Source organism: Ruditapes philippinarum, unplaced genomic scaffold (assembly GCF_026571515.1).
Source record: "Ruditapes philippinarum isolate M1 unplaced genomic scaffold, ASM2657151v2 ctg2272_1_1_1_1, whole genome shotgun sequence".
NCBI classification, from domain to species: domain Eukaryota; kingdom Metazoa; phylum Mollusca; class Bivalvia; order Venerida; family Veneridae; genus Ruditapes; species Ruditapes philippinarum.
Genome location: NW_026855679.1, coordinates 21,484 through 93,572, shown reverse-complemented (window position 1 = coordinate 93,572; position 72,089 = coordinate 21,484). Strand labels below are relative to the sequence as shown.

At 31.2% G+C, this 72,089-nt stretch overlaps 3 protein-coding genes across 4 annotated transcripts; 1 reads left to right on the top strand and 2 right to left on the bottom strand.

The window, feature by feature from the left end:
- Positions 1 to 22,255: 22,255 nt before the first annotated feature.
- LOC132744084 (sex peptide receptor-like) lies at positions 22,256 to 33,334 on the bottom strand. Of its 2 annotated transcripts, none has more exons than XM_060732692.1 (2): positions 33,006 to 33,334; positions 22,256 to 24,288 (listed from the first exon to the last, which is right to left on the bottom strand). In XM_060732692.1, the coding sequence occupies exon 2, from the start codon at positions 24,086 to 24,088 to the stop codon at positions 22,541 to 22,543; it is 1,548 nt and encodes a 515-aa protein (XP_060588675.1). In that variant the 5' UTR covers positions 24,089 to 24,288; positions 33,006 to 33,334; the 3' UTR covers positions 22,256 to 22,540. The 2 variants fall into 2 exon arrangements, with proteins under 2 accessions (XP_060588675.1, XP_060588674.1); XM_060732691.1 differs by lacking the exon at positions 33,006 to 33,334 and adding an exon at positions 30,846 to 31,268.
- On the top strand, positions 26,197 to 27,487 carry LOC132744082 (uncharacterized). Its single transcript, XM_060732688.1, has 3 exons — positions 26,197 to 26,640; positions 26,829 to 26,999; positions 27,173 to 27,487. Exons 1-3 carry the CDS (start codon positions 26,332 to 26,334, stop codon positions 27,485 to 27,487), a joined length of 795 nt encoding a protein of 264 aa, XP_060588671.1. The 5' UTR covers positions 26,197 to 26,331.
- Positions 28,231 to 30,774, bottom strand: LOC132744083 (uncharacterized). The gene is made up of 2 exons (XM_060732690.1): positions 30,522 to 30,774; positions 28,231 to 30,137 (listed from the first exon to the last, which is right to left on the bottom strand). The coding sequence occupies exons 1-2, from the start codon at positions 30,686 to 30,688 to the stop codon at positions 29,096 to 29,098; spliced, it is 1,209 nt and encodes a 402-aa protein (XP_060588673.1). The 5' UTR covers positions 30,689 to 30,774; the 3' UTR covers positions 28,231 to 29,095.
- Positions 33,335 to 72,089: the final 38,755 nt, after the last annotated feature.

Below are 72,089 nucleotides of genomic sequence, written 5' to 3'. Positions count from 1 at the left end.
TTTTTTTAAAACCCCAAAGACAAAAATTTATTATTTTTAAAAACAGACACAAATTTTTGTTCAGATACGTAAAAAGAAAGTAAATGAAATTTTTCCGAAAAAAAAACCCTTTTAAAATTTATTTTAACGAAAAAAGGAAATTAAACAGGGTAGCCGCGTTTTTCCATAGTTTGGGGGTAGGGAAAAGGCAAATCATGAAATTTAAACAACTTTAAAAATTTGAATAAATAATTTTGAAAATTTAAATGTTTTTTTGTTTTTTTCTTTTTATTTTTTCCCAAAGTTTTTAACATTGGGCCCCGGTTTTCTAACCATCTTTCCCCGGAGATTTTACCCCCAGTACTAGCTTACCTCCTCCCCCGGCAAAAACTCCCCAAAAGCATCCCCCGGGACAAACCCAATAAAAAAGCAAATACGACATTTAACGATTTTCCAAGGAAAACATGAAAAATTTACAAAAAAATTTTAAAATAAAATTAATACAAAATAACACAGAAATCCCACATAAAGACAAAACAAAGGGTAACAAACCGTTTTTTAATACATTATATCAGACAATATTGTTCCAATCAGATTATATATAGACAATGATGAATAAATTCCGTGAATTTTTGATGAGGGACACGCAAAATTGATCTCTTTCATACATGATCAAGTTTCAATGCAAAATATTATACGTAGTGTTTCTTAACTTAATCATCATGTATTTTATTCTCTTTCTAATCTTATCATTATTAAAATTTATTTTCCTACAAAGAAAAATTTTGTTATTTTATTTTTGGCATGACAAATTTCACCATATTTTATTTAGATCTTTATACGATGCAGAAACAACAACTATTGAAACTTATTTAAAGGTTATTATAGTAACGCCACGACATGAGTAAGACATATGACTATTGAAAACTAAGTAATATAAAGACGGAGATGACTTAGGTATCTATTAAACAACAGAAACATTAACATACCTCTTTATATAAAGATTCAATGTAATGAAGTAATTTTCTATGCTAAAGGTTCAAATGTCTTTGTTTTTTTAAATAACACTTAAAATCACTGATAGCATAAAACTGCTGCAACTAAATGTGAAATAGTGAATTACTGTAACAGTAATAGAGTGACAACACAAGCACCTGCTTCAGATAGTTTATCTAAAAATAATATTTTTGATTGACCTGTACTGTCTGGGAATCACCCGATCCATAGTTATCGCACTACCTGTTAAGATAATTATATAATGGGAAAAAACATTCCTCAGAATCTTTCAATCTGAATTTCTTGATTAGAATATTTAAAAAAGGACCAAATGAGACCTGGCCGAACAATAGTATAATTTTTTCATTTGCAAATTGTATGTTTACCATGATCACAGTTATTCAGAGTATCACCATTTTAAATTCTTTTCTCCAAATAATATTAATAATCGGGTGTTATAAGAGTAACAGAATTATATATAGTAGTAAAAGTAAATATATTTAAAGTTCCTTTATAACTGTTAGCAAATGAACCAAATTAAGAAAAACAAGGACAATTTTTGTAAAATTAAAAAAATGTCCTTAAAATTTATTTTTGCTTATTAGACATATAACAAGTTTTCAGGTAATTTTGATGTGATGTGTTAAAAAATATTTGTTTCTCTGTTGTTGTTGTTGTTGTTGTTGTTGTTTTATTAGTATTATTTCATTATTATTGCTGTTTTTGTTTTATTGCTACATACTTTAGTGCTTTGCAAACTATTACATTCAATGGCATGATTCATGATAAATTGAATATATAATGCATGACGAATATCTTAGGATAAATTTGAATTACTCGTAGATATTATAACAAAACTTTAAGAAAAAGAAGTATTTTAATGAGTTAATTTCTTTTGAAACAGACGCACTTACTCAAGTTGTTTGCGTGCTATTTAATTATATGAGCCTAAAGTGATTCATTTGGAATTTGTTGCTAAGGATTGTAAATAAATATCGGTTCCAAAAAAAAAAACACTAAAAAGAGTTTGTTATATGAATGAATTTAATCAACTTAATCTGAATGAAATGCCTCGTGTTATGGTGACTGACAAGTAAAATGAGTCGGTTATTCATTATATTACAGATTTCTTGCATGATAAAAGCTACTGTCTATCATTTCAACGTTTTTTTTATTTAAATCTTTTTTACATTATAAGGAATTGGAATAAGATAGTTATAATGTTTTAGTCAGTTTTATAAAATCATTACCAAATCGACTAAAACTAAATTCAATTATCCAGGAGACATCAATGCATAATGTAAATGGCATTGCAAAATGTAGAAAAACTACATAAAAATATGCATAATAAAACAATATTCCGGAGATTACCTGTCTCATTAAATTAATGAGTAGATAATCCACATTGTCTCTTCCTAAATGTTCCGGAAACAAACACAGATATTAAAAAGATAAAACAATTACAGAATAACAAAACATAGCAAAAAAACGTATCATAATAAAGCAGATGTCATGACATATCTTGATTTTTGTCCGGTAGACGGCTGTTCTAGCTGAATAAAATAAATACAACATACAATTGTGAATGATGTTAAAACACCATTAGCAAAGATTTTCTTTTTTATATGAAATTACTGCCAAATTGTTTCAGTCTATTTTTTAGTCTGAAAATGACCCACATTTATACATTGTTAAGTTTTAGCCAGACATGTATTGCAGTTATCAAAAAATAGTAATCTCTAAAATCTGTTCAAAAAGGTAACACAACGTAAAATCGTAAAATTAAACTAAATAAATATATATATTATTGTATATTTCAGGTAAACAATCAAATATAACAATGGGGAACATTATCATTAAATATATAAATAAAGCCTGAAGTTATACATTATTTCTAAAATTTATATCGAACAGACATAAAATCTGTCAGCAATACTTAGATAATCTTAGGCGTAATAGATTACCTGTCTTAAGAATATCCAATGCAAATAACAACTTAACTCAATTAAATCACCGCAATATTAACACATTAAACACAATATCCAAAGCTTTCATCCAAATCATAAACCATTCATGAACAGAAGAATATTGTGAGCTGTAACTTTCCAATTTTCTCGATATCATTGACTTGCAACATATCTGTAGACGAAAAAAAAAGGCTGATATTTGTCCAAGCATGCGTCAATTAGATTATGAAAACAGGCATTATCATCGATAAAAAACCCTTAAAAAGTAATATTATCTTTTTTCATACAGTGGAAATCGTGATTTATTTTTATAGTTCCTTTTCAATTTGAATGGGAAGGGCTTCCATGTTCCGTCCGTTATTTTCATTAGCATAAATTTCTTTATTTATCTAACTCAATGAAGTCAAATAATAGCATTTTCAAATTTAATTAAATAGACGTAAAACATAAAGAAAATGATCCTTTGTAAACGAGAGTAATCATAATGCTAAGAATTTTAAAATAAAAAACGAATCTCATGATTCGTTTTATACCACGTTATGTTAAAAAGTATTAAATATAAATACATGGACATTTTTTTATGTTTTGCAACAAATGATTCAATTAAATTGATCAACAATAACCCCTTAAAGTATTTAAAATGGGTTTTGCTGGATTAACGTCACAAAACACAAGGTCATATGTTGAGTTTCCAGCTTTACTGTAGAAGGAAGACCTCTTTTGCCCCTCCACGCATAATTCATATGTATTGCAGTAAACTTAAATGCATTTCAATTCACATCACAAAGTTATATATATTGTTTTGAAATTCAAAAAAGATCAATTGTTTCATGTTTTTATTTTAGTAATTTTACCAAGTTTTAATTTTTAAAGGCTACCTTGAATGGAGATCCATACGTTGTACTGCTACAGGAAATAACAACGTGTCTTCTGCATCTAATTAATGTTTAACAGACTAGATATTTCCCCTTGTGTGAAGATTGTATGATGCTACACATCACGCATCAAACTGAATTATTCAGTAACAGTATACAAGTTACTTGCCTTACACATATTATGTGCGGACAGATAGGTTTCAGGAAACGTAATGAAACTATTGCATATGTGAGTATATAGGACTTTTACACCTTTTCTTTTTGAAGTCCTTTTACCAAAATTGTTAGAACATTCATCATTTAGCATTTTCTGGTTATATAATGTAGCTGATTTAAACTTACTTGTATGAAACAAGTGACCGTTCTAATTGCTTGCCTCATCCTTTAATAAAAACATTTTAAGTCTTTAAAATTCTTTAGGAATAACAACTGTGAAACTTATATATGCCCATTAAAAAATTGTATGGATTAAATATAATTGTCAAGTGAAATGCTATTGCCATAAACCTATCAAAAGTTTCCGTTTATTTTTAATAGAATCAGTTTTTTCCCCAAGTTTGATTGAGCTTTTTCGTTATTTAAGCTTTTAAGACAATATTAAGAAATAAATAATGCTCAATTTTGATACTTAAAAATAAGTTTATCTTATTTTGATCATGCTATGTCAAAAACCTTCCTATATCTCACTTAAATGATCAATCTTCTTAACTACGTCTAAAGATATTATAAGACTGACACTGACACAAGAATATGAAGATATTATCAGACTGGTCTAACAGTGAGACAAGAATAACACATCACATGACGATAGCTGATGAAATGAATAGGCTCAAATACTAGAAAACGATTGACGTTTAGAAAGAGATATAATTCAAAACCTTTGTTATCATTGCAAAGTCAACACACGTTCTATATTTTCATGATGTACAATTGCTATTGCTAAACCTTATTTTTAATCAAAAGAAATCGTTTCACAATTTTGAAAATATCGAGTACATGTATTTCACTGTCTACAAGATAAGTTAATTGAAACGTTTTTAAAACAACGATCCCAGTCTAGAAAGAAGAAACAAAAACCTTGGAACTAGTCATGCGTCACTTTGTCAAATAAATTTTTCGGGATTTGTAGCATCTGTATAGGTTGATAACTTTGTAATTCAATCATTGACAAAAGGCTTAATACACGAGTACATTAATGTTTGAATATACCCACACATGCACAATATGTTAACTGGATTAAAGGCATAAGTTGCCCGCACTTCAGGTACCGTGCTGCCTGTCGGGGATGAAAATAAAGCATGCTCATTGATAAGCTAATTTTTTCTAGGGTTAGCTTTTTATGGCGACAGAGAAAAAAGATAACGATAGAAAAGTCATATTTAGATACTCTTTAATTTGATTTTTTCCTGGGTTTTGTGATGCAAGGAATGGGTTTTTCATTTTTGCCTAGTAGTATACTGAAAATAAGAAAGAACATCAAATACGAGGCTATCTGATTTGTACCAGGGGGCGTAGCCTCGATGCTCTTTCTATCACTTATCGTTGATGTGTTGCCTATTAGTCTTTGATAAATATTTTCCACAAAAACTATGTTCTCAAGGTAACGCTTTCGTTCATAAAATTCCGGAATTTTAACCTAACACATTAAAGATGTATGATGATAAATGATACCAGAAAAGAAACACCCATACTCTTGATAAGACGTAGGGTGTTTTCATCCGTAAAACATAATTTACTGTGATGTGTGAGATTCTGATAACATCACGTGTGCATATTGTAACAAAAATGTTTAGGAGCTCAAAAAATGAAATTAGATTAAACGAACTACGTTTACCATTTTGGCATGACATGGTTTGCTTGTTCGAAAACATACGTGTGAGAAGGCAGAAGGCAGAACAGTTTATCTTTAGTTTTATTTTATTTATTACATTCATTTTCCATTGTTTTTTCATTATTTCCAATATATTTTTTAATATAACTTGTATTTCTTTTTATTATTATTAATAAATTATCATCATCATTTTATTTAATTTTATGTGTTTATTTATTTATTTATTCATTTTTTTTTAATTAATTTATTTATTGTATCTTTTATTTATTCATTTATTTTCGTAACGCGACTGATGATTTAAGTGTTCATGTCGTTATACACTACGGGGATTGTCAAATACGTTCGTTACTTCGTTATGACCAAACGTGTTAAAATCCAAGTCCAATCCCACCAACTAAACCTCAATATACCATCAACTCTTTTACAAAATGAATGTATTAACACTTTGCATCATTCACGAACATCACAGCACAACCAAGAAAAGATCTACAACTGAAAATGCATGTGCAAGTCGACTTCTTGCGACCAACTGTTTGTGCAAAAATGAATAAGATGAACACCCTGCTCTCTTAATTAAAGATTCAAAATTCTGTTCTTATGTCTTTTTACATGATCTAGACGACTACTTAACCATGACAGAGTTGTCAGATGTAATTTTATTGTTTTTGCAAGATGAGCATTTTATTATAACACTATTACATTAAGAATAATCTTTAAATTTGTAAAATGACCCAATCATTTTCACCTTAAAACATAATTAAATAAATTAAATCTAAATTTATGATTTTTCTTAATAACTAGACTATTCAATAACTTCAGAGAAGTGTTTTCATCAGAGCGCAATAGAACAGTGTAGTGTTTGAAAATAATTCGTATAGTTGATAATGATCAACGGATTTGAGACTCCGTGCACATACATGACTGTAAAATATTACACGGCTTGGTTTAAACGAAATCTTTCTACATTTCCTTATCGTTATAAAATCCAAGCTCAGCAAAACTAGAGTTTAAATATATCATCCATCATTCTTGGCAGGTTACTAAGAAAATAAAAAAGGAACAATGAAATGAAATGTTTCGGTGCTAATTCAAACTGTCAATATTTATAAATCAAACGTTTGCGATGCATCATTTACACATACAATTATTTAAGAATAGCATAGAAATGTCCACAACATTCTGAAATTAAAAGCTGAGGTTGTATTAAAAATTATGACACAGGGATTATTTAAGTTAATACTTTATTATAATCAGTCAAAATATGCAGAAATTTTATTATGTTGTCAAAAGTAATTTACTCGTCAAAATATTTGTTTGATTCTTTATTGTGTTATATAATTAAAACATGCTAAAGAACCCTGTACCTATTACATTTACTGACAAGATCTTATATTATTTTGATTTCGTAATGTTCTTTTGAGTTTTCCATTTTATTCATTGTTTATTCTCATTTCTAAAGCTTTGCAGACATTCGTTCGCCCAGGAAGGGAAATACATCTTTTACTTGTTATCTAACGATTTTCTTGTATTAATATTGAAACGAATGCACAATACAGATCCTAACTTCAGAAACAGAATTTATCAAACCGTAACATTAGATAAAAGTTCGTTGCTTAAAAATGTTTAAATACGTGAAGCTATCAAGGTGATATGTACAACGTTTAAACATCTGGAGAAAGTGTCTGATATAGCAATAACCGCAACATATATGTGGACCTAAGGAGTTATAAAATGAAAATACCCAATAGTAATCTTTATCACACTTTGTTAAGAGCACCAACATTTTCTATCCGCAAAACAAATCATTTGAAGACAGACTGACAGTTTTTTATTCTCATATTTTTTTCTTAATAAATTCGTAATTTAAAGCTGATACGATCAAACCTGCTGCATTGATCAGAACTATCTGGCGGCAAGAGATAATTAGTACATAAATTACCAAGCGCAGATGAATTGGATATGCAGTCTTCAAGAAAAATATGGAAGATTGACGCCTTGCAAAGGAGTATGATTCATAAACTTCAAATGATTTCAATCAACAACAGTGTGAATTGCCAATCAACCATGCTTAATATTTAAATTGCCTTTCTTTGAAGTGGCTTGAAATATTTGGAACATGATAATTCTGAGATTCGGACATTTTGCAACTTATAATATTTCATGAAAACTGCTTTTTATGTGCTAATTAAAATTAATAAAACCGTTTATGTTTCTTATTATAATTGCAATGTTAATTGATAATATTATGAATAAATAAGAGTGTTCAAAATGGCTAATAAATTGCAAATATGTGTGGAGTTGTTAACAGGGAAATTATATATTTTGTTATTTATTGCAGCAAGATATTGGCATACTTGGTAATAAAACAGAAATGTATTAACTATATGGTAGAACCAATGCTGTCCGTTCGGCAGCTCTTGAAATATAGAACAATTTATGTAATATCCACCCTTTAAAGTTTCTTTAATTTTCAATTGTATACTTTTCTTACGATAAATAAAGAAAAAAAACGTTATTTCCATCCATTTAGAAATGATTCATTCGTTGGAACCATAACTGAAATTACGAAAACAAACAGTTTCTACAATTTTTTTAACTTTCGCTTTTTGTAAGCCGAAGTCTATTAATAGCTCTATCTATAATTAAGTACTCATGAAAATGTTTATTTACATTTGCACAGTCGATTGCAATCACCCTGTGCAGCCAACTTCTCATGATTAGTTGTTAGAAAAACAAAATATTACTGTGCTACTAATGAGAACTATATAACCACAATCACACTTTTCTTGCTTTTTTGCTACATCTCAAATACATAAATTCATAACATAACTTGCACTGTAGGCAGACGCTATTTTTTAGTTTTTACTGAAAACTGTTTTCTGCTATTTATATACTGATTTCACTCTGTCTTTTGTAGGTCAATGTTCAGATGCAAACGTCGAATTTTGGGAAAGAAACCTTATTTCACCCTAAAAGGAACTAACCTATGGAACTTATATCAAGTTGATTTCCAGAAAATGGGGCTTTAAGATGTCTAAGATTGAGATCTATATTACTAACAACACTTACAGTTACCAGCTCGGACCTGAATAAACAAAACATAATTGGAAGATGTCATAATCCCCAAACAAATACTACACCGCGAGTAGAAACAGATCGAGAAATTTCTTAACTAATTGGCTTATTGTTCTAAGAATGTCTGACAATGACGGATAACAGAATTAAAGTAGACTAACTTCTAAGATTGTACTTTATTTGCCATATATTTACACATATTATAATTTGCTTGTTTGTTTGTTTTGCACTAAGTCATACATACACTGTAACGGTCATACAGCGACTTTCGAGCACTATTTAAGACACGAGCGGGCACCTTAGTAGAACCAATGACCTAAGCTTCCCCGCAAGAAAAATCCAAAGTCCCTGACAGATATCAAGTCCATAGCGGAGTAAAGAAAGTGTGTTGAAGCCGGCGAATGAGGTCCCTAAATAATTATCATAAGGCGCTCCAAATACATTTATAGATTTTAATGACTTCTTGTATTGATAAGAAATTCGACCAAAAACTAGACTAATATTGAGGCTATCAGGAGGGAAAACAAGTTTAAATATTAGAGTAAAGTTTATGAGTAAATGAGTAAAGTTTATTTAAATTTGTTTTAGCATAAGATAAAAAACAATTTGCTTGTTTGTTGTGTAAGGTGTTATTTTATTTCATCTTGTGAACTTTAAAAACGGTATTCACACTCGTGACTACGCCACTCGTGAGATTACTGTTTTTAAAGCTCAATCGATGAAATAAAATTTCATCTTACACACAAACAAACATATACCCTCTATTTAATAAAAACAATATAACACGAGTGTAATTATTTACTAAAGGCGCGTCAATGGAAAATGACTTTCTTTAATTGTTTACCGTTTAATAAATAGAAATAGAATATTATATTCGTGTGGATCAAATACTCGCATAATATGGTTAAATTAAAATTAGTAGTATACCTACACTCATTCAATATAATTAATATCGAAATAGAATATGAAATTTAGCAATTCCAAAATCAATTGATAAAACAGACAATAAAGCATTGCAAAATTTATGACTGTGGTAGCATAAAACATATAAATATATAAATATAAATATAAATATTATTAAAAGTGAACAATTATTAATGATGTTGTATCCTTTTGACATTAATTAAACACTTAAACTTCTGTTTTTATATATTCATATTGCATTACCTTTACAAAAGCTGTGTCACTGGGGAAAGAGGATGAATTCAAATGAACATATTTGTGTCGGAATGCAATTTAAAACGTTAACTCAAAATGTGATTTATTTGAACACTGTTTAATCACCCTTAGAATATGCTGTCGGCTTTTTTATTTTATTTTTTGACAGCTCCTCTGGGATATGCAGGATCCATATGCGCATTTAATGGAATGGCACTAACGTGTCACATTGAACGTTCCATTTTAACGGCCATATGGACAATTCTGCGGATGTTTCAGAATACAAATCTGGAAAAGGGTGATCCGTCGGAAGCATAAATAACAACATAGCTACATGAAAATTATAGACTCAATTGATTGAGTCTGTATACGAGGGAAAATGAAAAGAATGCAAACATCCCTCACTGCCCCTAGCATCGGCTTGAGAGCGTTACGCAACACTCAAAACTGCTGAAAACAGTGATCCCGACCAGCATCCGCGCAGTCTGATCAGGATACATGCTGTTCGTTTACAAACCCTATAACAAGTAGAGAAACGTGACGCGGCTCAAATGACGATCTTCACATTAAAGTATATGTAAATTACTTCACGGGCAAGTTTCAAGTATGTTATATCGGGCATGATTGGGCAAAAATATTGAAAAATGTAGTTTACATTGTTATATAGTCTTACACATATATAATTAAGTTCACAAAGACAGAAATTTCCAATTTTATTATCTTACCATCTGTATCGTTCTAACACTAACATCTGCAAAAAGTACTATTATCAAAAGATTTGCAATAAGCTCTCCGATAATAATCAGGGAAATTCCAATCAGGCTTAAATGTGTTTCCTGTTATTATCATCATTGCTTAATCCAGTATAAAGATCTGAATAAGCTTACTTTGAAAATATGTTTGAAATCGACGGTATATTTATTTTGAAAATACTTTGTAATTAAGTGTATAATTATAAGATCCAAAAATGAATCAAGAAATAGTCAAAATAACAGTATTTAATTGGAATTGATATTCCTGGAATAGTTGGTATGTTCATTAAACTTAAAAGAAAATACAAATATTAGAGAACTTTTAAAACTGTGAAATTGAAAATATTGCACGCTCAGATTTATTAAGCCTCTTCATGGATCGCAGATGTAAATACAATCCTGTAAATGCAATATTTTGCTGACATCCTTCGCGCCGGCTTTAGCAGAAAGCAACATCTAATTGTGAACATTGTATTTGAGCTCGAACATTCGAAGAAAAGTAGCGCTATCCATTCCAACCTGGTGTCGATCTCAAAGTCGGCGTTACACCGCGGTCAAAAGTTTACATGTTAATTCTTATACAACAGCATATCTCATCAACCACTATATGTTTTGCTCGAAACTTTACACACTAAGAAAAATTATGATTGGGCGCCATTGGGCAAGGCCGTAATTCAAGAAAATATATTACTGTAAATGGAGACAAATAAATTGATAAAACAGCGAAACACAAAACTAATGCCATTTAGGGCGCTTGGAGTGTCAGCTTTAGTACCATTTTTTCTCTCTTTTTTTCTTTTTCAACGTTATACGTTAACTTATACAATTTGAAATCTCAGTAACACTGTTCATCTCAGTAACACTGTATGTACGTATACCGAACTCAATGTCGAATATAATACAACATTTTCTTTAAATGAAACACACCTGAATAATTGATCTATTTCTAATAGAATTGGCATTTTGTATTACAAAAAGGAAATAGAGATATTACACGGAATACTGTATTTTGTTCGGCTTCGGTCAGTCTTACAGTACTCGATTTATCAACTCTTACTAAACCTTTATTTCTAGGAAATGCAAGACAGCGCCTGAATAAACAATCATTAATTGGTACACGGCATGTTCAAAATGTTACATTTAAAAGTAGTTAACTGGCTTTTTATTGACAGTATTATAGGCAATTCGGATCAAGTGAGGGAGCTTTTACATTGAAATCTCGCACATAACCAATAACTAATCTGTAAGTCCAACTGCTTATCGTTATATTGAGAGCATCGGAATTGTAATCGAGAGGTCACTGGTTCGATCCTTGAACGATCGACCGCCTAGGTAATAAAGATATGTGACACAATCGTCATAAAAAACAAGACAAGCTTACAATATAATTTCACCAATATTCACTGATAGTCGTGATTATAATGCATATAATGCACATTTATATTAATAACTTTTTTTATTTATTGAATTGATAATTTTCTAATAAAAAACTAAATAAGAACTCATTTCCAATTGTCTGGTAAAATGCAGGTGTCATGGTGATGAAATTGAGACCATACGACAACCCTCACGTGTAACATTCTGTTTGTTCGTAAGGCATGTTCGATATTCAATCAGTTAAACAAATAATTTGCAAATTGAAATATTATTTTTCTGTTGCAGGACATCTGTCTGTCTACAATCAATACAAACAAATAATATGCTTGGCTCAGATAAAGGTCACCCTGTTAGAAACGCTTACTTTCTGAATTGATCAAAGCAAAAGAAATATATTACAATTCAAAATATAATCCGAATCGACGCTACTATGCTTTCTTTAAGACAAACGGGCGATGTCCCAGCAATATAGTCGATGTCATATAGCGACTTAACAGTTTTACTGATAAAGAAATACCTCAGATACCCTTCTTAACAGCAAGCACCTGAGTAGAACCAATGATTTTCTGAAACCTAGCTGGTTTGCTTCATAACTTGAATATCCCTGGGGTTACTCGAACTTGGGTCAAGACGTTTGAAGTCAATGGGCTTGACCACTCGACAGAGGGTGATCCTAAAGTGTTTACGATAACATGTTAATGATAACTGTAAGACACAAAACAAGTGTAAAAATTGTTTCTTAGAAACAAACGAACCTATTCTTTTAGACATATCAAGCATTTCAATATTACAATATTCACAGGATTTGAAAACATGACTTAGGAAACCTTTCTTTTTAATCCTAAAACAACATTTGAACTATTATTGTTAAAACTTTTAATTTTATTTTTTTTTTGTAGCTATCATTTGTAATAGTATAATATTATAATTTAATGCATCTTAAATTATTAAATTTCACAACAAATCTAAAGCAATTACAATGATTTGAATCTAATATTCCATATTAACAAATTTTTTTAACAATATATTGTAAACATGACGACATACAATAATTATATACAATCATCAAATTGCACCATTTCTTTAAAAAGAAACATTCGTTTTGTTTTCTTAATTCATAAGACATTTTCGAAATTTTGAAATATCGGATTTAAAATTCTTTTTTATTTTTATTAATAAAACTGTTTTTTTTGTATTTAACTATTTGTTTATGGCCCCCGCAATTATCGTTTTGTTTATGCACCCCCTTTACTATTGTTTTTGCCCCGCATTTATCGATTTTAGACATCGCAACCCGGTTTCTTTTCTGACTTAATCGTTTTGCTGAATTTATATATTTTTTGTATTCATTGTCCCTTTAAAACAAAATTTGAATTTTATTTCGCACCTTTTTAACGGTTCCCAAAAGGGAAAGGGATGAAATGATATTGAAAAAAAATTTCATTTTTAACCTAATGAATTTTCATAAATCTTTCCTAAATGAACATTAACATTAAAAATGTAGAAAGGCTAAGAATGAACAAACTAGACATATTTCGTAACACAAATGAAAGATTCTGTTGGTCTCAATATCTATTTCCTTTCCTTTGTTTATCGTGACGTCTAAACTATTAAACAGCAAGAAAAATACTGTAGGTATCTCGGGAATTAATCGGACTACAACAACTGTTTTGTAACAAATTAAAAAGATATCCGCCGGTTTTCACGTAACTCGTCTAGTATATTGTGATGATGAACTATCTGTCCGACGAAAAATTTTCTCTCCTTTCTTCAACTGATGGAAAAACAAAACTGTAAATATCACAAGGGTAACGCAGGAAAAAATGTCGCACACATAAGACGATATCCTATAGGTATACTACAATCTCGCCGGTCACATCCAGTCCCACAGAGCCCACTGACAAGACCCCCATCTGCTTATTTTATACAAATGAAAGGCGTGTAGGATTGAGATAATAGGAAAGTTAATATTAAAATAAATTTCACAACCTTTAAACGATTAAAACAGTGATCGTACTTGTATGGATATGCCATTGAAACATATCTCTGAATTTCAAGAAACAATGTTAAAAATATTGATACTGTATGAAATGATTTGGACAAAAAGTATTTTGAGATCATAAAATTTTGACAAAGATCTTTACTTAACGTGTATCCATCCACTGGGTCAATGGTATCGGAGAAATATAATTCTGAATTTGAACATCCAGTTGAATTCAAAATAATACCAGGACTAGGTGATGTAATGCCGGCTGTGTAATTCACAATATGTGTGCTAGGAATAAGTGTCGTGCGCGGGCTGTGTAAATATCCACTGTCTGAACTGCTATCTTTCTCATATTCAAATGGGTCGTACCTTTGAAACACCATTATGTAAGTCGGCAAAGTTACTAATCCAGAGAGGGAATCTGAAATTGCTATCGCCGAAAGCACAATATTGGTTGGATTTCGCATTTTTCTCTTCATAAACACAAATATTATCAAACCATTTTGCAGGAATGTCAAAATCACTAATATTTCCCAAAACATATAGGTAGACAGGTCTTTCAAATGAGTAGCCCGGTACATATATACATCTCCTGTTAGTTCAAAATAAATTCATCGCTATCCAACGTTGCATTAGCTTGACATTTGATGCAGCAGGTACTCTGACGTCAGTATCTGCGTCATATCTGACTGAATATTAGTACTGATCATCTTTTCCATCTCTTTTTTCGCCCCTTTAAAAACCCCTTGTATTTTCTTTAAATTTATTAAAAAACTATAAAAAACACTCAGTTTTTCATTTTAAAATTTCCCAAATTTCAGCAAAGCCGCCAGATCTATTTGAAACGTTTCAGCATTTTTAACATTTATCATGTTTTTTCTTCGCTATTTTTCCATATTGCCCCACAAAAGACTTCAATACATACATTTTTTCATCTCTGAAAGTAAAAAAAATCCTTTTAAAGCCCCCAATCCCTTAAAAAAAATCAAATTGATAAAATACAGATATTACAGTTGAATACAAAATAGAGGATCAAAGAGAATGATATGCATAGAAAGCGAAATTTTATTTATTCTCAAAGAAATTGGTCTGCTTTATTTCAATTAAGTAAGATGATTATATTTAAGCTTTTTATGTTGATTTATATATATAATTTAACGGTTTGAGTATGTGGAGATTACAAGAAAATCAAAATAGATTTTGATCACTTTTACAGATATCAGTGTTCCCAGCCAAGCGGGTGTCAGGCTCGTTTTGTTCTTTTGTTCACAGACAAAATCATCAGCGAAAGACAATGTAGAAAATAGTTTTCAAAAAAAAGAACTAAAACATATTTTTGTGTACAGAACTGAATTAGAATTTTATATTTGACCTTAAAAATTAAGGTTATTTTACAGAGCAAGACTTGAATTTCTAAATGTGTCCATCTTTACGTTCATGAGAGTTGCTTTTTTAAATATCAAATAATCATTGATAAAAAATGCCATTGATAAAAATAAAAGTTATGGAAATTAGAGCAAAATTCAATAACTTTACCATGACAGTCCATGTCACATTAATGCCTATGTCAAACTTGAATTATTCAATATGTTGGTGTGGAAATAAGTGTTCTTTTGTAAAAGTATGATTCGAATTCTTAAACAATATAAAAAAGTTAACACAAGTAAAGCAAAATTTAATACATTGACATTAACGCTCAAAGTCATATAAAGTCAAGGTCATGATTAATTTCATATTTGAATGTTTTAGCTTGTGAGTTTTGACATTTATGAATAACAAAGTTATAGGCAGTTGTACCAAAAAACAAAGCCAAATTTAAAATTTGACTTAGAATGTCAAGGTCGTTTAAGCGTGAAGGTCAAGTTTAGTCTAGTCAGCTTGTCCAAAAGATTGCTGTGTCCAAGTCAAATGAGAAATAAAAAAGTCTGACCAACGATTAAGTTTTCGAATGGCAACAGCAATGTCAACTGCAACATGACTGTAGCATTTTTTTTCTTCGAAATAATATTGAATTTTCCTTTCAAACGTAGTTAAGAGTTGTTAATTTCTTCTAATATAATTATATTCTTGTTATGTGTGATTAAAACATTCTGACAATCGGTAAACGTTTCACTATTAGTAGATTTGCCTATTTTTGTCGTATTCAAAGAACATGAAATATTCATTCTTGTCATACATATCATATGTTTATATCTCTATTTACCAAGCGATTATGGTGATGACACCAGTTTTTTTTTTTTAAATAATACATTTAACATATAACGCATGATGAAATTAAAAAAAATGATGACTAAGACATCGTGTTATTATTATGATTATCAATTTAAGCTTCTGAAGTTATCACAATCATGATTCGTTGTAATTATAAATTATGACCATTTTAGATGTTTATAATCTTGAGAAAGTGCCCCTAAATGTGACATATTTCACCATAATATTAGCAAAGTGTAAACAAAATAGTATTTTGACATTTAGAAAAAAACACACACTTGATCACTTAAACTGTACTAATAGCCCAAAAATAAAAAGGCAATTTATGACTGATCTATATACACTTTCCAGTACCGTCCATGAGTAGGCTCAATTAAGCAATTGAGCATGCAACATTTATAATTTTGTCGTTTATGCGTTCTTGAGGGCTCCATTTTTCTCCATTTTATGTATGAGAGGTTTTCTACGTTTTAGTTAGAAAACTTGTATAATTCTATTTAACAGTAAAACTGCAGCTTTCAAATATTTGTAGACGGAAAAACCACAATGCAGATAGTGCTGTTGCCGTTGCTAAAGTTTTATGAGTCATATTCATTCCAAGAAAATTCTGCCTGTCTTTATATTTGTATTTATTGCATTAACAAATGTTTAACATAATAAACCTTGTAAGCCTTCGTAATAAGCTATTCAAAGGGGAATTGGATATGTCATAATGTCACTATTTATTACTATTACATTAACTTAAGGAATGATATTCTCAGGATTTAGATGTATGTGTCTTTATTTCTAGAAAATCAGTTGATTCTAGAAACTACCTAGGAAATGCTATTTGACATTTTTAATTAATTATAACACGTATACAATGCATAATTAAATATTTGTAACGTTTATTTTCATTACACAATTACGAAATGTCAATACTGGAAACCTTATAAAAGAACCTTCAAAACTGAAAATGTTGCAAGCTCGATTTTATTAAGCTTGTTTATCAAGCAATTAATCGGTCGTGGAAAATGACGAAATTCTGATTTTCGAAACATCTGCTGATGTGTTCCTAGGCAGATATTATCTATAGATCCTTCAGTGCAACATATACGTGCCATTCCATGAAAATAATGTATTTCACTAAACGAAAAAGAATTGGGCGGAACTATTTAAATTATATGAAAAGATTAAAAGAGATCGGAGGATATGAATCCTTCATATCACAGACAAAACGCCAATGTTAAATTTAAAAAGCAGTCAACATATCTTAAGAAGTAATTTAACAATATTTTAGTAGTAATGCTGCTACCAGATAACAACAAAAGAAATCAAAGTTGACACCCATAAAATAAAGTTAAAATCCCTAAAATCATAAAATATGAAAATTTTACATCGATCTATTGAAACATAGTTAGCAAGGGATGGTTTATAACAATTTTCAGAATAAAATCAAAATCTATCGTTTCTATATTTAGCCCGATTGGAGTGAAAAACGTTGATACGTTTTTCATGTTGGGGTCATTTTGCACAAAAAAATGATTATTCTGGAAAAAACGGGTGAGGAAATGATCTGAATTTTTACACAAGTTAATGGCTCAGACCTTCATTAGAATCTCGGTAAAATATTTTCTGTGCCATCTTGATGAAAACAAATCCCCAGTGGAGTCCGTTTAAAACCAATAATAGTCACGCTACAGGTAAAAATCATTATATAACTAATATCTTATTCAATTTAATGATACACTGGTGAATCGATTTGAATACCTAAAATGATTGTCACTATTTCACATAAAAAAAATAATCAAGACGATCCTAAAATACATTTTTATCAATCAACATTTAATGCATTGTGTTGGAAATATTTGTAATATGTTGAAACACACGATTTATTAGTAATTGTAGTATATAAAATAATATACCATTAAAAACAATCATTTTCTGTTCTGTTTAGAACATCATATAGAGCAAGGACATGATATATTATATCCATTTTATTGACACATAATTTAACTTGGCTATGGGCACACACAAAATGAATTAAATTGGCAATAATATATATAAATATTAAATAACAAAGACAATCGTTAAAACAGTCAAACAATTTTACCTTCAGATTTATTAAATCCTTACACAGAAATATAAAATGGATCAAACCACTTTTATATATTTATTTTTCAAAAAACTTTATCATAAAGTATAGAATTGTCCAATTATTCACAACACTTCATAATATGAAAAAGAAATAACGTGATATAACATTATTCCTGTCTATCAAAATGATCATTTGGAAGCCGCCGTATCCTTAGAATCGATTCATACAAAGTGCATCGCAGGCTCATATAACGGATAGTAAACCGAATGTAATTTACCTGTTCCTGTTTATTCAAATTATCAGTTTCTTTTAAGCTGTGTATGTGTTTCATATAAATCTGAATTTTGCGTTCACTTTATTGCTAGAATAATCTACGATTTATCAGAGTTTCCTTGAAAACGAACTTCTTGTATAAATGTGTTCACGTTTTAGGACAACATCAAACTTATTTATTTATTATAAACAAAATGATTCTCTCGATATAAGTGTATCCGTATGAGCGTGTAATTGTTTAATATGAAACATCTTTTAATGATACAAAACAATGGCATACATAACATTAATGCCAACTTAATTCATCAGTACAAACGCACGCATACAATCGAATTGACTTAATTCTATATTAAGTCAAAACGATATGCGTTGAGCAGAATTATACCAAACAGAAAATCGAAAAAGTGCAATTGTACCATTAAATTTTACTGTGTTCAAACTTCATCTTTAATGGTTGAAAAGAAATTTTCCAGTGCTATCGTTCAAATTTTGTCGTTTAATTTCGGCAAAGCATACTCCTACAATAAAATATTTTAAAAAAAAACAACAAAAAAACGTTTATTTCAATCTCAAAGAGTTAATGTTTGTAAAGGCACAAAGAAAGGGAAAGCAACAATTTTATATTTTTTAAATCATTTTTTTGACATTCGATGTTTTAGACTGTGAAAGTAGGCCCAATTTGAATAATTTTTATAGATTAGCAAAAAGTAAAAAAAAAAAAAATTTTTTACCCATACAAAATTTTCAACACTTTTTTATATACATTTGTCCAAAACAACAGAAAAATATTTGTTTAGGGGAAAACATAAGAGTAACTTTTGGATGCTTTAAAATAAATCAAAATACAAATCTTTTGAAAAATAAAAGTAAAGCATTCCCGTGATACAATTGGCTTTAATACCATTTAATATGTCGAGCGGCTGGGTTGCAATAGACAGGTTAGCTTTCATCATTGCTTACTAACAAACACTAACCTATATCAATTATAATGGGGCTTCCGTGGCCAAGTAGTTAAGGTCGTTGACTTCAAACCACTTGCCCCTCACCGCTGCGGGTTCGAATTCCGACAGGGACTTTGGATTCTTTCATGTGAGGAAGCTATCCAGCTAGCTTACGGAACGTCGGTGGTTCTACTCAGGTGCCCGTTCGTGCCTGAAAAAATGCACTGAGGGGCACCTGAGGTCTTCCTCCACCAGTAAAGCTGGAACGTCGCCAAATGACCTATACTGTGTCGGTGTGACGCAAAACCCAAATAAAAAAAATATAAAAAAATATCAATTATAACTCTACAAGATTAGTGTTGCAATATTTCTGTTTATAATATTTTATTTGAAAAACAGGACACCTCTGCTGCATTTTATACCATTGCCGTTGGGGCCTAAAAACAAGCGTGCCTATGTCCGTATCTTTAAACAATAACTGGCTATTTCTTTACGATCAAACATGACTTGAGTCTAACCCATACAATCATAATTGGATTGCTATTGATTATTCTTTAATACATAATACGGTGTCATTGCGAAAATGCTTAGTACACTTACTAAATGTTTTAACGCGTTTGGATTACATACAAAATCATATTTAGTTTTTATTATGATCTTTAAACGTAAGTCGTAAGTCCACATACCATACAATCTTCTACAGATAGATTTAAATCCAATCAAGATTGATGAAGTAATCGAATTAAGTTATGTTTTTATTCATATCAATTCGTATCTAGAATGATGAGAAATAATGTTTTCTTTCTCGTTTAGTGTATAAAGCTATATACATGTATATGTTGCCTAAATTATTACACAATTAGATAATTCAGAACTACGTGTATGAATGAAAAATGTTAAAATATTCCCTTAAGAGCAAATGCACGAAATCATAGCTTAACGATTTAAATAGCAGTGTAATATTCTGTTCCGAGCATTTTCTTTCTTTTACGTTCAAACATCATGTGTGTTAAATAGCAGGGACGTTCTATGTTACAACTCATTCGAGAATTGATATTTAGATTGTGAAAAACAAAATGTTTTTATCTTCATATACTATATAGATTTCGTAAAGATATTTCATTAAATCAAAATATAGTTTATTATCCTTCAACCATGGGTCGAACAATTTTATTATATTAAACATATCTGCTTTTAGTACCATCTTTTACAGATTTTCAAAGATACCTGATCAGGCCTGAATAAACAATAAGTAATTGGTTCATAGCATGTTAAGATAATATTTGTATTTCATGCAGAAGATTATTATCAAATTAATTTACTATTAATACTTGTAATTAAAACAAGTTAAGGAGAAGAAGCACTGCATCGTGTGATTGTAATGCATGATGCTAGTTTTGATAACTTCATTTAAAAAATCCAAAAAAAAATTTTGTCATTTCTAATCGAACAATCAAACCGATCAAAATAACATAATCATGTAATATGAAGAATGGTTAGACATTGAAACAGTTTTCCCGTAAAATATCGCATCTAACATGGTTTATAGTGACCTAACGGATACTTAATAAAATTCACAAAGAACTTGAGAGAACTGAAACAAATAAATCGGATGCATGATTACAGTCTGTTTATAATACAGACTAAGTAATAAGGTTGGCAATATTTTTGGAACAAGAACAATGAAAATGATATTGCCGGTAACGCATCTTATAAGACGGACAGTCAATTTAAATGCAAAAAAGACATCAAATTAAGTTCAAGATATATCCACTCAATTGACGATGCAATGCATCGATATATTGAGTAGGAAACATTTAAGTATTTATCCTGATATAAATTATTACTTAATTAACACTAGTAGGTATTCCCAAATCATTCCGTACTTCTTGTTTATATTTGAAGGTAAATAATGATAAATTATTATTTAGTTATAATAAATTCTATATAGCAAACTAACAGAAATGTGTTTGATAAGACAAAAGTGACGTTTTTTCTGTGTTTCTTACAAAAACGAAAAAAAAACAACATTTAAATATGACAAAATGGAAATTTTTCAAGACTCGCTTTGATTGACCCTATCATCTAATAAAGCAAAGCAAAGCATTTAAACTAGTGACAGGTTTGTTTGAAATACAAAACATCCGTTAATGTGAAGGACAAAGGAATTTTACATATTTATACTAATATTTGTGTAAATGACTGATATTGTGCTTACATCATTTTCTCTTTCCTTTATTTAACGCTTATTGATAACAAGAATGATTGATTTACAGATGTTCGTTTTTTGTAAAATTTCTTTCTGCACGTAAGATATTATATTTTTTTGTGATGTTCTTTGTCAGCATATTAAAACAACAATACTTTAAAACAATGCAAGAAAGGGAAAATAAACAAATGAAATTATTACTTTGTCTTTATCTTTTATTCCTACTACAAAGTTGTCAATAAAGAGAAAATAAAGAAAATGAAAATTGTGTTTGTATTGTTTTCCAAATAGTCAGAGATAGATATATTTGTGATACAAATATGTATGGTACAATGTTGTATTGTTTTTACGAAAGCATATCGTGAACCTCTTAAATGTACTTTACACAAAAAGCGAAATAAAGTGTCAACAAAGGATGAAATTACATCACAGGTTCATATAATAAACATAAAACAAGATAATTAATATAGGTATTGCTCATATAATAAATACAAGTTTTTTTCACGTTCCGGTATTTTTTATCATACTGTGTGTTATATTAAATAGTTGCAAAGTTGTTAGAATTAATCAAGAAGTAGAACTGAAAGTGATGTTATTTAAATATTTAAAGATAATTGTCACGTTATAAAACTAACGCAACACAAAAAGAATATCATATATCCATATTTTATGCGGTACATATTTATGATTCTATAAGGTCATCTGACAGGATCCACAGTTGATGCGAGTCAGAAGATTTAAGGCACATTATTATGTGTCACTGCGTTCCTGAAAAAATGTCTCAAATACAATATTTGCTTACTTAAAAACGCCCTTTTTCTGGGACATTCAATTAAGCTATGATTTCGTGGTGGCCATTTGTTAACGGCATATCAGCAACATTGTCGGTGTCAATCTGTGCAGCTATGTCTGATTCACAGGAACGTTTAATCATCGCCTCACGATTGTCACTCTCTTCGATTGAATTTGTCTTCGACGACATCCCTCTTGGAGGCCTTACAGAATCTGCCCTTTTATTCATACCCTTTTTACCGCGGTACCACGATGGAAACGAGTAAAATGCAACTGATTCATTAAATTTGACTCGAACTGGCTTACAGAACATTTTATAGAGGCGTTTCCTAAATTTTCTATTGAAAATTATATAAATATAGAAATGAGCTAGAAATGAACAAACTAAACATATTTCGTAACACAAATGAAAGATTCTGTTGGTCTCAATATCAATTTCCTTTCCTTTGTTTATCGTGACGTCTAAACTATTAAACAGCAAGAAAATACTGTATGGTATCTCGGGAATTAATCGGACTACAACAACTGTTGTAACAATAAAAGATATCCGCCGGTTTTCACTAACTCTTCTAGTATATTGTGATGATGAACTGTCTGTCCGACGAAAGTTTTTCTCTCCTTTTCTTAACTGATGAATAAACAAAACTGTAAATATCACAAGGGTAACGCATGGAATGAAATGTCGCACAATAAACGATATCCATAGATATATACAATCTTCGCCACATCCAGGTCCCGACAGAGCCCACTGACAAAGACCCCCATCTGCTTTATTCTTATACAGATGAAAGGCGTGTAGGATTGGAGACAATAGGAAAGTTAATATACAATATAAATTCACAACCTTTAAACGATTTAGGCAGCGATCGTACGTATATGGATGTGCCATTGCAACATATCTTTGAATTTCAAGAAACAATGTTAAAAATATCGATACTGTATGAAATGATTTAGACAAAAAGTATTTTGAGATCATAAAATTTTGACAAAGTGTTTTGGTAAGAGTATATCCATCTACAGGAGCAAATGCGGATGCATGATTCGAAGGTTCAGTTGAATTTGAAAAAGTAACAGGTGATAGTGTGCCGGTTAAATTATTCATCAAATACGTGCCGACAAAAGGTGTCGTGGTCGAATTTTCATTGTATGAATTTCCAATGTTTAAACTGCTACCATTCTCGTATTCCAAAGGTTGGTCGATGTATTCCACATCATAGTCTAATGGGTCGTACCTCTGAAACACCATTATGTATGTCGGCAAAGTTACCAATCCGGTTAGGGAATCTGAAATTGCTATCGCCGAAAGCACAATATTGGTTGGATTTCGCATTTTCTTCTGCATTAACACTAATACTATTAAAATATTTTGCAGCAATGTCAAAAGAACTAAGATCTCCCAAACATACAGGTAGACAGGTCGTTCAAATGAGTAGCCAGGATACATAAACACATCTCCGTAATCAAAATTCTCGTTGCTCACCAAAGGTGCAAAAGTGTGTGCATCTAGTGACACTGTAAACTTTTCTGACGACATTTTATGAGTGTTATCGTCAATCACTGTTCCTGTAATGCTCTCTGTTTTATTCATTTTGAGAAAGATTCAAAATTATCATTTGATCACCTTCAATTCAATCGTTACAAATATATATTGAAGTTGTATCAACTCTTTGTAAATTGTTTCCAAAAATAGATGCTGAGTTTTCCTATTGAAGCTTGATATTAATTGCTTAATATTGCATCCATCATGCATTGTTCAAGTTGACTTTCAACGACTGTACTTCATCATATCTGAAAATAGACAAACAAAATTTACCTAAAGATCCATGTAATGGTTCGGTTAACTTGTGCCATATCTACATGAAAGTGCCACTGACGTCTTATATTTTATCATATATCAATATATATATTCCTCATTTTCAATATCTTTGTTTACTTGCTTAGGCGTTCATGGCCGAGTGGTTCAGGCTGTTGAATTCAACCAAATTGCCCATCACCGCCATTATACTTTAATGTGAACGAGCTAGTATCAATCTAGCTTATGGAACGTCTAGCTTATGGAACGTGGGTGGTTTAACTCAAGTGTCCGTTCATGCCTGAAATAATACACAGAGGGGCGGTAGTAAAGCTGGAATATCGCCATATGACCTGTACTGGGTTGGCACGACGTAAAACCAAAACTATCTTTATTTTCTCCATAATAAGAGTACATTTAGAACAGTGATGCTGATGCTTTTACTGTTAATAACTTTTGTTTATTTACTTTGCAAATGTTACCATACTTTAAATACTCTTGATATAATCGTGCCTCGGGTAATGTTGATCTTTTTCCGACTACAGCTCCCTGTATATACCGTCGGCATAGTTTTACAAATGCATGTAATTATGCGAGAAAAATGTACATTATCGTTATTATTGCATAAAGATATACATTTGACTCGTTAAGTTGGAGTTTTCTGTATTAAATACCGTTTTTGTAATGCTTTTAACGCGGGAGTGTGATTTGTGTTAAATGTAAAATTGCTGATCACACTTTTGTCATCTATGTTTACATGGCACACTGAATCGCGCACAATTACATAATTATGAGCAAGATTCGGCATTCTAAGGCTCCTGCGTTCGAGTCCGGTCAGGCGCCAAATTGTTCTCACCGTGTTACACATATCTTGTTGTTAATCATAAAATCATTATGATATTGCATTTGAAATAATTTAAAAATCTTAATTCAATTAGATTAACTTTAAAGCTAATGTGCAATCAGATTTAACTTGTATACTAATTAACAAATCACACATTTCCATTATGCAATAAAGTTTAAGACCATATATGAAATATATTGACTCGCTATTGGTCAGCTAGTATTAGCCACTAGCTGATAAGCCCCGTCTAAATTCACTTGGCATCACCTCTCTGTAGATTCATAAGTAAATACATTTAGAAACCAGACGGTTGCGTTGTTTAATCTCTCTATTCATGTTTGTCCAGAAACTATGATATAGCAGACTTTACAATATAAATTCGAATAAATCTGTATGCAGCTATAAACATCATGTTAAACTTTAGTCACATGTACGAAAATGATGTCAAGTTTGACTGCTCATCTATTGATATAAATCTAAATGCAAATTAACTGAAAGCATATAAAATACGTTAAATAATACTCTTACGATGGTAAAAAAATGCATGTTAATTATTCATACAATAAGCAATAGCAATGCCTCTGCATACATGTTTCCTGCTGTTCATATTAAACTAAAATGAATCATAACTTCCGCGAGAGTTACACCTACTTCTTAACCTTTTCGTTTTTATAAATATATTTATAAACTTACTTAGTTGCGTTTAAACATTTTGAAGTAGTTCCCGCTACAAAGTGTATAAATGAAACGTTAACCTTATCACAGTTAATTTGAAAAGTTTAAACAGCACTGAAATATCTCGCGAGTAATATAGTATCATTTAAATCAAACAATTTTATGCGTGTTTTATAACAATTTATTTACATATAAAGTTTACAACGTCTGATTAGCATTAAACCCTAGTATGATTTAACATATTCAGTAAACTTTAAAATGCATGGCCTTTTCATTGTGTTACCAAAATGAAGTTTTCATACATAACTACATGTTTTCCGCAAATTTGTAACTATTTAAATTGACGATTCATCAATGTACAAAATGGCTCCACGTGTTAACCTATAGGAGAGATTTACCAGGTAGTCAATATGCTAAAAATAGATTTACTGATAAGCACTGACCATAGCAACTGTTGCAGGTCGTACAAACTGTGTTTGTACTACCCACTGATACACTATAGATTTGTACATGCTTGAGTATGGATTTACCTAGTACATCTTCAAAAATAAGCTCTGGTACAACAAAACATTGTTGTTATGGTGTATGTAATAGTGACTCAAGGTACAATGACAGAGAACATATGCAAGATGTTTTTTTCATACCATTTCCAAAACCAAAATCAAACGAATTAAAGTGTAATAAGTGGATAAATGCATGTGGTCGAAAAGACTTTACTGTTAACCACATTAAAAAGTGGACTTACATATGCAGCAAACATTTTGTTGGAGGTAAAGGACCTACAGAAAATCATCCAGATCCTGTTCCTGCCACATATACACCACTTCAGGTATGAACATTATGATAATAATTATTTGTTGTATATAAAATTGGGAACTGACCATATAAATTATAAATAAATGCTCATGTTGTAGTAAATATTTTTATTGTGATAAGAAATTGTTCTAAATAAATCTGTCTTTTACAATTTTATTCTGTGTTTTTATATGAACTTTTAAAACCACACATTTATTACAGGTAGAAAAGTATTCACGTAAAAGAAAGGCACCAACTCCAAGGGCAGCACCTGTATCTAAAAAAACTTTGTTTGAGGTTTCAGAGGCTCTACTTCAGTTAAAGGATACAAAATACAACTCAATTCAGAATGCAAACTCTGATGAGGAAAACCAAAGAGATCAAAATAAACAGGTAAATGCCTTAATTGTTAAATACATTTCAAAATATTTGTTCGCATTTATTGTATTATTTTTATTCTTTGATAAATTTGATATTGGGTCAATAGGGGATTGTATCTAATTTGTTGTTGCAGATAAAAATCTCATTTAAATGCCTCCATAATATCACATGTTATATAATTTCAGCCAGATGTGCTCGAGGACCAAGACATATACTTTGCCACAAAGATTAGATCTACAGATGATAAGGAAACCCAAACTCAATTCACATGCAGTGACCAGCTTTTTAATAAAATAGAAAGGCGCATTAAGAGCAATAAATCATCAATAGCTTTGAGTAAAAAACAGAAAAAGCATTCTGATAAACCAACAAAACTGGAATCTAAAATCACCTGCTATCAGCTTCAGACTGATGCAAAGTTATTTAAATTCTACACGGGTGTTACCCTCAACAATTCAATCATTTATACAAGTCTCTTGGTGAATCTGTGCATAAATTAAAATTTTGGGGTGGATTAAAAAGAAAAGGAAAAACAATAAAAAAAATTACCCCTGACAATCAATTTCTACTTACTTTGATGAAATTACGACACACATTTCCTAACAAAGATTTGGCCTACAGGTTTGCGATAAGTGCAAGTATGGTTTCCAGAATTTTTATCACATGGATTCAGTTTTTGTACAAGACTATAGAACCATTATGGAAAAGGATGTTCCCATCAAAAAGCCTGATACGTGAACATTTACCTGCCACATTTAGGTCATTTAAAAATGTGCGGGTAATTATCGATTGTTTTGAGATATTTGTGCAATCTTCAAGTGACTTCGCAGAACAAGGAAATATGTATTCATCATATAAAAACCATACAACTTTAAAATGTTTGGTTGGCATTGCCCCCACTGGTGCAATTACCTTTTTATCGGATGTATACGAAGGGAGCAAAAGTGATAGGGATATTGTAATCTCCTCAAAGTTTGCTGAAATTCTGGAACCAGGGGATTTAGTAATAGCTGACAGGGGATTCCTTATTAAAGACATTTTGCAGAAAAACAAAGTCGAATTAAACATACTCCATTTTTAGGTGGTAGAGATAGATTAACTCAACAAGAAGAAATACTGACAAAAAGAATTGCACGTGTGAGAATACACGTGGAACGTGCGATTGAACGCATGAAAAAATTTAAGATAATAGGCACAACTTTGCCATTATACTTCAAACCAATGGCTACACAGATTGTTAAAATAATAGGCTTTCTTGTTAACTATCAGGAACCATTAGTGAAGTAAAATAAAGGGAAAAACAAAGTGTTTCTGGAACATGTACATATTTATTAATCATAAATAGAATATTTTCAATATAAAATGAAAAAGTATTAATTAAAATTACAAATAGTGTATGTATAATTCATTTAAACCTTGAATATTATATAATACAAATTTTTATACTACTTGATCAAGTTACTTTTGTATATATGTTTATGTATATATTGTGTACATCTTACAAAAAGTGAATGCTAATCCTATATACTAAATAAAACATTGTAAACCTATTTATACAATGTCTGTTCTCAGTTTTTACACTAAAGCTAGTTCACATGGCATAAGACGACGGGGTACCCTCATTTCCAAATATTCTGGTAAAAGGATGTTGTTATGGAAAGCAATCATTTTAGGAAGTATTTTTTCCCAAAATTCAACATCTCGTTTGATTGTTTCAACAATTATGCCTTTCGGTGACCAGACGATAAAATCACATGTATCAGTCTCACAAATTGCCATTTGCATTTGTGCCTGATAAAAATAAGCATGAGTCTTCTTGACACTCATTTTCCCATCTGTAACAGTATAGCAAAGAGCATATCTCTGTTTTGGTTGCAATTCATCTATATCATATGGGTGGATGTTTTCAAGCACCAGAGGACATTTTATTTCAACAACACTGGTAAGCTTTCCATCAGTTGTGACAATGCCATCAGGGCTACATCCAAGCTCTGGATATTTCGGGTTAATCCAGAGTCCTGTAGCTGCCACAGTTTTATTCTTGTCTAGACTTGCCCTGTACTGATGCAACGCTTTTGGCTCATTTGATCTTCCATATTTCAATGCTTTCAGGTCCGGAAGAGTATTACCCAGAGTAATCGCCTTAATAAGTGATACTTTCCACGGTCAGTTTTTACGTGTACTACCTCCTTTGCTGTTGATGCTGTGATGCGTAACAGTCTACTTCGGTGCCATTCCTCTGACTCAGATTGAGTTTGTGTGTTACATATTTGGTAGGGTTCACTGCCATTTATTGTTGATTTAAATAATTTCAATGCAGATTTAGATCTTAATGTTAACTGACTTTTATCCACATCATAGTCTTCATAATTTATTTCAAGAATTTGTTGAAACATAGTTGATGAATGACAGGAAGGTAGTGTTGTAATAAAATTATTTATAAAGGAATTGTGATCTTGCTGTTCAGGTCTTGGATCAAAGTGGATAATTCTGTCTGGTTTCATTTTTTTGCTATATGTGGCTGTGTGGCAAGGCTGAGGATCACGCTTGTTCTTCCTCCCCTTGTTCCAACTACACAGTTTAGATGTTGAAGCTATGTGATGAACATATTCCAAAATGTAGTCATCAACGGCAAATAATAAAGCTGCAATATGATTACACCTACTCATAGCAGAAGCCTTACAGTCACATGAGGCATCAAGCACTTTCCCGGAATTTCCATGTAGGGTGATGGACACATTGTAGTGTTGTTTAACAGAATATGAAGCTTGCACTATGCATTTAATGAATTGAATGCCATCTTTTGATATGTGTTTTATATCTTTAACATGTCCACTCCGAAAGTATTGTCTTCCTTTCATTAATGGTTTTGATGTGTTAAAATCTGTTAAATCTTCACTCTCATTTTTGCCGTAGTCAACCTTAGCTGTTGTAATGACATGATAATATATAGTGCCATAGCAATATCCTTCTGGAAGACTTGCAGAAGGGAAGTCTTTCCAGCCAGTCACTGGCAGAACAGGAACTGTTGATGTGTCTGTGCTTTGGACATTGGCTAATACTTCTTGGACTTTTTTTTGAAACCATTTGCCCTCATCAATTGAAACCACAATGTCATTCTTGCCCCCAGCTTCAAGACAGGCTTTGCATCTGAAAAAAATTAAGTAAATGACCCATTAACATTGTTATACTCGCAAATAAGAAACAACAATAATCAATATTCCTCTCACCAGAGGTAAAATGTGCATAAGATCTATAAAGATGAGATAAAATCTATGACCTGCACCTGTGTCTGATTATTTATGGTTTATCCCTCTAACTTATATGAGTCAAACTATTACACTTAGGAGAGTTGTTTAATAACACTAAATGAATTTGGATAAACCTATTTCAGAACAAGTTTTATTATCTTTATATAAATAAAAATATCATACAGTATTTATTTTTAACATACCCTTTATGTTTATTAATTGAGAAAGTATTATATACAGAGTACATGACTTTTATATACTCTAGTGTAGATCTATATCTTACCTGTCAATTAGTTCTGGTTTATTTCCGGACAATTTTAATCCTCGACATTGTAACCATCTCTGTAATTCAACAACTGAATGCTCAGATATATCACATGAGCGAAATTTAGCTCCAGGTACATCATTTTCTGTCAATTTTACCGCATACATCTTATCAGAAGCTGCCATTGTTTACAACTGTTTGTACGACCTTCTGGGAAAATGTGTATCACGTGGTACACATAGCAGATAACAGTGACGTACCTGTAAATCTCTCCTATAATATATCGAAATCGAAACTAAACCATATCAACGTTCTATCAATTAAGTTTAAACTAAAACTTACGTGTAGGATATATCATTCCCAATTGATAGCGTTAAACTATTGAAGTAATTAAAGTAAAATATACTTCATGTGACTACAATAAAACTCCATAAATTCTTAAACGACTGTTACAAAACATAATGAACTACTTCGGTGAACGTTTCACATTGAATAATGTACACGGCGTGTGACCCCTATGAACGGAAAATTGTAACACAGATATTCTCTACCTGCGACCCTTAACGCGCCTGTTAAACCAGGTTGTAAAGTAGTGACGGTCGATGTTTATAAATAAATGTTAAATAATCCCTCCCTGCTTGACCGCTTATCTATTAATACATACTTGACCTTAATTTCAGACAGCTTATCAGGTTGCTCGGCCTTAAAAAAAATTTCTAACAGATTCCGCACGCTGTTACAATATGTTTTATATCTATTCTCAGACATCTGTTATCAAACCAAGGTCATCGCTAAATTCGTCATAACCACACGAAATACGTTAATATTTGTTTAAATAAATGCTACGTGAACGGAAATATTCAATGCCATAACATAATCTCACTGTTAAACGACTAGTACCTAATCTAACTTTATTTCCTGTTTGTGTATGTGAATAATTAGAACATATACATATGAACTTATTATTCTTGTTTAATATCAGCGGATACTGATGTGAACACGTACAATGTTTCACAATAAGATAAGCGAAATGTAGCGAAATGTTGACATTTACAAGCTAAAGGAATTTGGCTTCCGGATGAAAATCATCCACTGCAATAAACTAATCTGTTCTTAACTAAAATTTTCAACATTGCTTTAAAAGCACGTTGTCGTTACATTAGCTTTATACTTATTAATATCTTCTCACTTTTCTTTCGTGTCATTTATTTCTATCATATTCCAATACTAAGCAAGAAGAAATACAGGTTGAACAAGTTTCTTTAATACTTGTTTCTTATGGTTGTAATGATTACCATGGAAAATGTTCGAGATAATTACCATTTTCATTATATTCACCGGAGATACTTAACTTACTTCAAGTTAATAACATTAAATGGATTCGCCATTTGCTATACATAATTGTCCCATCTAAATCTACATTAATTGCGTGAACTACTGAAAGCTTGTCGTTATTATGTTTGAATTAATAAATAAACGTATGATTTTTACGAAACATTAACACTTTAAATAAAACATCAATGAGAATATATAATTCCATCGATTCAATTTCTATCTTCTTTTTTGAAGTGATTATTTAGGAATAGGCTTTGATTAATGTTTTGCATTCAGCATATTTGAACTGAAACTGTGTACTTAACATCTCACAGACAATGAAGCATCTCTGGTACGTGTACCGCCGCAATGGTCGAGGGGTTAGAGTCGATGACTTCTAATCCAGTTACCTCTCTGGCTTGGGTTCGATCCCAGGGAGATGCTTTGGCAGTTAGCACGGCGGAAGGTAGTCTAGTACTCTCCAGGAACGATGGTTAGGAAACAAACCGCCTATATGACTGAAATATTGTTGGGAAAAGGCGTAAAATGAAACAAACAAACAAACGTGTAAATGAGTTTTCAGATAAATTATACATTGGATGTTTAATAACACTATTGAGCCAGTTTGTTTAGTTTTTTAAAAAAAGTCACAGTACGCCTTTTCCAATTATATCAATGACAAGAATAAAAGTGCAAGTGCCCACCTGGGCAGAATCGATACAAAACAAAGCACAGAATATCCTTTCATTTACAAACAATAGAATAAAACACATATTTAACGTTGCATTAATAACTTGTTCGGCCACATGCTCAATCATACATGATACAAACTTCAATGAAACAAAGTTCAGTGATATTCCAACTTAAAAAATTTGACTTCATTTTTTGATTATCATAAATATATACATGATATTACAGCGCTTTGTTCAATTCTTCAGTAATGTCACTGTTATGTGGCTGCATAAGAATGTCTTCTCCACTCTATTTACTCTATCGATTTTTGTTTCATTCATTATTTTAGTATCGTATAAAGTTCATTAGGCGTATCATCGATTTTTTACACGTGTTCAATGTAATCCGAAGGTCACATACGCAAAAGAGTGTCTTTTCATTTCTATAAGATCACTTTAATATTATTTTAGAGCATAATAAAATGTGTTTATTTATTAAACAATGAAGTTGACTCACCAAACTATCACAATACTCCTTTGAAATCCACTTCAGCAGTTTTATGCTGAAAATTAATATCGTTTCACTACATGTGTTTCCGGTTGGTCTATCAATACCACGCTATCGTTCCGAGCGTCTTAAACCGCTATTAACAAAATAACCCACAAATTAATATGGACTGTCAAAACTAATCCATTTTAATTATAATGTCCATCTCCATTATCTGTCTGTGCGTAAAGGCAGACGATATAGAAATGAATACACAGCTTTCTTCGCTTGAAGATGTGAAATAATAACAAAGATATAATGAGGCAGAAACTTGACATATTTCTTTTGTCTTTTTTTTCATTGTTGTTCTTATTGTCTGCATGCAAGTGTCGTTAGGCATACTTTTCATTATTTTCTCACTCTGTGATTGCTTTGTGTTTGAGTGTGTATTTTTTTTTGGGGGGGGGGTATGGGCCGTTTTTGTTTTTTGTTTGTTTTTTTTTGTAATTTGATTACTTTGCACTTTCTTTTCATTTTCCACAGGTTATTTTCGACATTAAACTATAATGATTTCATGATTGATATTACAGTGAAATAATCTACATCAATATTAGAAAATACAGGCGTTAACTGATGTTATCGTATAGTCAGCTTTCCGCTATAATATAACATGGTGACTGTATGTATCTCAATAGGTACAGATAGATATACTGTATTATGGATTTACGTATGTAATAATGTAAAATACGGCTCATAGGTAAAAACAGGTAAAAAGAATGATTTATTTTGCTTCTCAAATGTCTAAGGTTGACATCAAGATCCGTTGAAATGATTTATTCTAAGTCATTATTGCATTCATGCATAATATTATTTGTTGTTATTAATAAAACACTGTTGAAATGATTTATTGTTATTTATAAATAAATTCATGCAAAAAAATATAATTTGTGGTGGTTATTCAGGGAAAGAAATGTTGAAAATTAAAAAGTGATTTTGCACAAGTTTTTACAATATAAACTGCAATACGACTAAAAAATGTGTTCGACTTGTTTTATTCAGAAGCATCAATAAGATATTTTTTCCTTATTGCAAAAGTTTAACTTTTTTATTTTTAAGTAATATTTTAAATCATTATAAATTTAGAGGTGGTTAATTGGTTCGAAAAAATATAATCTTTAATTGGTTTGCAAATATTTAACTTTTAACGATTTAGAGATCGTAGGCTTGATAAAGAGTAATGCTATTTCATACATTAAAATATTTACGGTTAAAACTTTACAAACTCCTGATTAAATACAAAACTTTACAAACTCAATGGATGGTTTATGATAAATTACAATTAATATTTTTACCATTATAAATAAATTGCAGCAAGTATATACGTTTACCACAACATTTCATTTCCAGGTATATATACATTATTGTTTTTGTATATATGCCAATCTAGCATAAACCTAACTTACAAGATATCCGTGTTATATAGTAAGCAAAAATGGGTTTTGATTTGGTAATTAACAGATAACTAAATCTATTTGTGGTATAAACGTGTTCGTAATGTACAAAACAAGACAAATAGGCGTAATATATTCTTTACATATGCAACGTGTCCAATATTACCTAATTAGTATATCAATTTACTTAATCCGAGATATATTGTTACTACATCTAATATGATCAATAGAACTTGTTTACAGGACATAAATTACGGTAAACCATGTGATGTAAAGATTACCGTATTGATAGTATAATAATTTCAAAGCCAAATAAAACAATGTTAAGAAGATATTATTCCTTCACGTTGTAACGATTCATGGTAGAATGCTTATTGCACAACTGTTAATATTAATTACAAGTGTAATTTATTTATTTTATTAGCTCACCAGAGCCGAAGCTCAGGGTGAGCTATTAGTATCAAAGGGGGTATTCCGGCGTCCGGCGTCCGTCGTCCGTCGTCATGCGTCAACAACCGTCTTCTTCTCTAAAACTACTGGGCAGATTTACTTCAAATTTGGTCTGAAGCATCCTTGTGACAGTCACACTTGTACTTGCTCATGTCATTCCAATTGGCCCCTTTTAGGGGTCAGCAGAGCTAAAAATAGAAAAACCTTTAAACATCTTCTTCTACAGAACTAGTGGATGGATGATCACCAAACTTTGTCTGTAGCATTCTTATGTAGTGTTTTATCAAGTTTGCTAATATTATTTTGATTGGCCCCTTTTAGGGGTCTCTAGGGCTAAAAATAGAAAAACCTTTAAACATCTTCTCCTTCAGAACTAATTGATGGAAGATTGCCAAACTTAGTTAGTAGCATGCTCTGGTAGTGTTTTATCAAGTTTGCTCATATTAATTTGATTGACCCCTTTTAGGGGCCGCAAAAGCTAAAAATAGAAATACCTTTAAATGTCTATTTCTAGAGAACTAATTGATGGAAGATCACCAAACTTTGTCTAGCATTCTTTGGTAGTCTTTTATCAAGTTTGCTCATATTAATTTGCTTAGCCCCTTTTAGGGGTCTCTATAGCTAAAAATAGAAATACCATTAAATGTTTATTTCTAGAGAACTAATTGATGGATGATCACCTAACTTTGTCTGCAGTTTTCTTGGGTAGTCTTTTATCAAGTTTGCTCAAATGAATTTGATAAGCCCCTTTGAGGGGCCGTTTAAGCTAAAAATAGAAATACCTTTAAATGTCAATTTCTACAGAACTAATGGATGGATGATCACCAACCTTTGTCTGTAGCATTCTTGGGTAGTTTTTTATCAAGATTGCTCATATTAATTTAATTGGCCCCTTTTAGGGACCGCTTAAGCTAAAAATAGAAAAACCTTTAAACATCTTCTATTTTAGAACCAATTGATGGATGATCACCAAACTTTGTCTGTAGCATTCTTGGGTACTCTTTTATCAAGTTTGCTTATATTTATTTGATTAGCCCCTTTTAGGGGCCACTAAAGCTAAAAATAGAAAAAACATTCAAACATCATTTCCTACTGAAATAATTGAAAGATGATCACCAAACTTTGTAGCATAATCTTAGGTAGTCTGTTATCAAGTTTGCTCATATTATTTTGATTAGCCCTGTTTAAGCTTAAGCTTAAATACCCCAGGTCATGGCATTTCTTCAAATTATTGTTTAAACATATGCTATGCTCAAATCTAATAATTAGAATATATTGACATTGCAACACTGAAAAGCAGTTGTTTCTGGTGAGCGACTCAGGGCCATCAGGGCCATCATGGCCCTCTTGTTCTTTATTATTGTCTTATCAATGTGATACAACATATCAAAGATAAGAAAACATATTTAAACATATTTCTAAAGCACACTATTGCTCTCTACAGAGTTATAAGAGACTTTGTATCTGATTATATCATAATATATGCCAAAATCACCATTATATTTACTTCAACTTCAAAATTTTATTGCATTAAACAAATACATGTTTATAGCAAGTACAAAATATATAAACACAAACAACACAAGTACATGGATTTTTTCAGAAGAGCCTTACAATCATATGAATAAAATACAGATCACATTTGATAGGATTAATTTCTTAAAGTGTTAGCATGATATATAAATTTGCTTAAACCATTAATTACAGTTAACGATGATTCAGACATTAAATTGATAAACTTTTGCTTAGTCGGCCATGTGTAGTAATACCGTTTAAGATACTTTTTTCTCAAATCGGCGAACTTCGGGCAAATAAGTAAAAAATGATATTCATTCTCTATTTGAATAAATTGACAATTTTCACAAAAACGTTCATTTCTTGGAATATTACGATATCTTCCATATTCTATAGCTAAATTGTGTGACGATGTTCTGAATCTAGATAAGGCTATTCTATACTTTGGTTCTTTAATTACACTTAAGTATTTTTCTAAATCAAAAGTATGTTTAAATAAACTGTATGTATCAAGACGAGGTGAATTATTTATCAAGGTATACCATTGTTCGTAATACAAACTAAGAATTCTGAATTTAATTGCTTTAAAATCTACCTGTATGCTATATTGGTTTTCCCATACAAATATTAATCCAGATTCATCTAATATTTGTTTAATAGTGTAAGCCCAATTTTTACCATTATAAGATTGTCCATTGTCAGCATCAATTCTTAACATAGAATATGTTTTAAAAAGGATAGTACTTTCTTGAAGCGATAATAACTTAATCCAATATTTAATCATAATTATTTTCCGTTGAATATACATAGGTGTTCGACCAAGTTCGCCATATAACGCTTCTCGGTTTGTGGATAATTTAGTTCCTAAAATTTTTCTACAAAATTTACTATGAATAACTTCGACAGCGGGTGCGATGTGTGATCCCCATACCTCCGCCGCGTAATTTAAAGTTGATGATACGAGAGAATCAAACAATTTTATTTGCTGTGAAACGGGTAAATCTACTTGATTAAAGATAATAAACAAATTATGAAGAGCGAAAGACGCATGTTGTGCTATACGTTCCTGCGTTCTATTCCATTGTCCGTTTTTGAATAGATGTACACCTAGATATTTAAAGGATTTGACAACTTCGATTTTTGTGTTATATAAGTAAAAATCATAATTTGTGTGACGACCGTTTTCAAAAATCATTATTTTTGTTTTATTAACATTAAGTTTCAAATTGTAATTATTACAGTATAATTCTATATCGTTTAATAATGATTGTAATGTTTTAGGGTTTTTAGAAAAAATCGCAGCGTCATCTGCGAACAATAATAGAAATATTTGCATATCACCAAGATTAATTATTCCGTCTAAATTATTCCGTGTACTTTCCAAAATATCATTAAGGAAAAATAGACACAATAAACTGCTTGACGGGTCTCCCTGTTTAACTCCAACGTATGAATTTATTGGAGTTGACTTGACATTATTATAACGAACGGAAGATTTAACAGAGGTATACATAGACCTTAAGGCAACAATAAATTTAGAACTTACATTAGCATTCAAAAGTTTTTGCCATAGTAGTACACGGTCAATTCTATCAAACATCTTTTCCCAGTCGAGAAAAGCAACGAACAATTTTTCTTTATTTGATATAGTTTTTGCAATAAGTGAATAGAGTACAAAAATACAATCGATAGTGGATTTATTCTGTTGAAACCCGTATTGATTGTCTATTAATTTTTCATGCTTTTTGGCCCATTTAGTTAACCTACTTACTAAGAGTTTTGAGTAAATTTTCGACAAAATGTTATTAAGTGTGATGCCCCTAAAATTTTTGACTTCTTGACTTCCGCCTTTAAATATGGGTATAAGTAGCCCTTCAGTCCAATTTTCTGGAAAATATCCGTGTTGGAATATTCTATTGTAAAGTTTTAATAAAAAAAGGTGAAATAAGTTCGAATGATGTTTTAAATATTTCTGCTATAAGGTTGTCCATTCCTGGACTTTTAGAATTATTCTGGGCAAAAACTGCGTTTCTTACTTCCGATTCTGTGAATTCAATATCCAAATCTTCATCTTGGATATAGTTTTCCTGACTTTCATTTTCATTAAAATTATTTTCATTCGATTCGGGTCGTTCACCATATAGTTTGTTGAAATGTTCAAATAAATCTTGAAACTGTACATTTACGGGATCAGATGACATCTTTTTATATTGCAAATTAATGTTTCTCCAAAAAGATTTTGGATTACTTTTAGCGAGCTCTGCAATACGATTGCCCTCTAAACGTTTATTTTTTATTTTTTGTTTACGTTTTATTTGTATATATAATCGTTTTTTATCTAAAAACTCTAATTTATTTTCAGAGTTCCTGTTTCGTAAATATTTATTTCTTGATTTATTAAATTCTCTTCGCGCTTGAAGACATTCGGTATTAAACCATTTATTTTTATTTGAATTAACTTTCCGTTTGTTTTTAGGTAACTTATATTTACCAAATATACTAAACGCATTGTCCCATAATAGTGAAGTAAATAATTGTAGTGACTCTTCAACTGATTCAATATTGTCGCTTAAATTTAAAGTAATACGATTTAATTCGTCTGAATGACTCAACATATTGTCATAGAACTCATTTGCGCGCGAATAATCCCATGAAATGACTGGTTCGCCTTGCGTTGATATTTGGTCACGTGCTTCGAATGAATATTTACAATTTAAGCTAAAGTGTATAGCGCAGTGATCAGAAAATTCATTCGGTGACTGAATTTCAAAATTTGAGATATGCTCAAAATCATTGTAGTTCGCTAGAACATAATCTATTACCGTTGCTTCAGTATTATTAATAAAAGTAAATTCCCCAATACCGTTATCATGTTTTAACCTGCCGTTTGCTATAACGATATTTGTAGATTTACAAAGGTTTATAAGTCGTTTTCCATGAATATCAAGAACTTTATCTTTGTTTTTTCTTTCTGGTATATTTACATTACTTTCTAAGTCATAATTTGAATCTAAAAACCTATCGTAAATGATAAAATCGCGCTCGTTTGCAGTTCTAGAGTTAAGATCTCCATTTATAAATACTTTTCCTAATAATTTGTATTTCTCAATACCTGATTCTATTAAATCAAAAATATTAACATCATTATGCCTAATAACATTTGATGTATATGGAGGAATATATGTACTACAAATAAAAACATCATTATTAAAGTGAAATAATGTTTTATATAATAGAGTATTAAAATTCACTCACTAGTCTACATCTTGAATATGGTGTAATTTATCTAACTGTATGTGACAGCAATGATTTTACGTTAGTGTACATGATTGTAAAGAATATGACCTGGTCAGGTTTTAGACAAGTGTAATATATGTCTGGAGGATTATTGTATAACTTTTGTTCAAACAGATTTAGTATCAATTTGTTTCTATCCATAATATCATGACTTTTTAAGATAAAAAATTAAAATCACCCTAATATACTTAGACTTTTGTGACATTATTCCGTTAATCAAAAAAGCAAAATACCTACTGGCAAGTCATTTTGTAGATTAGAACATTTGGGAATAAATATCAGTTAATGAAATGAATAATTTATTAGCATGATGATATTTATTTAAAACACATGACACAGATATCTTGGCATACATATACTGTTCAAATGAGTATGGAAAGATGCTTAAGAAAGAAGAAAACTGTTCTAATACGTACGGACAGACCCTGGGAAAGAAACATTTTCTAATTGAAAAACGCTTGACAAAGAAAAATGTTCTAATGGGATCGGAAGACGCATGAAGACGCTTGAGAAAGACAAAATGATCTAATGCGCATGGGAAGAAAAACTAGATTTAATGGAAATACGCTTGAGAAAGACGGACAAACATTATACGAGACAATTTCAAGGGGCTCATGTATGCTCGTGTTGTTCTGGTTACAAACTAAGACCCACTTCCTGTGCATATCATTAGTCACATTTATTAGCACTTAATGTATATTTTAATGATTGCCAATGGTTAACCTTTCAAAACGGAGAACAAAAATATCCATATAAAACAAATGAATTTAAATCATAGGATGTTTAGATTTAGAAACTTTAAACAAAATAAAGATACTTGCATTCTAGACCGTTTATAATGTGAGTTATACGCATATCGGAACCTTCATCTGGCATGACGGTGTCAGATAAGTCCCGTGCTTCGAAATGACGTCATTTCAGCGCATCATATGAATGACTTGCGTTCCCATTTGTTTTTGACAAATTTAACATTCAAGCATTCTAAAGAATGTTGATATGACAGAAATGTTTCACTATGCGGTTCTTTGGCAATCAATCAATGTACCGCAGAATTATACTGATCTGTCTATTATACAATATCGAGAAATGTAACAAAATGATGTATTCAGATGCCAGGCATTTGCATCATGATGCGTCTATCTGATATTATTCATCAATTCATCAATTCTAATGCAATAATGCAAAAAAAAATGTATTTTTAATAATATCATTTTGCAATTCATTATTTCAAATTTTTATTTCTATCAAACTCAATATCAATTGTTTACACATGTAAGCAAGTGGAAGTTGCCAATTTAATGTTGTTAAACTGAATTAATTCACCCTTCAGTTGCCAATTATTGTAAACAATTCTCTTGTAATGATAACTATTAAGGTCAACAGTTACACGTAACGATCATTATTTTAACCGGGGATACGTAAATGATGTGACATTTCTCATTAACTTCCACTGTATTTGAAAATTCGCCATTGGCAATAATTAGTATATATGTTTATCTAAATACACATAAGTATACAAATTGTGTAAGGTAAGTGAAAAAATTATAAGAAAACCGAGGATTTTAAATGACGTTCATGAAAGTTTCAGTTCGTTACTGATATATAAATATGATAGATTTATAGATTTAATTTTGATCTGCTGAATGCAGAAGGCGTGACTTCTTTTCTAAAAGTAACTATTGATGAGTGTGAAAGGCATGTTGTGTTTTATTTTGTTTTTGTTTTTGCAGGTATTTTGCAATGATTACCTTTGCAGACTTTTATATTCAGAACATCTTAACTTTTTCGTAACTGTGATTTTTCCTGTAAGAAACAGATTTTGTTCGGCATCGTATCTTGCTACTGATAGATATTCCTATTGATTATTAGATAATTCAACAAAAGAATCGAGTTAATGTCATAATTTCCAGTCAATAATTTACATTCTGTAATTATGTTTCTTTACAAAAAAACAAGCATAGATCATATAATTTATCTTGAACAAATTTCTTAATTTTCTGATTTTTTATTCGTGTTATATAAATACATTTCGAACACTTGAACTTTTGTCTTGGATTTTTTGTTGACTTGACATAAACTTCAAGTGTGTTGGTTTATATAGACTGACAGGAAACAGTCAAGAAGAAGAACCAAAAAACCGTATGTTTCATGCCTAATTGACCATTTGAGTACATCATTGTAAGTTCTGTTCTTCATTAGTTAAAACAGCTGGTTTTAAGTAAATAAGTTCATAGGTTGTTATTTCAGTTAACAGTAATAATATAAACGTTAAAATGGAACGTCCGGTGAACAGTAAAGTTCACTGCTACAACACTTAAAGTAAACTCATATTCTCGCCTTTATAATTACATATACATTCAAAACATTTGATGATTGCGACCTGCCCTATCTAAGCTAAGTTAGATGTTACTTTAAACTTAAAAAATATGTTTGACGTATTAGATTAATACATTAACATATTCGATTAATACATTTACATGTTCATTAAACGATACAGTTTCCAGTTTTCCTTTAACAAAAACAATGCTTTTATTGTACTATGGCTATTTAAGAAGACAGTCTTTTATTTTTTTACTCAGTCAGTTTTTAGATTTCTACAAATCTAGATTTAAAGTTAGATCTCAAAATATCAAATTAAAAGCTCATTATGCAACAGAAAAGCTTCTTTTTCTATGACATACCATCCAGCCGCACACGTTTTCATGAAAAATGGTGACGTTCCATTTTCATAAAATTCATTCTCCAGTGTTTCAGTACATTGGTTAAAGCTATTTGTCAAATTCATAATTTGTCTCACCGAATAAGATATTCTCTGAAATCCACTTTTCTAAACATAACGACATGGACTATTCACTAACTTCATCGTGCTATCGCTTAAAATACGCAATGAGCGTCCATGAAATTGTTTTTTAAATTAACAAGTTTTAAAAGACGTTTCTCATTGTTGTAAAATGTCAAAATTAATTAATTTTAATTTAAACGCCTTTTGCCCTTACCTGTCCGTGCACGAAAGTCGAGCAATGGTAAAATGAATGAATAAACAATTTTCCTGCTGACAATGTTAATAATATTGAATAATGAAACTTGAAAGAATGAGTGACATAAAAATTCGTTTGTTTTATTGTAGTTATTGAGTTAATATATGTTTTTCATAACGTTTTTTGTTTGTAGTGGGGTTATGTTATACTTTTATACCTCCGGTTTGAAGGTTTTAATTGTCGATGTGTTTAATGATTAAAATTAAATCAGTGAATCATTTCTTAAAATTCTTAAAAACATTGCAGTAACTTTGGAACAGTAAGATTTAGTTGTTTTGTCATGTTTTAAATACACTTATCCCATGCATACATCCTTTTTTTGTTTTAGAAAGATACATTATTCATCAAAATCTAATTCATATTCCCCAAACCGTTGCAGTTGCCAAATGTCTAAACGGAAGACAAAAAATTTAACTTTATTTGCAAATTCTCTATTTTATGAATCAATCACAGTTTGAATATTCATTCTGTAATTATTCATTTATCATGAATATTACAGCATTTATTAACATCTTCTGAATGATAATTGCTGCATAATTGTTGCAGAACTTCAGCTTTGTTTTGACATTGACTTAATTTCTGCGAATGTTCTACTTTATTCAAATATAATTTTGTCAAAATAGATGCAATATGAAGACTTTGACTGACGTACACGCACAAGCAATAAACGACAATATCATTCTCAAAGAATGATGTATCCGGCCGGTTCTTTTGAAAACTACGTATATTTGTCTCAGGATTTTATACATAATTCAACGTTAATTTTGTGAAAATAGATGCAATATCATAATGTGGATTTTGGCTGACGTATACCGTACACGAAAAACTAATGACCGGCCATCTAAAGCTGATAGTGTTTATTTATCTTTTTATTCAAAGAGAAAACAACGAACTAAACTCGAAACGACTCGGTCGGCTGATCATTATATTTAAAGAGAGTAACTATTTTCAAACTTAAACAACTGTAGAGGAATGTAACGTCCAGATGATTTTATTGCTAGATACGAATATATGTTGTAGTAACGCCAAATCAGCATGTAACTAACAAGCGGAGCGGACATGTTATATATTAAGCAATTGTGAACAGATAAGTCAAGTAATAAACACATAATTGTTTCTGTGTGTTGAAAAACATTATTCGTAAAGGAAAACAAACGAAAGAGATTTTTTTGTCGTTAAAGTTATAACGTGCTCTTTAAATAAGATGAGCATCTAATCTGCATGAAACAGTATTTTCAAAAGAGTATTGTCACAAGTGCAACGTAATTCATTTAAAAATGTAAATAGATTTCAAATGGGAAAATGTTTTTATCTAAGACCCATTGGGAATAAATATCAGTAAATGGAATTATTTTTTAATTCATAGATATAATCTAATCGATTGAATACAAATCGCACATATTACTTCAAATATATCACATTTTCCTAACAAAAAAAAAACTAAAAAAGAAATTCCCTTAGTTATCATTATAAAGGAATCACGTGACTCACAAAATTGATTTCTTTGGTCCAATGTCTGGACATAATATTGTCAACTTTAAATGGATTGTCGTTTGAAAACCACGCAATAAAGTATTATAGAAACCTTAACGGAATAATCATTCTGACAGATAAAGGAGAATGCTTAACTGTTTTTACTGTTTTTTCTTTGTTTGTTTTTTAATGTTGTTGTTTTTTTTTATGTGTTTTTTTTTTTATGTTGTTGTTTTTTTTTGGGGGGGGGGGTGCTATTATTATTATTATTATGATTATTATTAAAGATATACTAGGCTCAAATTTGAGGGGTTTTTTTAAGAAAATACCAACTTTACTTGTCCAGTAAACGGGAACGCAACTTCAAATACATAGTTAATTCATTTTTTTTATTCAAATTAGACAGATTCAGTAAGGATTACATAGGTTTTAATAAATTTCTTTGATAGAAATATTTTACTCTAACATGAGCATAGTATATCTTTAAAGGAACAGAAATATAAGATACATGTATATACATGTAATATTAGAGCTTTGGAAATACCTTAAGGTTTTTGACATGAAAGTAACAATCACAGGAAGTCAATATTTAAAAAATACGGAATCCCGTAAGAACACAAAAAAGCGGCAATATTGAAAAAGTACAGGCTCGGTTTGATTGAGACTTCAATGGAAAATGTTCAAGATACCGTAGCCAAAACGTTTTGTGAGTGATTGTGACAGTATAATGTATTCAACTTTTACCAGCCGTGTCTTAATTTTGACATATTAAACTCCTCTTGTTTACCTTTTTTCAAATTCATTAGGTAATTGAATGTGTCATTTAGTCATAATTAAAATTTATATGAGAACATAATTTAGATTTATAGAAGTACGTTATTAGAGGGATATCCCTTCTGTTTGGTCGCATGTTTTTCTACAGGAAAAGATTATACAAACAGTCATTCTGCATCCTGCATGTTTGAAATGTCTACTTAAACAATATGGCGCCTATATGAGCAATGTATAAATGGCTGATGCAAATTTTATTTTTCAATATATCTTGACATATTATTAAATGAGTACTAACAAGTGTTTGCTTTAAACACCTTTAACCTTTTAAATAAAAAAAAAACATGTAGCCTAACAAAAGCTTTATCAACTTAATATTAAACATAATTCTACAATAAAATTTCACACTTTATAAAATGCAAATTAATTTCTCCATTTCTTTCAATTCAGGCTATGTTCTCCAGTATATCGTATAAATAAAATGGTTAAAGATGTTGGATTTTATGTTAGGTATTTGTTGGCAATTATGACCCATGTGTTGTAATCTTTACCTGATCAAAAGATGATCTGATCACATTGTCATTTATACAATAAACGTATATCTATTATCCACAGAGGCATTTACTTTGTTTGTTTTTTATCTATATAGCCATACAATTGCTATAAACCTAGATACAAAGTGATATAATTATCAAAGAAAATTCAAAAAGAAATTACCTTACTTTGTGTTTAACCCTTACATACAAATATAATAAAAACGTTATCCTCTTTGACTACGACAATAATTCACTAATCTACGTCATAAAGTATAGTTAGTTACCAATTATTCAAGACACTACATCATATGAAATAGAAATACGTAACATGAAATATAATTATTCCTATCTGTCAAAATGACCATGTGGAAGACATTGTCTTCTTATACTGAGAATCTATATCAAATTATTCCAAAGCATAAAACATATACAACTTAAAAGCATACTGACCAAACAATGAATATTTAATTAAGCTGTAACTTACCAGACAGGTTTTATTATCCTCCTCCAAAAATGACAGCGGAGTGTATGGTTAGAGTCTCCGTCAGTCCTTCCGTCCGACAATTTTGTCCTGAACTTAGGAGACATCAATCTATACTTGCGTACATTGGCGGATTAATCGCATCGAGTAGGAATGCAGTGCACAAAAATTTTACTTCCCTCTATAGTCTTAGAGCTATTTTCTTTTCTTACTTTGTTTTCATTCTTACTTATTTTTGTCCGGAGTATTGCCCGCAAAGTATTTGAGATATCAACTTTTTGTTGAATTAGGAAGACGGTACAATAGTTTTGACATTTGTGTTCCTCATTTCCTTTCTTGCATATTTTATCCGGTCAATAACACACACACAGTTTTAGAGATATTCATTTAAAACTTCGCATAATGATCTGTAACATTAAGAAGAAATAAAGTTTACAAGACTGAATTATATTCTAGCTATGGCCCTTTGTTAATGGTCTGTAAAACAAATTGTTCTAGAGACATCAGCTTGAAACTTAATGTTTGAATAGCTATTTTATCCTGGTTTTGTACTTTTTGGTTAAAGCAAACTTATCTCCTTTTTCTGGCTGGATTTATCAATAGTGTCCATCGCTGTAATTTTTTTTATTACCCAATATAACTAGATTAAGTATTCTGATTCTGTGAATAACATTATGGTCGACATTGCAGGAAGATAAAGTTTACAAACTTTAAATATGAACGAACAACGCGAGACGTTATTAAACCAATGCCACAACGATTCACAGATCCATATAACATTGATCACTTTCCAATGCAATAATGCAATAAAACTTCTAAAGTTTGATTAAAACTCAATAAATCAATATTCCCAAGTACAAAGAAATAAATGGGACAACATCAATACCATTGTTTACTGTTTAAATAACTTGATTAAAAAGGTTTATCTTATGCAACAGCAATTTAATGTACCTGCTAATTTATGCTTCATATTTCATTAAGCTGATTTGTAATAGTTACAATGTCCCAGTTAACGACCATTATTTACACAAGAGAAACGCAAGTATCTTGACTATTGTTTTTCAACTTAACAACCTTCTGACTTCCTGTAAAGTCATTTTAAAATTTGCAATTGACAAAACATTCTCTTCAACAATTAAATTCATTACCTATTGAAAGTTAAACAATTTCAATTGTGATTTGCTTAAGACACATTACGCCTCTAAAATGACGACAATTTTCCTCACAAGAAAAGACAAAAGTATTATTTACATAATTAAAATAATGGATTAAGATAATAATGATGAGTGCTTAACACTAGAAGAAAATGGCTCTAAATGTAAAACAATTTGTCACAAAAGGAAATTACGCAAAATGGTATAATGCCTTCATACCAAACACTATTTTTTAAGTCATAGCCAAAGTGTAAAAGAAGCAAAAGATGGTTGGTCTATTATGACTTAATAGAACTATTAAATTAGTATCTGTAATAGTACACTCACAATAAAAAGCTTTTTATAAAATAAAAAGTAGCATGTTTTGGACCTTAAACGCCTATACGTAAGTTTAAATAAAAGACGACAAGTTAATTGTAATTTCTTGTTTAGAATGGAGTGTTTAATATTCGTCAATTAAGTGTACGTAAGTTCTTTTATGCTGAAACAAGTTGTTTATCCATAAGACCAAACGTAAGTATTGCATGATATTGATATTCTTATTTGTTTGTTTGTTTCATTTTACGCCTTTTCCCAACAGTATTTCAGTCATATAGGCGGGTAGTTTCCTAACCATCGTTCCTGGAGAGTTACACCAGTACTAGACTACCTTCCTCCGCGCTAAACTACCAAAGCATCTCCCGGGGATCGAACCCACGCCAGAGAGGTAACTGGATTAGAAGTCATCGACTCTAACTCCTCGACCACGGAGGCGGTTTGATATTCTTAACATTGTACTGTACGTCTAACATATATTTCAGGTATGTACGTCATTAATTAAGTTCAATGTCATGTAAACCTGGTTAATCATATTCTGCTCGTATTCACGGGGTCCCATATTAAAAATTGTGTCTGTCCTTTTTTAAAACATCAAATTGACGTCATTTTCAAAGCATTTAAAAGCCATTTGTTAATTAATAAATCAAATATAACTTACCTAGCTTGGTACTCTGTTTTGTAATCCAATTTTTCTTATTCCTTTTGTTAGATTATAGTGAAATTTTATCTTCATATATGACTTTAAAATTATTTCCATGTGTTGGATTGATTTTATATCTCGAAACTTTGTTTTTAAATGACCACTCTAATTATACCCTTGTATCATTATAAATACACACTGTCCTTATACAATTAAGTCTATTTGACACCGTTACAACACTAGATCTTACACGTTTATTACTGTCAATGGTATAATGTATTTCATTTTAATTATCATGTCGTAAGCTATTACCTGCCCGTGTGTAAAGACAGGCGATGTAAAAGTGAATGTAAGGCTTTATTGCTGACAATTTTTATATGCGCAAAAAGATTTCGTGATCCTTTAAAGGAAGATATTAACACTTATCTCACTACAAAGGTAAAATCTACTTATAAAGACAGCAGCTGTTACCCTTAACAACAACTTTTTTGAATCTTTGCGTTTGTCATAAACTTTAAATGTATTGATTTATACAATTAAATAATGCTATTACGTAAACTAGAAACAAAACACTTCTGAGACGAAAAAGTATTTTGCGAATATAGAAAATATAGAATATTATATTAATTCTATGAATTAGATAGATTTGTCGATATTTAATAGTAAATAAAAACAGATATAATGAGTAAACATTAATAGGCTGACAAAATACAGTTCTTAAAAGTCATTCAAAAAATTTTGTCATTTTACGAATTTAAAATCAAAACTATTTCCCTAGTAAGCTTTTTTTCAATTTTTGTTGTTTTTTTTTTTATTTCAGCAAAACCAAATATACCATAATAATATCTAAGAAATACGAAGTGTAACCTATTCAACATTGGTTTGCATGTGTGCAGTGTGGACTTTCCCCAAATGCAAATTTAGATCAATCTCTATTCAAACAAACTTTATCTAAAGTCATTTCTTGTATTACAGAATGCATTGAAATTATTAAGTAATTGTTGATAAAATGCAACTTTATTTCCGCATCATTTTATTATTTCAATTTCTGTAAACTTGCTACATAGTTTAAATTGATATTACATAAACCATTTGCATGCTGGTGGCTAGTCAACCAGTGCAGACCGACCAAGGTCAGCCTGCTCAGTTCCCTTTTCAGTCAGAACATATTTTGAAATTTCCCAAAAATTATGACTAGTTCTGTTCAGGTTGAAAAATGAACAGTGTACATTGTGCATGTATTGCGTAGGAGATACCATGAGAAATTCCAAAGCAAAGGGCATTTTACTTTGACTTCATTATTTACAGTGTACAATGACTAAATACCCACTAAGCCTCAACTCAAAAATGCTATCATTTGTAGTTTCCGAAACATTTGTAGTATTTTTAATGTCTGGTTAAATTTTCAAAAAAGTTATTAAATGGCCATAAAGTTATAATTATGGTTTGTTTCTTTTGCATTTTGGCAATTACATTTTCATATTGTATGGCAAAATAACATTAGAGAAAAAAAGAAATCCCTAACGACCGAACTGAAATGTTGCAGGCTTAATAATTTCAAATGCAGCGTTAATTTCGTCAGGTGGCAAGCATCTGAATTTGAAATGTTCATATTATACCCTATATAACCACATCGTCTTCTTTTCGTTCGTCTATCATAACATTTCAAAGATACAAGATTGCACTTTCTATATACAAACAATATATCAATTTTTGAGGCGAATTGTGCCTTTTAGTTCATTTACAATTCAAATATAAATAAAACATTGATGGGGTGGGTGTATTTTAAATGACGCATGTGTTTACTGACTATACCGGAAATATGCTATATCCGTTTGTAAATTCTTCTGCAACGGAAATGAAAAAATACCTAATTGGGCTAATGTTTTTAAGTATTTTGTGTACAGACATCCAGATGTTTGTTGTTAATTGGCCTTTAGACCAGCCGAGATATTTTATACCTGTTATTTCTTGTATCACATCATAACATGTACATATGTTTCATGTTAAAGAAATGGAAAGAAGATCTTGAAATACGAATCTGGTACGTACCTTACCTTTCATTTTTTTTACTAATATTGCTTCAAAAGATAAAACGACAGCTCTCGTTTAAGTCACCTGTTGATAACTACATTCTTCCCTTCATTTTATATATTACGATTTTACTAAAATCGGTGTTTGATCCAAATACAGTTTATAAACTTTTGCACCTTATCTAGGAATCGAAACAATGGGCGGACTAAATAAAACAGAGTTTTTAGACATGTCAGAGGTATCAGATGTTATGGTGGATATTTCGTATCACATACTTCTTGCAACAATAAAACCAGACAATATAATTTAAAATTTGATTTAACGATAACATTGAAAGAATAAGGGGAATTTTTGTACCAAACAAAAATGTGCCACAAATCGTAAAGCAAAAACTGTACTACAAAAAAGACGCAAAAATGCCAAATTAAAGGACGGCAGAAAATTATGTTTTATATATATTCATATATATATGGGAAGAAGTCAAAATTAATCGTATATATCGTCTTTTTATATAAATCAACTCAAAATGTATTTTTTTGGGATAAAAATATTTAATAAGAATGTAATATTGCGTGGTTTATAGGTCAGCTACACAAAAAAATATAATCGCAAAGTAAGATAAAATATCGCCGCTCCGATGTTTGTCTTGAATGCGAACGAAAACACTGTTAGATTATTTCAGATTGTTCGTCAGAGTTTCTTCCCTTTGTAACAATTGCAGTTACTGTCAACCTATTTAAATATAGTCCAAGTGTCAATATACATGTATGTATTATACTTGAAAGTAAACATAGATTTCTTTTTGTTGAGCTAAAATTTTTAAAAGTTCTATTTAATTTATATGTAGACGCTAATGAGAACGATAATCATTCAAGGTTTAGTAATATATATTCAATGAAACGATATGTTTTTATCTTTTATTGCAAATTAAAAATGGTACCTAAGTGACTAGCCAATTGTTAGTTTAAACATAAGAGATAAATCACCACTGCAAAATAAATGATATTTTATTTTACAATTTTAATTTACAATCATAATTAAAGTGTATAGTGTGACAAAGAATGTTATTATATCAGAAGTTAAAACTTTGAGGAACTGTCATTACTAAAGAAAGATTTACTCTACAGAAACAATCTTATAGTTTTATTGCAATCTCTGGTTTCTGGAAACGTTTCTTTTTATTATAGTTTGTGGAATGCATATTATGTTAATCTTTCTGCGCATTTAATAATTGAAAACAAGATGAAAACAAATCATAAAATCTATGATTTACCAGTATTTACCCTTGTAAATGCTTGAAGATTAATAGATTAAAACATTAAACTTAAGGGCTTGATTCGGAGCCAAAAACACTTGAACGCCGTAAACTTAAGTAAACAAAATATGTTCTAAAATATAAACAAGAGGGCCAAGATCGCCCTAGATCGCTCACTTAACCCATCGAACTCATCCGAGCAATAATTCGGACAAGCATCCCGACCAAGTTTCATGACAGTTGAGTCACAAATGTGGCCTCTAGAGTGTTAACAATATTTTTCCACATTTGTGCGGTGTGACCTAGTTTTTGACCAAAGGTGACCAATATTCGACATTGACCTAGAAGTCATCAAAACAAAATTTCAGACTAATTTCAAGGATATTAGTGTGAACAAGATTTTTCTATTTTAGCTCCCGTGACCTACCACTAGCGTGTTAACAAGATTTTTCCATATTTTGGCAGTGTGACCTTGTTTTTGACCCCAGGTGACCAATATTTGTACTTCACCTAGAAATCATCAAAGAAAACTTTCAGACTAATTTTCAGGATATTTGGTTCAAAACAGCCACTAGAGTGTTAACAATACTTTTCCATTTTTAGCTCCTGTGGCCTAGTTTTTCATTCCAGATGACCTATGTTCGAATTGATCCGAGTAATTACCTAGACAAGCATCCTGAAAAATTTTGATGATGATTGAGGCAAAAATTGTGACCGCTAGAGTGTTAACGAACAAATGTTTGTTTGTTTGTTTGTTTGGATTTTTACGGCACGTCAACACATAACTGGCCATATCGTGCCGAATGCTATAATAGGCTTAAAATATTATGTAAAACATTTTAAATGACAATAGAAATGAGCCAATTAGATCCTAGAATACAAATTTATCTCTTTTAAATAATCAATTATGTTTTTTGATGGAATTGTATTAAAAAGTTCTTTGAGTGAATTTACAGAATAAAATCTATTACGGGCCTGTGAAAAATCATGACATTCAAGAAGAAAATGCTTGACAGTAAAATTTTCATTACAACCTACACAGAAAGGGGCATTGTCATTTGTGAGTAGATAAGAGTGGGTAATTTTAGTGTGTCCAATTCGGCATCGAAAAAGAACTGTTTGATCACGGCGGTTTGACAGAGATAGAGATGGTGACATATCAAGAGATGGGTTTATATCGTGAAGTTTATTAAAAACGGCATTGTCCCAATTTGCTTTCCATTCAGATGATACGAGTTTATTTATAGCCGGTCTAAAATCACAAGCAGGTAACAATAAGTCAGTTTTTTGAAAATTTAATGATTGTTTAGCTAAAGCATCTACTTTTTCATTTCCCCGTATTCCTACATGGCTTGGAATCCAATATAATTTAACATATTTTGTTTTAAGTATATCATGAAATCGTAAAAGAAGTTTCTTTACCATGATATTGTCAGATTTTTTATTTTTAATGGATATTAAAACAGAAAGCGAGTCAGAAAATATCACAAATTTATCGTGGGTATGCTGTGCTATGTATGACAATGCTAAATCAATAGCTTTTGCTTCAGCAGTAAAAATTGATGCATTATCTGGTAACCTCATACTAGATGTAAAATTATTTTCAAACGCAGCCGCACCTACTTTGCAACCTTCTTTTGAACCGTCCGTATAAATATGTATAAAATCTTCATGTTCTTCCTTAATTGCTAGAAACTTCTCTTTGAAATATTCAGGTGAATTTGATGCCTTTTTTATATTTGAAAGGTTAATATTTATTTCCGGGGAATTATAAGTCCAAGGTGGAACATCCTCATCGTCATTTTGAAGGATACAGTCTGGATTAATTTTAAGTTTATCTAAATCATCTTTTAAACGAAGGCCTAATGGTTTAATTTCCTTTGGTTTGTTAACAAATTTTTCAGTATAACTTGGTTTGAAAATAATATTTTTAGCTGGATTTTTCCTATTAGATGAAATTCTAGTTGCATATTGAAGTGATAGCTTTTTACGACGAAGATAAAGCGATGGTTCCCCAGCTTCCGCATATAGACTTTCTACAGGTGAAGTGCGAAAAGCACCTAAAGCTAAACGTAAACCCTGGTGATGTATGGTATCTAGCATTTGAAGATATGATTTTCTTGCAGACCCATATACTACAGAACCATAATCTAATTTTGATCGGATAAGACTTCTGTATAATTTCAGTAATGTGGAAGAATTTGATCCCCAATTTGTACTTGATAAAACCTTAAGTAAATTTAAAGCTTTTAGGCATTTAGTTTTCAAATGTTTAATATGCGGTATAAAAGAAACGTAGACGGACGTCAGACATTAAACAATCCTAAAAGCTCACCTGAGCTTGAAAAGATACAGAATGTTTGTTTGTTTTTTGTTTTATTTACACATTTTTAACACACCTTTTGTCATATTTCAGTTCACCTTTCCGAGCTTGAGGGTTTTTTTTATACTAAACCAGTTGCCAATTTCGGTGCCAGTTACAGTCTATTATTTCAAACTAGAGACAAATGATCATTTGACTCAAAGTCTGGGATCAATAGTCACGGAGAAAAGGCATCGTGCCCTACGATCCAAACAGTGGTAAAATTAATTCAAGATCACTGTGTTTAAGTATGAAGACGATAATTCCAAATAACAAAGTTATAGGGAATAGCAAACAAATAAGCGAAAATCAATAAAAATGTAGACATTTTACCTTGAAGGTCAAGGTCATTTATGATTGAATGTCAAGTTTAGTCTGATCTACATTAAGATCTTGTCGAAAGGGTTGTTGTCGCCAAGTATGAAGACAATACACTCAAGAACTTAAACAAGTTATGATCATTGTTTAAGTTTTTGGAACGGCAATAGGAACGCCGACATGACTGTTACGAAACTCCTACTTTTCTTTTACAAAAAATAATAAATAATAACAAGATGGTCCCCTATAGAAATATTCATATTTTAATTTAACTTTGACCTCTATGTGTGACTTTGACCTTAGCGGCAGGAACCTGAATTTTTTGCACGACAATATGCAACACAATGGTAAACATTTATGCAAAGTAAAATTGAAATCCCTCAATTTCATATAAGTTGTGCTCCGGACACGGGGTTTTCAATGAGCTCTTTGTGCGACCTTTGACCCATAGACCTGGTTCATGCGCGTGACATGGTTTCTCATAGTGGTGAACACTTCTGTGTAGTTTCAATAAAATCCACACATGCGTGTAGGAGATATGCTCCAAACCAAAAGTGGACGAAGACCACACACCCGCCCGCCCGCCACAGGCGTTCCAATAATACGACCAATTTTTCAGATGGGCGTTCAAAAAGAGAATAACGACACTTTAATGAAGCTGTTAACTCATTTTAACTCAATGAACAGTATCTTAAAATATTTCTTATGATACAATTATTGTTTTAAAATTACAAATTTTATCAAATATGCATGCATATGTTATTAAGGATAAAAGACACCATTATTCAAGATGGAAATGAGCACAAATACTTGAGTGATATAGAAAAGGAATTGAAATGCAGCTTTACTGGAAGAAAAACAGGTACAACTATGAAGCAAGTTTTCAAGGGCGTGATTGTTAAATCTTCGCAATAAAGAATACTTGGCCAAACGTACAGAAGAAAAAGTGTCAATACTAGAATGTAATCCTACCAACAACTCACTTCCACATCTAAAAATTCGAAGACAACCTAGATACAAAAAGGAATTGAATTTGATCATGCTTATTCGGTCAAGCTGATCAACACAGATCATGAAAATTTAACTGAAGTTTTAAATAAACAAATGACAAAATGAAGGCACTTCTTTTATCACAGCTTAAAAAAGCATTTCACCAAAAGCTTGCAGATGGAATCCAGAGATACGACCCGTTTTTCAGGCGGGTGTAAAATGAGAAATGAGCATAATGACACTTTAATGAAGCTGTTCGCTCATTTTAACTCCTTAAACAGTATCTTAAAATATTTATACAATATACAGTTACTTTAAAGCTACATTTAATAAATTTCATAAAAAACTTAATAGCGACATTTCATTAATAAATTGGGTTTTATATCGACTCCAGGTCTTATTTCGGTGTCAAGACAACCAAAATGAGTTTTATTAGCATACAAATGGGTAACCTCATTGTGGCGAAATGGGAAGTACAATTTCTGTTTGCATGAGAAACTCCACCTTCGGATCATCCGTACATCAATATTAAATCAACAAACATGACTATAAGTAGCAGTCCTAATTTAACGGTATATTTCCGCATTGTAACGGATATTTCATACAAATTTAATCTTTTTACGAGATGATTACTTTCACTGAACCCCATGCTTAGTGCACCGTGAAGCTTAAACGGTTAATGTGTGTTTTCACAAGAAATTATCATATTTGCTGTGTTCCGGATAGCAACTTTTAAACTGTGACGTAGCGCATACACGAGCTGATTATAGTCTTCATTTGCATGTTAAAATTCGTATACGAACTTTAGTGTTACCATGGGGTTTTCCGTTTAAAATTCTAACTTATTAACAATATTTGATGTGATTTACAACAATACTGTTAAACAGGTTAATGAAACTGTAGAATGTTTAATTTTTAGGCCGACCGCAAAATATTTTTAAATATTTATTTAATGTAGCTTTAAAACAATTATCAAATGGACATGTTTTATATTTCATTTATGATAAAAGACAACATTATTCAAGATGGAAATGGGCAAATATACTTGAGTGATATAGAAAAGAAATTGAAATGCAGCTTTAATGGAAGAGAAATAGGTAAATCAATGGAGCAAGTTTTCAAGGGCGTGATTGTTAAATCTGCTCGCAATAAAGATTACTGGGCCAAACTTACAATATTGTACATAAGTGTACAATGGAAGGAAAAGTGCCAATACTAGAATGCAATCATCCCAACAACACACTTCCACCTCAAGAAATTCCAAGACAGCCTAAAATACAAAAAGGGCTTGATTTTGATTACACTAATTCAGTCAAGCTGACCAACACAGACCACGAAAATTTAACTGAGGTTTGAAATAAAGTTACAGACACAAGTTTTCGTGAGAAGTTTAATCTCAATGACAAATTGAAGGCACTTCTTTTATCACCGCTTAAAATTATCAACATTTCACAAAAAGCTCCAAGATGGAATCGAGAGATTATAGGACTATGTCTGACAATGTACTATAGATCTCTAAAATTTTGAATATTTATCTAAAAGCAAAAAGTTAATCTTACCATCAACAAGTCAAATAATAAGATATAAAAACCAAGTTGATCAGAGTGCAGGTTTTAATAATGATGTACCTTAATGGATGAAAGATGAAGCTGAAATTTAAAAGGTACTACCTGTTGGATATCAGGGAGGACATCTTTTAGACGAAATTACTATACAAGATGATTTTCAATTAAAAATAAGGTTGGAGATAAATTCAAACTCATTGGTTTTGTAGAATGTTGTTCAGAAACAGACCAATTTGATAATCTTCGTGGAAAAAGAAAGTTTAAAACTTGCTACTTTTTACAAGTCAGTCAGGTTTTGGTTTTCCGGTCGCTCATTTTCCAACAGCACAAAAAATTCCACAAAAGTTGTATTTAATATTTTGGAAAGCTGTAAAAAAATGAGCAATCTATGGATTTACTGTAACATATTTAAGTTTAGACGGTGCACAAAACAACAGACAGTTTATGAAAATTCTTTTTCCAGAATGTAAAACATCAAAACCAATGACCAGCATGTTAGTGCCTAATGTAGTTTGCCCAATAAACCAAAATAGTTACTCGCATATGATTAAAAAAATAGGAAATAATATATCTAAATGTGAACTTTAGAAATCCCATAAGAAATACTAGAATTGAATAACAAGTACATCATATATGATCACTGTATCAAAGCATAACAATTGGATATATCAGTTAATACATTTAAAATTCATCAAAAGCTTACTCACGATCACTTTTGTTTGAATTCACAATTGAAAATCAGGAATGTACTTGTAGATGATGTTTTAATTACAAATATGCCACATCTTATTATAAAGAGAAAATAAAAATCCTAAAGAAGGTCCGTAACGGTAAAATTGAAACTGGTGCAGGCTCAGTTAAATTGAGCCTAGTAATGTTGCATCCGTGTTATTTGTGCCGTGTGGCGGCTGTAAAAAGTCTCCCCGTACATTTAACCAATGATGTTATATTTTCGATCCTTGAAGATCGTTCAGCACGACATTATTGTTGTGCTTGTAGTATTTTTTGTTTCAACTTTTCGGCATTTTCTAGTTAGGTGGTTCCAATATTCCGACTTGAATAATGTTGAATCACCCTTAGGATATGTAGCCTGCTTTTTAAATCTGTCTTTTGACGTCTTATCTGTGATACGCAGGCTTCATAACCTCTGATCCCCTCTCAAAATTCCATTTTATTTAGTTCCGCCCATTGTTTTCTCGTTTAGGGCACACGCTTTTTATTCCTTGGGGACCATACGCCGCTTTTCATGGAATGGCACGGAAGTGTCACATTGAAGGTTCCATGATAACCGCCGTATGAACACATCTGCGGATGTTTCTAAATTCAAAATTTTACTATTTCATGTTTAAATGTTGAATTCTGCTTAAGCCGGTGCTAGGGGGCGTGGACGGTAACTTGCACTTTCCAGTACCGTCCATGAACAGGCTCAATCAAACCGAGCCTGCAACATTTTCAATTTTGCCGTGTTGGGCTTTCTTTAGGGATTCTGTATTTATCTATATCTAGTAATGTTGCAGGCTCGGTTTCATAGACACCCTAGAAAAAGGCAAATCCAGTGATTTCGACAGTACTATTGAACTTCTGTTTAAGTATATTTTTAGAGACAAAAGACCAATAATTTGCCAAAAAGACACAATATTCTATGAGTTACAGAAAATCCTTGATCAGTTTAAAGAATGGGACACCAAGGTTTACAGCAGCGACAGTTAATAAACAAAGACAAAAATATTTTACATACCAAGGGAAGATATTATATCCTGTCTCTTAGGTTTTTATGAAATGTGTCAGCAATTATTGACTTCCAGTTGCAAGAATAGACATTGATGCGATAGAAAGTATATTATTTCATCAAAGAGGAGTCCACAATGGAGATAATGCTAATACTTATCTATCTAACATACTGCAGGACAACCAGAATAGACATTGATGCGATAGAAAATATATTATTTCAACAAAGGGGAGTCCAAAATGGAGATAATGCTAATACTTATCTATCTAACATACTGCAGGACAACCAGAATAGACATTGATGCGATAGAAAATATATTATTTCAACAAAGGGGAGTCCAAAATGGAGATAATACTAATCTATCTAACATACTGAAGGACAACCAACGCAATTATACGTGGGAAAATCCTATATAAAGAAAGAATAATGTAAGAATATTGTAGCAGTGAGCAGTGGAGCAACATACATGCAAAAAAGCTATATAAACTAAAGGATTATTGTTTACATGTAAGGTAGAAAAACATTGTTCACGGTGAACCATATATGCCTTATATATCCACATGTTAATTAGAAATTGAGCAGTTGTTGTTTGATCAACAGTTCCTCGTTGATCTTGTTTATCATATTCTATATACCTAAATGCAAGGTGCCATTTCCCGTCTGCTTCTTTTATGTTATTGCCTCATTTTGCACATTTACAGAAATCTGAAAACAAAGTGATCCCTCGGAAGCATCAATCACAACAAAATTACAAGAGAATTGCAGACTCGGTTTGATCGAGCGTGTACATGAATTGACGTCGACTGTCGCATGTCAACGTTTGGTTGCTATCGGGAGGATTCGCTCATCTGCAGGTTTAAGAATGGTCAACTTCACAGCCAGATAATGTTCTGAGATTTGATGAAGAATGTGACAACTTGTCTGCAAACACAGACATATTATGCTGTGTTGGCTTTGAAAGGTAATTATGTAATAAATAAAAGTACACATCTGAAATATGATACACAAGATCAACAAGGAAAGGTGGCGTTCAATGAACGAAACCCCCTACGAACCAGCAACAAGAACCACTGGCAAGGAGCCCAGGCGGACCCCAAACAAAAACAGGACAGGGAACAAGACAGAGCACGGACAGGTTAATCACTATAAATAATTTGTAACTGACAAGGAATTCAAAGAAAACAAATAAATGATTTAAAATTAGGAAATAATTTGTAACTGATAAGGAATACAAAGAAAACAATAAAGGACTGAATAATCAGCCCACAAAGTCAAAGGGCACAGGGGAAGGGGACAGATGACCGCGGGAAGGGGGGTAAATCAAAGAAATATAAACTAGGGGCAAAGGGGAAGATATTTACCGTAGACGAGAAAACAACAAGAGACACAAACAAAAGTGTCACCAAAACAGTATGAAACAACATAGACATGCACCTGAGGAACACAGAGGGGCGGCGCCTTGAGACCATCAAACAAGATCAACAAGGAAAGGCGGCGTTCAATGTAGGCAGCTCCCACACGAATCTCGTGTGTATCAGATGCTACTGACAGTTGTGAGTAGTCTCATTTAATGAATTTAATAATATTATTTAGTACATTCAAGTGATTTTAACCCGTACTCAGCTGACAAACATGTATTAGTCTATGTTTACGTACCGAATCGTTGTGCCGCAATTTTGTCTACCAAGGATTTTTAGCACGAATTCGCTCGTTTCCCGATGACTTGGGGTCTGTCTCATTTGAAAGCTTAATACAAACGTGAAAAATTGATAAAAGTTTGTTTTTTTTTAATTTCTGGCCAATTGTTTTCACAACAGCCCGGGAAATAAATCCCTTGCTCGTAGGCTCGAATCTGGAGTTTCCGGCCTTCTCCTCACTTATAGTATATTTTTAAAAGGGGTCATTAATTACATTTTTTTTTTTTTTTTGACACTTTTAAGATGAAAACAGGTTTTTTTATCAATCTGGTCATATTTTTTCTTCCCAGGTCCGATACTCGTGCCTGTGCATTGAATGAAAGGTTTGAAAATGACAAAAAGACATGATTAAGAAAATACTTGGGACTCACCCGAAATTTTCTACCGTTTAGCCGGATAAGTTTTAAGTGAAAAGTCAAAAGCCATGGTTGTATTCCTCCCTTTACCTGCATTAGCTTTGGTGGAAACACTATGATGCCGTTCAGTTTGTTTTTCGTTTTTGTTTGATTGGGTTTTACGTTACACCGACACAGAACAAGTCATATGGCGACGTTCCAGATTTACTTGTGGAGGAAGACGTCAGCCCTTCCGTGCATTATTTATTTCAGGCACGAGATGCCGTTCAGTGACTGTTGGTATTGTTGAATTAGCACCATGGTGTGAGGACCTTTGTTGGTTGAAGAAATTTACAACAACATCAGAATTTACTAATCAAGGTGAAACAAATATGTGCTTGCTCTCCTGGAATACCATCTTATATAAGTCTATGAATCCCAATATGCATGACTGAATGTCTTCAGGGCACTGATAAGACATGCAAACTTTTGAATTATTAATTTTGTTGCTGTTCCAATTACAATGAACCATGAACTAATGTCCTTTAACTCAAATAACCTCTACTGTTATCCTCAAAATGCATTAATTATCGCGTGTCTCTGAAAATGTAAGTTTTGGTGTTTTCTGCAGCAGTTCGAAAGCATGTCCTTTTGAACCAAATTAACATTGATATTGTGTCATCTCAGGGTTCAGAACTTCATTAGCTAGATGATTTCGCATTTTTGGAAATGTAAGGTTTACATGTTCGTTGGTCATCCGAGGTAAGCCAAAATCATTTTTCCCGTTTCGGCGCAATATGAGCTAAATTGTGTCGGTGCGTCGTAAAACCAAACAAAATATAAAAACTTAAATTCGGCGTAAGATCTATCGGGTTATGTATATCTGACAACAATGAACACAATTCCTGCACTTCAAACTCATCTACATATTTAAAAAGAGAATTGTAACAAACATAACAATAAAGATAGTTTGAGCCTTTTCGTGTCCTTTTATTTGAAACAGAGAAAAACAGAATCCCTGAAGAAAGGCCAACACGGCAAAATTGTAAATGTTGCAGAGCCTCACTGAGTATACAAAGAGAACATCGAGTATTAAAGAGGATATACTAGACAAAATCAATAAACGTGTAACCATAATTACTACAACCTTTGCCGATTTATTTGTCCATCTCTGATTGAAATATATATAAACAAGCAAATTCGTTGAATTTATATCCCCCGCCGAGTACTGGTTATTATTAACACAACAACTGAAGACATAAGGCTTTATTTATATATTAATCATGGCATAAACAGTAATATTCTTTGAACTTGATAAATATTCAGGGCAATAACAGAGCCATAACTTTGTGTTAAATAGTAAAATCTGGAAATGCCAATGAGATGTATGCATACTACATAACTAATTCAAGGGCCATAAATCTGAGTTATAAGTATCTGACTGGAACAAGGCGACTATATGCACATCTCCTCTTAGTATCCCATAAAGTTTCATTGAATTCCAGCCAGTAGTAGCCGAGAAGTAGCGAGGAAACAAATATTTTTCTATATGGATACTGCATAACTAATCAAGGGCCATAACTCTGAGTTAAAGTGTCTGACGGAACAAGCGACGATATGCGCATCTCCTCTTGGTATTGAAGGTTCCCATAAAGTTTCGTTGAATTCCAGCCAGTAGTTGCAGAGAAGTTAGTGCGGAAACGATTTTTACTCTATATGCATACTACATAACTAATCAAGGGCCATAACTCTGAGTTAAAGGGTCTGACCGGAACAAGCCGACGATATGCGCATCTCCTCTTGATATTGATGATTCCCATAAAGTTTCGTTGAATTCCAGCCAGTAGTTGCAGAGCACTACTCCGGAAACGAAATTCGGACGGACGGAAGGACGGACAACGCCAAAACTATATCCCCCTCCCGATTCCATCGGCGGGGGATAAAAAGTATATCGTCTACTTTAGCTAAACAAACCTATGTACAAGTCGTTCATGTCTTGAGTGAAAAAAGAAAATAAATTTAATCTAAAATGGAAAAGGGCGATCCCTCCAAAGGAATTGAAATAAAGAGGCCACTCTTTGCTATTAAATCTCCAAAAAATTATCAAGATGGTCTGATCTGCTATTGCAATGACATAATTGATTAAACTTATTTGTGTAATCATTAGGAGAAATTACTCTCGCATGAAAATAATATTTACCTTCACAAATTATTCCCCTTTTTATCATCATGATACTGCAATTACATAATTATTAAAATTAACATGCACAGATGTGAACTTGTTTCAATAACGCCATTATCTTGGAAAGAGCAAATTACCGTAGGATCTTTGAATGATATCGGTTTTAAAATATGTTTTTTATACTTCATAGACCTAGAACAAATGGCCATAAATTTAGCTAGTTTATTTTGTTTCGAATTTCGATATTTGGTGTAGAAAATATGTAACCTTTACCTTTGTTGACACCCGATTTAAACGACATGCACTAGCTCGGAAGTAGTTCTGGCTTCCAAAACTTTATAAGCCGCTCTTTAACTTTTTTGTTTTTCATCTGATGCGGCATTAAAGTTTTGGATTAGACCCGTTACGAAACCTAACCAGAATGACATTAGTTGATTTATTCTTGTTTTTCACTTGCAAATACACTTGACCCAATCAATTCTTGTGCATTTTACGATAAAACAATTATTTTAATATCGTTCTATACCAATTAAAGTATCAAAATATTAATACCGTCATTAAATTGCCTATTTAACTGTAAAAACATCAATTTACGCCGACTACAGTCGGCCATGACATTCAGGTGCCACGCGAGACTCGTATGACGTCATTTCGCGGGAACAGATTTGAATAGAGTCGTGTACAATATTTAGAACATTTTGTTGACATGATTTCGATATTTTTATTCAAGATAATGTTTTTATTTCTTTACATAAATTTTTTCAGTACTTAAATATGATTTTATTGAATATAAAAGTCAGTAAATCACCTTTTTCAATATCTTTAAAAAACAGTAATCTATAAAAATATTGGAGGCACATGGGTTCATAAAGGTCAATCTCGTAATCACGTGGTCAAAACATTTTGGCAATATGGCGGCCAAGTGCCGAAATTTTTACCTGTCGGAAAACTATTAGGTAGTTTATGTTCCTAATAAGATTTTTATTTGTCCATCCTTGGCTTATCAACAGATTATATATAGTTTTATCAAGGTATGCTTTACTTTACTTCATGGCATGTTCGATGAATAAATACGAGCGTGTCAGATTTCTGGCACGATTATTGGTGGACTTTCCCTACGGGGTTATCTTCAGCGTTCACGTCATGTCATAGTATATAAACGGGTACGCTGAAGACCTTAAGCTAGCTCGGAAGTAGCGATAAAGCGATTAACCGTTACCTTCAAAATGTTTACCAGGCGTGTTATGGTAATTGTTTGGTTTTATTAACCTGTCAATTACAGGTCGATGCACACAGTATATTAATCTTCGGTAGAATTTCGGTAAGTTCCGTGAGATGTACGCTGTACGATGGAATTAAATTTAATTTGTATCGCTAAACTAATTGTACTCAGCGTTATAGCGCAATAGGGTAAAGCACGAGTTAACTAATCTAAGTGTCACACGTGTTTTAAGTTCGAGACCGCGTTGGTTCATTTTTTTTTCTTATTAATATTTTCAACATTATTGAAGCTATATATGATTATTTTATGTTGTTCGTTTTTGTTTTATTATGTTTTACTTAATGTTGTTATGTCTATACTCTTTGTAAATAACATGTTTTAAGAATTCATGTTTAAAATTAAAACAGATTAAAATCAATAAATGTCTTTACAATGCCGTAAAACACACTGCAAAACTGTTCCATTAAAATATACTGCAAAAAAATAGAAAGAGTACTAAAACAATGGCAACCTCTCAATTATCAGGCATTCTCTTAACCGACTGTACTATTGTGAATTAACGAAAACCTTCACATTAAGATGGCGTGACTTTCAATCCATGACTAATATACTCCACATTAATTCTCGTAAACTACACGGACCAAACCGAAGTGGGATCGAATATTTAAATGAGTCCTATAATGTATTCACAATTGACAGGTCAATAAAATCAGACTATATGAAGTGTTCAAAATATTATTATCATCGCATAAGTCTACATATAATAATACAACCGATAGAGTAAAGCCACATGTACATTACTGTTGAAAGAGATACCTCTATCGTTTACATGGCGTGAAAAAACAGGGCTTGTAATTCAGCTGTTTTCTTCCTTATTTGTAAGAAATCGAGGAAGGATTGGTTTGCGTAATTTAAATTATTGCAAATGTGAAGCACTGCATTGTTGACATAATTAATTTTTTTTTAACAACATTATAATTATAGTCAAGATCCTTTTTAATTGCAAGTGTGATTTAACAATTTTAGTTTAACGTTGGTATTTGACATTTGCAATTAATATGTTTCTCAACAACTTATTTCTCAAGTGTCTTCCCATGTTGATGATGATGATGTTGTTGTTGTTGTTGTTGTTGTGAGCGTTGTGATAAACATTATAAAGTATATGATATTTTTTGAAAATGACATTGCAGAACAAATTAGATGAAAAATACTTTTATATTTTCTTAAACCAACTATGTGGTACTCTACGTTAAAGAGAAAATCGACCAAAGTTAGGATGATTCATACATAAGATCTTTACAGAAAAATCGACAACGAAAAGCATTATATCCGGTAAATAACAATGCAAAATGATTATCTGGCGAAAATTTGAAAACATGAATATTATGAATATTTCTCTGTATTGTTAAATGATAAATAAACAGAATAGAATATCACTTATAATCATAAAGTTACATCTTAACATAAAATGTTATTCTTCTCATATAGTTTATTGACACATTATACCTCGGATAATTAATTTTACTTCTTTAGAAAGTGCAAACATAATGTTAATGTACCCTACTCTGATTGTATAATTGTACAGAAAGTCCCAATGGTTGTTTTCTTTTGTCAAAACTCATTTTCGCTAAAACAAAGTCGTAAAAGAATAATAAAATGGTTAACCTACATATTGTTTGCACCGAGCGTAGTATTTTGTTTTACAAATAGTTATACAATCAAATGTTTGTGGTTGACTTATTTTTAATAAACTTTATGAAGATACTAATAGGGTTTTATAATTAAACCATTTTTATTGCTTGTATAATGCAAATACGTACAAAATAAAACAATAAAACACAAGCAAATCGGGCAACAAGTTCTAACAACATTACATTAAGCCCTTCCCAGAAAATTAAAAGGTTGAACCGGTTCGTTGTACTTAGCCTTTTTCTGGGTAAAACATGCATTAGCATAAATTCAATGTTATGAATAATTTGTCAGTTTAATAGTCATTTTATAGTCAAATAATAACGTGGACTATTATATCTGTGTCCTTATTCGTGTAATCATCACGATTAAAAATGTTCTGGTTTTCTGCTTGACTATCTCCTTTTGTCGTAAAAGTAATCAACGCAAATCACAAATGATTCTTGAATGTCATGCAGTTGAAAATGACGTTTTTTATACTTCATAAATCAGATTTTTCAGCTTAACAATTAGTTATTAGCATCAAAATGACAAAACACTTGAGCAAATATCAATAATTATGAAAAGGTCAGATTTTCTAGCAAATTCAATAGCATAAAAGAACAGAAAATAATATTATTTGACTTAAACGCCATACACATGTGCATGGCTATATTGTATAAAACTTTTTAGCTCACCTGAGGACAAGGTGAGCTTTTGTGATGACCCATTGTCCATCGTCCGTGCGTGCGTGCGTCAACAATTTCTTTAAACAACTTCTCCTCCTAATCCACTTGGCCGTTGAAACTTTGAAGGGATGTTCCTTGCATGAAGCTCTACCAAAGTTGTTTAAAGAATTAGATTCCAAAACGAACTCTGGTTGCCATGGCAACCGAAAATTTTTTTACAAAAAAAGTCTTTCAAAATCTAATTGTAAAAACCCGATGCCTACCAAGTTTGTTCATATGAATGCCCTAGGGATTCTCCGGTTGACCGTTATCACAAGAACTCCTTGACAAATTATCATAAGAACTCCATCCCTTGTGTAACACTTCCTCCCACGTGTTTATATCAATACAGTTATCAAATGTTCATTGAAGTGTACAATAGGTTAGTTTACAGGTATAATGGGTTAGTAAGAACAAAGAAAACGTTCGAAACCATGCAATAACTGTTTGTTAGGCTTATTAAATTTGTAAATAATCAAATTATTTCAAAGTGCAAAAGCAATTAAATAAATTTGCTTGCTATATTTATATCAATTATTGTATACTTAACATAAACCAAAGCATTTAAATACTAGCGAAGCATCAATATGGAAATACATGCATTGATTGTGATAAAAATCGAATTATTTTCGTTCTTTCGAACTAATTGTAATTCAAAAACCAAATAAAACTAAAATCATGGTTATTACAAATTAATTCTATTGTAACAGTTATCAATGAATGTTTTTTTTTCTCTCTCGATTTCGTTTTATTATGTTTTACTTTTTATTGCGTAAGTAGGATATATCTCCTTGACGTGTGTTTATACGCCAGTCATAAGGTATACAGCAGTCAAACTAAAGTGCAACAATTTAGCTGAGAATGATGAAAAGCAAGATCTTCAAGGGAGGGCGGCGTTTTTTTAATGTACCCCACTCGATCTATTAACACAGGACCATTAGATTGTTTTAAAATGGAGAAAAGAATCATCATTTTGAAATATTTATACACTGATAATAAAATATCGCAATTCTCTAATATGATAGTATCATATCAAAGTCTACAACTTAGGAAGAGAATATTATCAGATTACGAGTACATATAAACACGTTGAAAATATAATCTACATTTTTTGGATATACAAGTTTGAATCTTATATATGAGGAATTATGCTTGACCAATTTAGATATCAATCTTGCATTGAAATAACATTTACGTACAAGTTTTACTTTTTTAAACGCTTTCATACTTTTCCAACACAAATCTTACACTTCAGGAAAAGTTAAAGCAAACAAAAATATTCTAAATTTAGGATTTCCATTCGGTAGAGTTCGTTATTTAAATATTAGAAATGATAAAAAAGATGTATATGATATGATAAAAAAATCCATTACAATGTATTGCGAGTTCTTTTTGCTGAACATAATACAATCGTGAATAATGTATTATATTTATTGACAATGTGATGCCAACGATACGATCATGTATAATGATAAGTCCTGACATTTTGTGGGGAACAATATTTTTAAACGTATGCAACTGGATCTAAAAGCACAAAGCTATAATACCCTTGCAAATATTTCTTCTGGGATAATACAATAGGTATTAAAATTTGGTAACGAGGTTTTGAGCATCATTCAACTATATATTATCAACGTAAACCATATCTGTAGACGAAACCAGCTTTGCAAAAGAGGTCATGCCCTCTAAAGTAATAGTTGTTTCCGTTTTTAAATACAATTTTATGCACAGCCAATGGAAACAAACTAAGAAAATTAGCCCGAAACACCGTATTTGTCATTGACAAATCGGTTGAATCGTTATAGCGCTTCACGATTTGTATATCATGAGTATTTAATGAAGAAATTTTACAAATAAGCCGCGCCATGACAAAACCGATATAATGGGTTTGCGACCAGCATGGATCCAGACTAGCCTGCGCATCCGCGCAGTCTGATCAAGATCCATGTTGTTCGCTTACAGATCCAATAACAAGTAAAGAAGCTGATAGCAAGCAGCATGGATCCTGATCAGGCTGCGCGGAAGCGCAGGCTGGTCTGGATCCATGCTGGTCGCAAACCCATTATGTTGGTTTTGTCATGGCGCAGCTCATTAATTTTTTAACAAAATGGTCGTGTTGGCCGGGAATATGATACATATATCTCAAAAATTAAAAAAAGTAAATAAATAAATAAACATAAATGCAACTAACAAAACCTTTCCATGTAAAATACGTAAACACTTACTTTTTAGACACCATAGAGAAATAGGTAATATTGTAATATCTTGATACTATTGTATTCAATTCCTCATTTTCTTTCGATATAAAGATGCAAAGGAAAGGAATTTAGATTACAATCAATTTTTAATATAAACAGGACTTTTGATGCCAAGTGCAAAATACCATTAGAAAATACCAGTTTATAGATTAAATGGTGTACTTTCTAATTGTGTTTATCAACACATATAAAAACAGCAAGGAGTGTAATACATGCGTGTTTTCATTATCAATATCAGTATAGGTAATCAACAAAATATGTGTCTTTGGGGATCTTGTACTAGTCTCTATAGGAAAAGTTGATATTATCTTTTAAATAGAAATAAATGTTTGCATTCGAACAAGTCATAGATTATTTAGAAATAAGAATTACGATGCTGGTATGAATTATGTTTACTGAATAGTGTATGCCTATATGGGTGTAATTTTATTTGTCGTGTCACTCGATGTTTGCATGCTGAACACCAGTTTGTTATCGTTATTAAATGAATAACTAGAATTCAGTCTCGTAACAGTGATGTCATTCCATGCATCAAGTATGCCCCTATCTCAGAGTATTATTAATATTGTCTGAGTACTGATTTAAATCCTTGCAATGACCTTCCAGCCTGCCAGAAACTTCCTTGCGTGAATTTTCTAGAACTTACAAGTGGCGATAAACGCAATGCATCACTGGCATAGCGTCTAATGATATCTTTGCCAATCGTGATTGAACAATGATCCTGATAAGGAATTGAGTCATTTTGTTTTCTCGGTTGTTTTTTTTTTTATTATTTGTTCTAGGATTGTAGAAAGCGGTCTGAAAACTTTAATCAATTAGTTATTTTATTCTAATTTGCATGAAAAGTCATATTGATATATGTTTCTGCCAAAGGAAATAAGTTTTGTTTTGTTTTTTTTTTTCAATTTACACGGTGATTTCTATCACGTAGTAAGCAAAAGTCTATTTATTTACTGATTGTTAAATCATGTTATTCTAAACCGACTAACGACAAAGATAAACAAAATATAGATAGCACGTTCGACTAAAATCAAGAAGAAAATAACGAGTGACCAATGTCACGTACATAACGTTTTCAGATAGAAATTTATTTCCTGGTGCTACTTGGAAACAGAAAAAAAGATATTAGTGCATAAAATTCATTTTACTGAGTGCTTGACACTTGATACTAAATAACATTGTATTTGATAATGACACTATTGAACCGAGGACAAAGACCAACAAGGCAATGCGATTTGCACAAAGCCCGCGACATAACCTATCCACACATGTAGTAACATGTTGGAAAAATCTTACTTTGAGGTCAGTGATCCCAATATTTTAATGTTGATAGTTGAATAACGCTTAAGCCGGTGCTGGTGGGCTTTCTATGGATCTCCCTATTCCAATATTGTAATAATACCAAGGTTTAACGAATGCAAAACGATAAGGCTATAAATTAATAGATTTGCGAAAACGGCTTTTTTTCAAAATGTTACTTACACATACAGAACTATACATTCTGAAGAATACATTCTAAAACAATAAACAGAAACGCAAATAAAAAATATTTGGAAAGAACAGCGTTGTAGAAACAAATGGAAATTATAATTGAAATACATCTTCATTACTTTGTTTTCGATATACTTTATGCCATTAGAAATAAAAATATTCACTAATTGTTCCTAGTAAATGATAATCTTTTCGCGTGATCATTTGAGAAACAAGAAGATAACGGACATAACAGAGTGGGGTTTTATTTCCAGACACACATGTGTGACGTGTGTACGTTACGCACGTAGTGTGAAAAAAAATATTATCCTTCACTTTAAAGACCTATGTGTTTTAAAACTGAATGCACGTATACATTTTCTTTTAACTTTATTTTTTTATATTTTCAAACAATGCATTTGTATGTAACATAAAGATATTTCAAATGATAAATTGATAACCCTGAACGAAGGAAAGGCAAGGAAATGGTAAAATATTTGTCGTATAATGGATAAGTCATGAATAAACATTTGCTTAACGAGAAATCACTCTTTATTGATTTTTGTTCCAACGATCCAGATTAGATTATTAAAAGCACTGCAACCTTGAGAGAGAAATCAAAACGGCTTGACGTTCAACGAGTATCTTTTGTGCAGTTTCTTTTGGCTCTTTAACAGACAACATTAAGCCCGACTTTACAGGACGCTTATTTATGGTTTGGCAGCGGAGTGTTACCTTAATAGTAAGATTTAATCATTTCTTTAAGATATATATTTTTATTTATTTATAGTAAATTCTGTTTTGAACTTTGTGGTTGTTTTCACATGTGTATCAATATTAGTATTTTAATGACTATTTAATCTTTAAAATCTAAGTCTTCTAATTGGATGCAGTAACATAAACTATTGAGCAATATCGGTAATATTTAAATATTGTCAGTATGTGTAAAAATATGATTATCATTATTTCTCGTGAATCAATCAGACGTACTTTACGTACATTCTGAATTATTTATTGAAGGATTAAAATCTGTTTCAACACCAGCTTATTTGGAATGATAAACTGTGAGTCCATTATTCCAACCAAACGTTCGATTTTTGTTAATTTGCTTGAAAGCTTTATTCTGTGTATCTGACAAATTCAGAAGTTCTTCTTGTATATTTTTTGTTATCTTTTTTGTCATTTAGGATTTTAAAAGCAAAGCAAATTTTGCGTCTACTTGCAAGATTTAAAATACATATGTTTTATATTAAATCATCCAACTTTATTGAGAAGCCTGTCGTCGTTTGGGCTTTTATATTTTCGTTGCATCTTTATTTTATATAAGTATCTATAGCATGGCAAATTGAAAAGATACTTTAAATGTGACAACAATAGTGCAATCATATATAAGAAAGAAAAGTATGTGAATATAGACGTTCGCTTTTAAAAAGAAGAATAACCATGATTTTGCTCTATGTCAGAAACAAACAAAATATATAAATAAATGTATGTTGTAATTAATGTTGTTACCAAACTTAAGTGATATTTTATATATGTATATAAGTATGATTCTCAAACAATTTTCACACATCGAGGAATATGTAAAATATGTACTGCAAATGTGTATCCACATTTTATGTAATCATTAAAATATAAGCATTCATTTCTTATTGAAAAAAATTGACTTAGATTTTTTAGAAAATAAATTTCGAATTACCTCCCTTTATTAACATGAAATGTAAATTCGGTAATATCTTTACAAATAATGCTTTTTGGAACTTACAATATTGATAAATCTTCATTTGAGCATTATATTTATGATATAAAACCATAAAAAATTGAGTTACATGATCTTTAATTGAATTCTATTCGTGATAATTAATTAAATAACCAAAAGTGTTTACAAATTTCTATTTGTATGTAGTTTATCGTGTATATAACTATTTTCATTATATTGTTATTTTTGTTGTTGTTTCTGTTGTTGTCGTTTTTGTTATTGTTGTTTGTCGTTGTTGTTTTGCATACGTTTGTTAGTTTTATATGAAAATATAAAAAACAAACCATAGACCTTCTAGTTATATTGTTACAAGATTTCAAGTTATAGTTTTATAGTTTATACACTTACTATCATTCATTTATGTGACAAATTTGACAAACTAAAATCCTTATTCTGTAATATGTATATGCTTTAGCCG

Excerpts from the sequence above, each read along its gene's own strand:
- LOC132744084 (XM_060732692.1), bottom strand. The coding sequence starts at position 24,088 with ATGAATAAAACAGAGAGCATTACAGGAACAGTGATTGACGATAACACT.
- LOC132744082 (XM_060732688.1), top strand. The coding sequence starts at position 26,332 with ATGGATTTACCTAGTACATCTTCAAAAATAAGCTCTGGTACAACAAAA. Across the intron at positions 26,641-26,828 it reads CCACATATACACCACTTCAG|GTAGAAAAGTATTCACGTAA; the intron begins GTATGAACATTA and ends CATTTATTACAG. Across the intron at positions 27,000-27,172 it reads AAAGAGATCAAAATAAACAG|CCAGATGTGCTCGAGGACCA; the intron begins GTAAATGCCTTA and ends ATATAATTTCAG.
- LOC132744083 (XM_060732690.1), bottom strand. The coding sequence starts at position 30,688 with ATGGCAGCTTCTGATAAGATGTATGCGGTAAAATTGACAGAAAATGAT. Across the intron at positions 30,138-30,521 it reads AAACCAGAACTAATTGACAG|ATGCAAAGCCTGTCTTGAAG; the intron begins GTAAGATATAGA and ends AATTTTTTTCAG.